The sequence below is a fragment of the Rattus norvegicus genome, chromosome 2 (assembly GCF_036323735.1).
Source record: "Rattus norvegicus strain BN/NHsdMcwi chromosome 2, GRCr8, whole genome shotgun sequence".
Taxonomy (NCBI): Eukaryota; Metazoa; Chordata; class Mammalia; order Rodentia; family Muridae; genus Rattus; species Rattus norvegicus.
Window position 1 is genome coordinate 23,127,387 of NC_086020.1, and position 72,089 is coordinate 23,199,475.

The 72,089-nt window shown below is 38.9% G+C and overlaps 1 long non-coding RNA gene across 1 annotated transcript; it reads right to left on the reverse strand.

Moving 5' to 3' along the window:
• Nucleotides 1–40,974: 40,974 nt before the first annotated feature.
• Nucleotides 40,975–46,382, reverse strand: LOC134485712 (uncharacterized). The gene is made up of 3 exons (XR_010063975.1): nt 46,283–46,382; nt 43,927–44,040; nt 40,975–43,169 (listed from the first exon to the last, which is right to left on the reverse strand). It is a non-coding gene; the product is annotated as an uncharacterized LOC134485712 (long non-coding RNA).
• Nucleotides 46,383–72,089: the final 25,707 nt, after the last annotated feature.

A 72,089-nucleotide genomic window follows, 5' to 3' on the forward strand; every position in this document is an offset into this window, starting at 1 on the left:
GGGCACAGTATCCAGTCCTATATCCATTATTGAGGACATCAGGGTCCAGTGGATAGCCACAGGACACAGATGGACCTAGTAAAACTCTGCAATGCTAAAAAAAGAGGTAATGATATAGGAGGAAGATTTATAAATAAAAAGTGGGGGCTGGAAAGAATGGGAGGGAAGTCAGAGTGTGGAGAAAGTAAGCAAAATATATTTTATACATGGATGAAACTGTCAACAAAATTTATTCAAAACAGCTTTTAACAGCATTTTGTTCCTTGGTCTGCAGAATTCCAATCAACTTGATTCCCAGGAATGTGGATCATTTCTTTAAAATATCCTCTTTTCTACCTCTACATCTCTGTTTTCTACGAGTTCATTTTTGTAGAAAGACGATTAGGATAAATATTTGAGTAACACTTTTTAAAATACTTAATATTTTAATTTTGGCCATACATTGAACACCTTTGATGATTATTTCAGGGGATGGCCATTCAACAGTTACTGTAGGACTAATGTTAGGCTGTTTATGCTACAGGAGGAGGCAGAATTCTAAGATTCTTGCTTTTCAGATTCTTGTTCTGTGATATTACATATAAGATATGTCTTATATGTAATCTGCTCTTGAGTGCTATGTCGACCACATGCATTGGCGATTAGCTCAATGTTACCAATAATGCATTGACATTGCAAGGAAAGGCAAGAAGTGCTTCCCTCTGGAGTTACGTAATGAAGAGTCAGTCCAGATTTAAAATCTCTACTTCATGATACCCATGTCTCTTGTCCTATGTCTGTCGGTCCCAGGAGTTTGAAACTGTGCCTGTCCGAGGGCTATTTGTGACTCTGTCCCTGTGTCTGTCTGTGTCTTTGTGTATCTATCCCTAATAAAGGGTTTTGCTCTGTTTTGATTGTACAGCACAGAAAGCATTCCATAGGGGAGAGAATGAGACACTTTACAGACATCTTTGAGAGTTTTAAAATGGATTAAATTAAAGGCTCCATCTTATTCCAACTGACCCAGATTACAATTATTGTTGTTTATCAACCAGTAGCCATAAATGTTCCATTCAAGCACTATGGCAGATTTTAGAAAGTTGCTTTCAACATCTACACTTACTGCTTTCAATAAATGGCGCACTTGCATTCTGCTTGGTCAGCAGGATAGAATGTATCAGCTTAGACTGTAAAAGTTGATTACATGGAAATGTAAGGCAAGGAAAACTGGTTGTCACATTGTTCTTTTAAATGTAGGTTAAACAAGCAGGCTGGGTACACGGTAGAGCAGTCTTAAGTGACTTTAAGATGTATTATTAACTCCGAGTGAGAGATTCATCAATAGTCTCTTTTTTTAGAATGTAAGAGATACATTTATCACTTTGTATTCTATAGTGTGAACTGAACGGATCTGCTGAGCCTTATTCAGGAAGTTCTGAAGAGGCAAATCAGTAAGTCTTCTAATAGGGGCTCCAATCTACAGACACAATTGATGTGTTTGAAATGGAACACTGAGCTTTAGTTAACCATCCAGCCACAAGATGTGTGTGTGTGTGTGTGTGTGTGTATTGTGTGCATATATGATCAGGACATCAATTTTATCAACAAGCTTTTTATGGTTCTATAGTAATGGCTGAGAAAATATTTTTGTTGTTGTTGTTGTTGGTGGTGGTTATTTTTTTAATGGCCACCCCATAGGAAGACTAACAGTGTGAACTAGCCTAGACCCCTGGAAGCTTCCAAAGGGCCACCAACAGAAGAGCAAGCACATACTGGTCTGAGCCACCACCACCAAACACCCCCCCCAAAAAAGTCAGCACACACACACACACACACACACACACACACACACACACACACACACATTTTGCAAAGGGCTGCCATGTTTTGTTTCAGTGGGAAAGCATGTGCCTAATCTTGCAGAGATGCATTAGGGTTGGGGGTTGGGGAAGGGGGTGCCCTCCCAGAGGTGACAGGGAATGGGTTTGGGGCAGGTATTCTTCAAGGAGGGACCAGGAGAGAGGACAGCATTTGGGATGTAAGTATATAAATAATTTTTAAAATCTTAATTAAATCTTAATTCATTGACAAAATTAAAAGTTACTCAGAAAAACAATTGACTAACTTTGCCTCTCTCTTTCCGTAAAGTTGTTTCTATTGCTAAACTTTGTCTTTAATTCAGAGACCAAGAATTTCAACCACTTTAGATTTCAGATGAGTCCATGCTTGAAAGCAAAATCAATACTGTTATAAGTTTTCTAGATCTCGGTACTGTTTATGCTTTCTGGAAATGATCGGTGGGAGGGTGCACCTTAGCCTGGGAAAGTTGAATGGGGAAGTTGAGCAAAACCTTCTTTTTCAGTCCTACCAGATTCACCATGCCCTTGAGCTCACACACATATTTCTACTGGACAATATAATGCAGTGGAAGAATATCCAATTCAGAATAATCCTTTGTTTGGATCCTTTTTTGCTATTATAATTTCTGTAACTCTACATGGCAGTAGTAAGTTGGGCAGCTACCCCTGCGATTTATGGGCACCACAGGAAACCTCCTGTGTCCTCCAGCTTCATTCTATCACTATTGATAAACCATTTATTTGATATGATTTGGTCTGCACTGAGGGGCTTAATCACCCTCTCCATTCCTCTCTGTATAAGTTCTGTTGAGAGACTGCTGCTTTTAGCAATTTACCATGAAACTGTGCCTTCCTATTCCTAGGCAACTGGCCAAGGAAAATAATTTTTTTCAAAATATAAAAGTATTACAGAATGACAATGGGCAAGCTAATTCTTTACTGTAATATTTTTGCTTGTCCACATTTGTATCACTTACATTGATATTATTCATCTCCGATATTGGCCATTAGTACCTGCAAAAGATAGGAATAGTTTTCATCTTGCCGATAGATAAAACTCTCCACTTAAAATCACTAATGTGGGTGTGAGAGAGATAGCTCCCTGTTTAAGAGTACTGGCTGTTCTTCCAGAGGATCAGGGTTCGATTCTCAGCACACACATGCCAGCTCAGTACTCTCTGTTCCGTGAGTCCTGGGGCCCCAACACCTGCACGCAGACATACATGCAGGCAAAACACCAAAACACATAAAATAAAAATAAATAAATAAATAAATAAATAAATAAATAAATAAATAAATAATAAAATCACAAATGTGATTAAAGGGCTAGATTGTTTGCCTACTGTATCCCCCAAATTGACCATAAAGTCTTACATGACAGACTCATTCCCAGATGGTATCACAGTTTGGAGACTGAATCAAACAATGAACCATTATAAAAGATTTTGAAAGCACAGGAAATATTTTTTTTCGAGCAGTAAAGGGCAGGGCATGAAAAGCTTTCTTTGTAAGATAAAATGAGTAAATGCAAGTGACAGTGACAGGTATAAATTAGGATCGCATTCTTCAAATTGTAAGCTTTGGTGAGATGAATGTAGTATTCAGTGGGAATCTTTATTTCTCTCAGTGCCTAGGACAGTCAGAGTGGGCATCTAAGTCAATACTGTTTTCAGGGACATAAATAGATGACTTAGTGACACACAGATGGACAAAGGCTCATCGTGCTGTTATTACACCATAACATATATGAATCCCTTTTGATTTGGTGTCATTTTTGTTCACAATGGTACTAAACACGTTTTACCAAAAGCAAATCACAAGACAAACAATATTTCTAAGCTCAGAGTATAAGACCTGCTAGTTCAGAGGAACTGAGCTGCATTAAGTCCCTCTGGGACAACTTTCTCCTTTGCCCTCCTCTCCCTCCCCTGTCTCCTGTATGAATAGCAAAACGTGAGCTAATCCCCATTTCTTCATGGAGTTTAAAGGTTTTAGGGTAAAAACCTATTCAATGCTGCCAGCTTGGCAGATCGAAGTTTGGGACTATTAGACCACGTTATGGGTGCTAAACACAGACTGTGAATCTTACAAGCTGGTAGGAGATGTAGGCTAGAAAAGCAGTGCAGAGGAAAGGGGGACAAGAACTTTTGCTTCAACTAGTAGAAGCATGGGGGGGGTGGGACAGAGCTGAAGCAGCCCTTGTCTGCGATTGCAGAAACAGACAAGGCATTCATATTTAGGGGAAATTTCATTTGGCGTCTGGCCATGGGTATTTGGGGCTCAATTACATCAGAACTTTCAATCAGAGTGAGTGACTTCCCTGCAGAAATTAATATCTATAAAGCAATCATAAGAGCCTGTCTGGGGAGTAGACATTGGGAAGAGGAGCCAATCCAACATCAGAAATCTGACAACGATTTCTGTCACTGTTACTGGCCTCACATTCTGAGTCTGCGGGTTTTTACCTGCCCACATTTATAACAGTGAAAACCCAGGGCTTTCTTAAGTGCGTCAAATAGCCTGAACATAATCTTGCCTTGATTTGAATACTTGTGTTCAACCACACAAGTCCCTTTGGTGATCCTGTCTACGAAATGCTTGACTGACAGCAAAAAATGCCTTCTCGTTCCAACATGTTTCTTGCCTATGCTGTCTATGAGTTTGTAACTTGCCTTGACATAATAAGCTAACACAGAGGGGTTCAGAGTAGACGTTATTCTGGCAAAAAGGCATGCATGGAAACTGCTATTTACTTGTAAAGGTCATGCCGAGGCGATATATCTTTTGCATTTGAAAGGAGATCATTAACCCATTATGGACAAGGTATAATATGATGTAAATTAGCATTTCATCCAACAAACAAAAATATGGGGGTTGGGGATTTAGCTCAGTGGTAGAGCGCTTGCCTAGCAAACTCAAGGCCCTAGGTTCGGTCCCCAGCTCCGAAAAAAAAAAAATCATCATTTCAAAACTTGGCCTTTGTCTTAGTTAGTGTTCTATAGCTGTGAGAAAATACCCTGACTGTGGCAACTCATAAAAGCAAGCATTTACTTGGAGATTTGGTTAGAGATTCAGAGGTTTAGTCCATTATCATCATGGCGAGGACGAGGCAGCAGACAGGCATGGTGCTGAAAAGGATGCTGTGATGCAGCTACATCCTGATTTGTAGGCAAAGTGTGTGTGTGTGTGTGTGTGTGTGTGTGTGTGTGTGTGTGTGTGTGTACGAGGGGAGAGAGAGAGAGAGAGAGAGAGAGAGAGAGAGAGAGAGAGAGAGATGGAAACAGAGACACAATGGCAGAAAGTCCTGAGCTTTTGTAATCTCAAAGCCCACCCTGAATAACAGTGACACACTTCCTCCAAGGCCTAACTTTCTAATCCTTCTAATCCTTGCAAAAAGTTCCAATCCCTGGAGCTCTCTATCATATATGAGAACCTATGGGGCCACTTTTTTTTTTCAAACCACCACAGCCATTTTAGGAGTTAAATGGTCTTTATCTAAGTGAATGTGTTACTTTTTAAAAAAAAAAAAACATGAAATGAACTTGATAATATTCTTTGATTCATGTACATGTTATAATGTGAAGAATTACCATGTGTTTAACCCTAATTAACTATAGGTACCTTAAATATTTGTACATTGATTTTCTCTGCTCTATTTCCTCTTATAACATTTATTAGAAGGTTCAGATATATTAATTAATATGCCTCTTTTTCCTCAATGCCAAGTTGGTGTATGATTCTCAAAGAAGGTCTGAATACACTTTGCACTATAATGATTGGACAGTCTAATGAAGATTTCTGGGCCCAGGTCTCTGCTCTGAACCAGAGGCCCTAATTTTGCATTTTAGTAAGCTTGCCAGGTAATGCAGCCTAGACTTTTAGAATTGTTTCACAGCAGTAAATTTTGACTAAGTGAGAGAGATCCGGTAGTGACCCAGAGATTTCTAGCCAGGAGAACCAAGCTGTACTTCAAGTTGAATATTTGTAAACTTACATACATAAAAGCGCAAATTTCCAGTATCATATTAGTAATATATTGGCACAGTTGGCTAGGTGTTATCAGATGACATGATTAGCATAAGGAACATATATGCTCCTTTGTGTAAAGGTCTGACAATGGTAGAACATTACTTCACTGCATAAGTCTCCTGAGAAAGCTCCATTCCTGTAGATTTATGTCAAAGGAAGGTTTTCTGTCTCATGAACCATGGAGACAAAGAGCTCAACATGATCCTGATCCTAGGCCTGTTAAATGTGGTTACTGATACCAATACCTCATAGAAATACCCCAGTAGTTTGATAATATTAATATCCTGTCATAAACAAATAGATTAAAAAATATGGCTGTGATTCTTAATGTGACCATCAGGCTAATGAAACAATAGCCTGACTAGTCTAGTCCCAGAGACTAGACATTCCCCCAGGAATCTCACGCTAGGAGAACAAAAAGACTGAAGCTTGGCATTAGGCAGAGGAGAAACTTGACTTCTAGGAAGAGATTTTACAGAGAACTGACAGCTTGTCAGACTTGCAAGAGAGATTAGAATCCAGTAAAGATAGGGGCACCACACCTACCCCAGGATTGCTTAGATGTGCATAGCTCGTGTTCTCTGTTTAACCTTAGGACCTGAATATGAACTTGAAGTGGGAGCCACTGGATCTCTTTATTCCTCTTCTTAAAGTCATCACATTGAACTAATCCTCCTTTCTGCTTTTTTCCTATTAATTTTGCTTTATCATTTAATTTCTCCAGGGCAGGTCACTGAACCTAATAGCTTCTTAAAATGTAGATTGTGATCCAAATTTAGTATCAATAGAGAATTCCAGAAATCTTAGTTTATTATTAATATATAATCAAGCAAATCTTTTTGGAAAATGGTCAAAAAGTCAGGACTTTTATATAAATAACACAAGAAATCAGACATCAGCTCTCAGCTAGAACCCACTTCCCGTGCTGTAGCAAGTGTGGTGGTTCTAGGCCTCCCACCATTTCCATTACAATTGTTACTGATAATATGTTAAATATGGTCCTTTGTGTATTTTGATGGCAATACTTGATACTAGTACTCCAGGAGCTTAATAGTATTATTGTCCTATGATGATTACAAGAGCCTTTGGTTAGAAACAATTCTAATTTTATTAAATTGACGTGAATGTACAATGTGAAGAACCAGAAAGAAATTTGTTCAGTTCCAGAAGGCTGAAGGCACAATTTGAGGAAAGAAAAAAAAAGTTTGACAAAGAATTGTCTAATACCGAAAGCACAACAGCATAGTCTGTGCATGAAGGACTATGAGCGTGGGATTACTAACAGTAATGACACAAGCTTGTGACAAGAAGAGAGAGGTAAGGGAGTCACCCCTGTATAGAGAGGTCATTGCTTTTCAAGGTGCTTTTCAGGCTAGAGGGTAAGGATTGCCGGCAGGAAGTATACCCATTAATCTTGTAAACACTCATTCCATTTCTATTAAAGGATACGTGGCTTTGAAGACCACAAGTCAGCTGATGGAAAGAGAAAAATGGGAGACACAGAATGTCTTGGTTGAAGAAGAGACAAGGACAGGATACCTGGCATGAGCATTCCATTCTAGAACGTAAAAGCCTGGACTTTCAGACATTCAAACCATCAGGAAACCAACAGAGAGAGATGGAGGGAATGAGGCTCGTTACTCACATTGGATGGACCATCAAGAGAATCAAGACAACCAGGAATGGCTCCAGCAAACACCCTTTGTTAGCCTTGTTTCAGAATCCACTTCTCTGAGAACTTGCCAATAGGCAAACTAGCTCTGCTCTTACAGAGTTCTCAGAAAAGTCTCTTCGCTTGCGCTTTTATGAGCAAAAAGGATGGTCAGCAAGAGAAAGATCAAACAACAGAAATTAAGTGATTTTTGAAGGTAGCTGTCAATAAGCAGCACACTGCAGCGATGGTACTCTGGGTTCTGCAGTCAATTCTGTTATATCGTCATTTATATTAAAAAAAATTAACAACCTTCAACTTCAATACACAGCCTAACAAGATAGTTTGCAACTGTTTGTCACAAATGGTTAAAACTCTTCCTGGTGTGTGAATGTAGACATTTTCTTAATTACTATTACTGAATTTCCCATTGTAACATCACAGGTCCTCAAAAGGTGTCAAATAAAATAAGAACAAATTACATGTAAAGTATAAGATTTTTTAAGGAGACCTACTTAAGGCCATTGGAAGAAGGAAGAGTCTTTTAGGCCTGTCTGCCTGCCTCATGGGACTGAGTCTCTGCTAGATCCTTAGACTTCCATTCAGAGCTGCTGCTATCATTGTTGGGGAGTTGGACTACAGTCATCAACTCTTACTATATAGAGACTCCCCATAAGTTCTGTGACTCGAGGGAACCCTAAGACAGCTACTAAGAGAAAGATGAAATTTACAATATACATGTGTAAAGGGTTTGAGTTATAACATAAGCTAATAATGTGATTCTAATTACTGAAGTAAAAAGCTAATATCAAGTTGTGCAGAGATCTGAAAGAAAGATGACAAAAATAAGAATGGTTTCCTTTGAGGGTTAGGGATGCTCTGGATGTGGAGTGGGTGGGTAAGAAAGACTGGCTTCTTTGTTTGTTTTAAGTCCTTTGGTATCACTCTTATTTTAAACACATACAAATATTACTTTATGGAAAATGATTATGAGAAAAGAGTAAACTCAACATTTAAATAATTAATATTATTGAAAAGATTTCAGGAAATTTGAATTTAGGAGATTATAAAAATAGAAACATTTTTCTGAATAAGGCTGAAATTAACTCTAAGAGACCCAGGTAAAGTTTAATTTGGTAGATGAAATTAGGCAAAGACAAAACACTGAATGTTATTTTTTTTAAAAAAGTTTTATTTTCTAACAGATTTATTATTATTTAATGTGTATATACCATATATGCACCGGTACCCATGGAAACCAGAAAAAAACAAAAAGATAGGGTTCTCTGGAACTGGTGCTCTAGGTAATTGCAAGCCACCATCCTATAAATGATCTGCGAACCAAACCAGGGTCCTCAGCAGAAACAACCACCTGTTCTTGACCACCCAGCCACCTCTCCAGCTGCACAGTAACATTGATAATGCTCCTTTGTGTCTACAGATTTTCAACACCATCCTGTGTCTTTAGGAGGGGTATTCAACACTGGCTTTGTGCTCTTACCAAAGAACTGTTGTCGACAGCTTACATCTCAGAGGGTTCACTGGGAATATCTGAGTATCATTCAACTTCTTTCCCCGTGTTTGCAAAGGATGAGTATGCACAAGTTAGTTCCAGAAACCCTTAGAACTCTGCTAAAAAAAAAACAACTCATGACTGACCCTGTGGAATTTTTTGTTCTTTTTAATTAAAGAACTATGGAGCATTTGCTTAAGGTCGATAACAGTGCTTGAGTTTGTAGGTTTTGTCCATGGTTCTCAATGTGTGCCTCACAGAGCATGTATTCTTTGGAAAGCTGTTTTACTTCTATTTTTTGCTTAGAATCGTCCAGAAATTTATCATCATTTTCAGTTGTTTGAATAAGCCAGAGGTATTGATGATAAGACCATATTTATCTGCCAAAGGCATCCAGAAGTTTAAGGAAAACCCACCTTGGGAGCTTTATTTAGATTCCCAGGAATCATGTTCTTCCTAGGTATGCTTTTTAAAATGTTAGCTAAGAAACACTCCTGCTGTAACTCTGACTTCTGCCTCTCTTTTAAATAGCACAGGAAGGGTCACATGAAGTTTGTAGCTTTAATGGAATGTGAAGTTGTTAAATATAAATATGAAGTGCTTGGGAAATGATTTTATTAGTGGCATATGGTTATTTTCATCTACATTGTGTATCCTGATCTTGCCTTCCTTTTCTCTCCATCAGCAATTTAAGCACATGCTTTGAACAGACAGCTTCAGAGAAATAGGGGTTGATCTCTGCTAGTTTCAGGGCTGCTAGTTCTGGGCCTCATTTCTATGGTTTCAGATAGATATTATTCAAACATCAGGATGGACAAAAAGAAAAGAAGGCAAAGACTATGAAGGCCAAAAGGTACCGGGAAATCAGGGACATAAATAGGAAGCTGAGGAAAGAGTCAGGATTTCCTAGAGTTTTAGGGGGACTTTGAAGGGCTATTACTACGGAAGAAGAGGGGAGTTATCACAAAATTTTAGGCAGAATATATGAATTTTAAAAGATTCCCTTCTATTGAAATTAAACTGTACACAGGAGAAGGAGAAAAGCCAAACAAGTCTGTTCTGTCAAGCTACTATGTAAATCACTGTTGCTTGAATCAGGAAGGCAATGGTGAAAGGAATAAGAACTAATTTGATTCTGGGTCATTTGAAGATATAGTCAGTGGGACATGCTGATCATTTGAATATTGGGACATAAGTATAGGAGAAAATCTCAAAATAGTGGTCCATGTCTGTAATTCTAGCACTTTGGATGGAAAGTCATGAGTATCCATGTAAATTCCAGACCAGCCAGGGCTACATCGTGATCCACTGTCTCAAAAGATGAGAAAGAGGGAATGAAAGTGAGACAAAGACAGGGGCACAGAGACACAAAGGCATACAGAGAGACACAGATGGAGATAGAGTAACAGAGACACACAGATACACACACACACACACACACACACACACATAAACACATGGTTGGGGCAGGGACAGACAGAAACACAGAAAGGGACAAGAGACAGAGACAGAGAAAGAAAGAGGGAGAGGAAGAGGGTGAAAGCAGAGGGACAGAGAAAGAGGGGGAAGGAAAAGAAGATAAAGAGAGAACAAGGAGGAAGGAGAAAGAGGAGAGGATTATTTAAAAGTCATGACCTCAGTACGTAAAATAATGAAGTTGTAGTTTGCTGTGGCAAAAAGGTGGAAGACTGGTAGGGAGAGCAGGAATCAAGTATAATACGTGTCAAATTTGAGAAATCTCATACATATACAGAAGAAAAGTTATGTGTATTCAATAAATAAAATTACATCTTTAGATAGTCATTTCTTGTAATGAGTTAACAAAGATAGAATACCACAAGATAAATTTATAAGTTAGATAATAATCTTGGATCTCACATAGAAAGATGCTGTAACATATCTGCTTTGTTTTTGTCGAATAGCAATCCGTACGATTTCTTAAAAGAGCTTCCAAACAAAGCAAAGTAATAGAGCCCAGAGATAAAAATCTTCTACCCTTGTTCTCCAAATTAACACCAGTGAAACTCAAAGGCCTGAGGGCCCTCATATCGGATCATGCATTGTTACCGTACAGTTGTGTCATGTCAAAATAGGGTTTTTTCACAAAGCCCATTTTATACTTGATTTGCCCTTAAGCATTCAGATATGAGTTCCTCCCGGAAGCCACCTGTAAAGTCAGATTAGATAATTCTTAACAATTTGACTGCACTCAGGTGTGCTGGTAAGCACTAACAAAAGAGAAAATCTTGGGCTACTTCCAAGTGTTAGTTGTTCTTTGTCTATGCAAGTCGAATGAACTACTAAGAAATAAAAAAGAATTAATCTATTCAATTTTCTCTTTCCTGAAGATTTTTATTTTGCAGTTTGGCAAAGGCCTTGTTTTCTCTGTTCTGGGTATGTCTGGAGTGAAGAGAGTGCCCAGGAGATGTGCTGTGGTGCTGAGTCCTGGTAATTTTCCACAGTGATCCTTTCACGTCCTTGACTCCTGGACTCTTCCTCACCAACTCCTCTGGCAAAGGACTTTATCCCAGTATTCATCTTCCTCACCACTCTTCAAAAACCCTTGACTTCCCAAAGACCCAGACTGTACAAACAGCTCTCTATGTATTTTCTAAGCCAGCATCCTTTGACTGACCCTTCCTGATAAAGTTCCATAAGATTTTCTGTCCTCTTGCCCCAGATTAGACATCCTTTCCTAGCTTCCTCACATGTGTGGAAATTTCCAAGCATAAGTATGTGCTAACAAACTAACAAAGTGACGGTCATCTGGTGTCCTGTGGAATTCCATGACCCCTACCCCGTGGCTTCTGCTGCTGCTGCTTTCAGGAAGGAGGATGTGGATGAGACGATACAGGAAGTGTGCTCTTCCAAGGGGAAGGTTTCATCTACATGAGACGAGTCTTTGCTTTGGCTGGAAGGAAGGAATCCGTGAGCAACTTAGGGAGTTTGATGCACAGAAAATTCAACATCCGATACTGGTGAAATGTAGACAGCAGGCAGATTGCATCTGGCCTTGGACATTGTAAGCAAGTGACAATACCTCACCCATCAGATAGGAAGATAGAGGCAGATTGCTGCATCTGGCCTTGGTTATTGTAAGCCGGTAACAATACCTTACCCATAAGACAGGAACGTAATAACTTAAAGCAAAGACAACCAAGCCAGGAGTCATAGATGACATAGTTTACATAGATCACAAAGGTTGTCGTTTTCTTAAGATTTGTTTTATTTTTACTTATGGCAGTGTGGATATATCTGTGTGTGGGTATGAGCAGGTGAGTACAGGTGCCCATGAAGGTCAGAGGGGTGGGATTTCTAAAGGGATGGAGTCACAGGAGGTTGTCTATATATCCAAAATAGATACTGAAAACAATAGATACTTGGTCTGTGAAAAAGCAGCAAGTGCTCCTAACTCCATGCCATCTCTAGCCTAGATTATGAAATTCTTTGTCAGAAATATTCCTTTAGCAAGAGTACTTAATATGGCAACAGAGTTGTCATAGCGGGGCCTTAACTATCAGCCTTAGGGAACATGACAGCAGTGGAGAGTGGAGTGAGTGGTAGGTACTCTTCTCCACAGGATGCAGTGAATGGTACCTGCTATCAGTGAATTGAGCATGTGCTCCACGATGATGGAGCTTCTGGGAATGTTTATCTGGGATGTATAGAAGCTTCTCTACTTCTTTAAAAGGGGAACAAGAATACCCTTGGCAGGCAATAGGGAGGCCAAGTTTAGAACAGAGGCAGAAGAAACACCCATTCAGAGTCTGCCCCACATGAGGCCCATGCATATACAGCCACCAAACTAGATAAGATGGATGAAGCAAAGAAGTGCAGGCTGATAGGAACCGGATGTAGATCTCTCCTGAGAGACACAGCCAGAATACAGCAAATATATAGGCAAATGCCAGCAGTAAACCACTGAACTGAGAATGGGACCCCCGTTGAAGGAATCAGAGAAAGGACTGGAAGAGCTTGAAGGGGCTTGAGACCCCTTATGAACAACAATGCCAACCAACCAGAGCTTCCAGGGACTAAGCCACTACCCAAAGACTATACCTGGACTGACCCTGGACTCCAACCTCATAGGTAGCAATGAATAGCCTAGTAAGAGCACCAGTGGAAGGGGAAGCCCTTGGTCCTACCAAGACTGAACACCCAGTGAACGTGATTGTTGGGGGGCAGGCGGTAATGGGGGGAGGATGGGAAGGGAGGGGAGGAGTTAGGGGGATGTTGGCCTGGAAACCGGGAAAGGGAATAATAATCGAAATGTAAATAAGAAATACCCAAGTTAATAAAGATGAAAAAAAAAGAAGTGAAACGTATACACATGGAAGCTAAGTGTGGTCTTCAAATGAGACCAAGGGGAAAAAAAGTTCAAGGACAGAACTTGACAAAAACATGGGGAGTGGGGGACATCATTGTGACTCTAGCATCTAATATCGTCCCTGGCGCTTGGTAGGTTCTCAGAACGAGGTATAACCCACATGGTTGAATAGAACCACATTGTTCTCCGGTTCCAATGTTCCTTCCCCTGGCTACTGAGATAGACTTGTTAGCAACTGACTGTGCCAAGACGAATGCAGGAGAAGGCAAAGCGAGAGAAGTGTGCTGCAGTGGTGGCTAGCTAAGGTTCTCGGCAGTAGATCATGCTTTGCAGTCATCCAAGGAGGGCAAAGGGAAGCCAAGTGGGTAAATCATCATTAGCAGGGCCTTCCTCAAGCCCGGGGTGGATTTGTTTTCTTTTGGTTTATGTTTTTAATGAGTAATCATTTGTCAAATTTATCACGCACTGCAAAACATCCCAGTCTATTAATTTATATCAGAGAAAACTCTCAGGAGCCTTCTGCAGCTTCTGGATGAGCTGAAGGTTATACACTGCTTACATAATCTTCAGTGTGAAGTCTGCACAGATGAAAAATGACGCCCAAAGGCAGTGCAATGGGATTTTAGCAGGTTGGGTAATAGGATGAGGCTTGGATTCAGGATTGAAATCAAGGGTCATCTGCAGCACTGATCATGTTCTCTTTAAACCACTTTAGACTATTTAAACTCAGACAACAACAGACAAGTCAACAAAAGTGGATTCTGTAGGATTATACTGCATAGTACATAGAGCTAAAAAGGGTTGAAGAGGTGGATGGTTCTGTTAAAATCGCTTGATGCTCTTGTAGAGGACCTGGATTCAGTTCCTAGTGCCAGCACAATAGCATACCCACCACGTATAACTTCAGTTCCAGGGGATAGAATGCCCTCGTTTGGCCTCTGCAATCACCAGACAAACACATGGTGCATGAAGTTAAACCCTCATACACATAAAAATAAAAACCAGATTACCTTTAAGTATACACAGAAACAAATGGGCTCCTCCCTCTTAAGTTTAATCAGTTTAGGGATGGGGTTGAGTCAGTGACAAACTTGCTTATGGCAGCTTGCTTATCTCAAATAAAGACCCCCAATATTTTTGCACTCATATTGTTTCACATCTGCGAATTCTAAGTGCCTTTTATTGTAAGACTATAAGAGCTTACAAGGAGTTACAAGATAACAAATAAAGAAACAAGCAAACACTTTCCTTCCAGATACAGTGAGACTGCAGCACAGATGAACTCTGAAATTGTGGCAGCGCATACAGGGCCTGCACAGGTTCGAGCCTGATGGGGTACCAGAGCTGAGAGGTGGGAAGTAAACATGAGATCCTACCCCTAAACTAGAAGCTGGCTCCAATTGATAACCATTTACAAGGGAAAATTAACTTTTTCTTTTCTTTTCTTTTTTTTTTCCGGAGTTGGGGACCGAACCCAGGGCCTTGTGCTTGCTAAGGAAGTGCTCTACCACTGAGCTAAATCCCCAACCCTGAAAATTAACTTTTTTTCAGTGGAGTCCCACTGGGAAAATTGACCACACTTAAAGGTAGGCCCCACCTTTAAGGAGTCTTTGTAGACTTTTTACCTCATGTTGATTCATTTGGGCTTTTTTGTTTTGTTTGATCTTTTGCTTGTATATTATGCTTCCTTACTTTGTGTTTTTATGGGTTTGGGTTTGTTTGTGTGTGTGTGTGTGTGTGTGTGTGTGTGTGTGTGCTTGTGTCTTTCTTTTTTTAATTCTGGTTTGTATTTTGGGGTTTTTGTTTGTTTGCTTGTTTTTTGATTGTCTTCTAAGCAGAGAGCAACAAAGGACTTGGAGTTGGGAAGGTGGGCAGGTGATGAGAATCTAGGAGCATTTGGGAATATTTTATATCATCAGAATATTTTATATGAAAGAAGTTTATGTTCAATAAAATATTTGTTAAAATATTTATGCCAACCTCCTTTGCTGATGCTGATGCATCACCATCCTGTTTATTCAATTCATAGTTTCCATGAATGAATAAATTTAGCTATTTTAATTGTCTATATTAAATTTCCCTTTACTTGCAACCACAAAAGAAAAAAATAGGACAAAGAGGAAAGATTTTTCTCAATTCAGAAAATCAAAAGACAAGGAAAAGAAAACCAAGAACATATTTGATGGTGTAGAGCTTTGAATAACTGGATAGATTAATCTGATTTAATCCCAAAAGGTTTGAGAGAGACAGGTTGCCTTCAGGTCCCGAGAGTCTCTAAGAGCACAGAAGCTACTGAAGACTCGCAGAATGAAGATATGTCAAGAGCAAGAGGACATGGCAACACTCTGAAGAGCAAAGACAAATCATGTAGGTCTTCCTCCCAAGCGTTTTGATATTTATTGCACTCAGAGAATAATGAGCCATCAACTCTGAGTTAACCAGGCTAAGTTGAGTTCTCAGTAAAAGAGGGAACAGAATGCCTTCTGGGACAGGAGACTGGCAGACAGATGAATTACTCTACGAGCAGCAGCTGTGTATATCACAGATCCTTACACTCCAGATTCTCCTCTTCACCGCTCAATTTCCTGGGATTACCACAATGTGCCTCCTCGCCTGGGTGATGCTGTGTGGGGCTGGAACCATGCGCTGTGTGAATGCTAACCAAGTACTCTACCAATAGAGCCACATCGCAGCCTGATTCTCTAGCGTGGGCCCTGCTTTGCTAGGCTCATGAGCAGGAAAGAGTGCAGTGGAGAGAAATTTTCTGCCATTATCAATTCATGGAACATTCCTTCGGGACTTTACATACTCTTTATGTGTATTTCAGAGGAACACACACATAACAAAAGCATACCAAAATAAAACTTTAAATTTAAGTTAGAGGATAGACATGGAGAAGCAAATTCTGGTCACAAACCAGCAGACCCATAATTTTACACTCTACAAGCATCTAAATAAGCAAAATCACGAAGTATAAACACTGCTGATAAAGGGCTACCACAATGTTTAGGAGCCCGAGGGGGGAAAGACCGTAAATACTCCTTTATTCCTTTCACCAAAGAACCATTCTGTAAAGTTTAAGAAAAAAGTATTATTTTTAAAGAAATTAAGCAACAGTTCTCTAATTTCTTAATGAACATAATTATTATAGAGGCAGAAATTTAAGAAAATAAAGATGTTTGAGGATCAAAGCATCCATCATTTCCAGCAGGGAGTTTAGCTGGAGTACCTAAGACTCAGACTTTAAGGAACTGATCAGCAAGGACAGCTCGCATTGACTCAACATCAAAGAGCAAGCAAGTGCAGTGTTTACTCCAAGGCATCCCCACTGGTTCACGGTGGTTCTCGTCTGTATATTTGAGCCTATCGCACTACTTTTTATTGTCAGATTTTATAGAAATAAATCTTCATTTAGAAAAATGAAAACGAGTTAAAGATGTTTTCCTGTTGAAAGATACAACAGCAGGTGCATTAAACACCAGTTACAACGTCCGCCAGAGAGAGGCAAGGAATATTTCCAGGAGCATCCCCCTTAGAGACTTCTGGCCAGCATCTTTCTACCCATTCCATTCATTTCCCACTTGTCAAGCTCATCTTTCTTCCTTTAGGCATCTGCCTCCTCCTAGGTGATTTTGTCCCCTCTGTGTATCTCTTAGTTTCTCTTTCCATTCCAGTTGCCCCTCTTTCCATATATTCCATTTTCAGTTTTCTAAATAGATATCTTTAGCTTGATGCTAATCTTGTTGGAGTGAGCATGGCAGGGTCACAATAATTCTTCCTAAGGGATTTGTGCTGGAAGGGTCATACTGTCATTCTTCTTTGTCATTTTCTTTAGTGTGGCTATTGAGATAGTTGTAAAACAAAGTTTTTTCAGCAGTATTTAAAATTGACAAAAATAGAAAGAGATTATAATCTGTTCGCTGAGCTTGAAGAATAAGCTTAAAGCAGCCTTGATTGTGGAGTCACTTTTATTTTTTTTATTTTTATTTTTTTCCTCCCTATTCCCTCCCAAGGGTATTCTTGCTTCCCTTTTAAAGAAGGAGTGAAGCATTCACATTTTGATCATCCGTCTTGAGTTTCATTTGTTCTAGGCATCTAGGGTAATTCAAGCATTTGGGCTAATAGCCACTTATCAATGAGTACATACCATGTATGTTTTTCTGTGATTGGGTTACCTCACTCAGGATGATATTTTCCAGGTCCATCCATTTGCCTATGAGTTTCATAAAGTCATTGTTTTTGATAGCTGAGTAATATTCCATTGTGTAGATGTACCACATTTTCTGTATCCATTCCTCTGTTGAAGGGCATCTGGGTTCTTTCCAGCTTCTGGCTATTATAAATAAGGCTGCTATGAACATAGTGGAGCACGTGTCTTTGTTATATGTTGGAGCATCTTTTGGGTATATGCCCAAGAGAGGTATAGCTGGATCCTCGGAGAGTTCAATGTTCAATTTCCTGAGGAACCTCCAGACTGATTTCCAGAATGGTTGTACCAGTCTGCAATCCCACCAACAATGGAGGAGTGTTCCTTTTTCGTGGAGTCACTTTTAAAAAGAGAAAAACGGAATTCTTTCCCTTCCATGCTCTCCGTTGCCCTTAGTGCTTGTGGGAGTCATGTGCAGTGTCTGTTATTCTGTCCTCTGTTTTGTTGACAACTTATATGTCTTGCTTTTGTTGCCAGTTCCAGGCAGCTACAACTACTATTGTGAAGGTGACCACTGGGGTTACTAAATATGACAATTTCCCATCTCCAGTCATATGCGCACCATTAAGAAAATTAATTCCAGACTTAGAAATTGACAAGAGAAATAACTGACTGATTTTTCTCCTAATTATTTTGTCTGTTCACTTGGTTATTAGATAAGTCTGCAAGGATATACATATATATTTCTCTTTTTTTTATTGATCAGGATATTTTGCAACCTAATGGGATAGAAATAGAAGTAATATGAGTTATTTTGACTTTTGAATAAGAGAAATGTAAATGATGCTTTCCACTAACAATGTGTGCGTCATTGATTTTTTTTTATTAAGTACAACAGAGAACCCCATGCTTTACAGGTGATTGCCTCATATGCAAGTGGCTAATTTTCTAATTATTAGCAAGTTAATTTCAGTATACCTTTGACTTAATCTCTGATCCATGAATTCTCCAAGAAACAGACTAGATAGCACACTGTTTTTCACCTTGATAAGTTAATAATTCCTTGAGTGTCTTTTTATGAAAGTCTGCTGTCTAGTTTCCTGAATGTCTTACTTCTGGATCACTCAGCAGTGCATGCCACTCTCATCACGTCATAGGGCCTCTCAAATTGCTTCCTAGTACACCCTAGTACATTCTTCTCATCCTCCTCTTGGACCCTCCTCTTAATTGTTTGCTACATCCTTCCCTTCTGTTCATTATTTAGATATAAGAATTCCAGGCACTTGGTTCTTCACCATACTCTCTCACTAAAATTCTCCCTCCACATGAATTCTCGCATCCTCTGGAATGCATGAATATATTGGTACCCATCAATTCACTTCTAGCTTAGTTCTTTGAATATCCACTAATCTGCACAAAAGAGTCATTTGGTTGATTTATACAACTCTAAATTTATTAACACTCAGAATGAACAAACACAGTATGGGACAAGAATGTCTTGATGAACAGAAGAATCATTTCCAAAGTGCTTAAACCAGCTTGGAGAAACACGAAATTAGATCATGGTAAAACATAGTGACTTTAGTATTTGTACTAATATAGACAGCATATTTACAGTGATTGGGATCTTTTTGTCTATTAGATTTAGTGTCTGCTTCCTCTTGATTACTATGAATAAATGTAAACATTGCAACTTCTTTATTCTCCTATCTCTGTAATCCCAGCTAACCACTTAATGTCTCTATCTTTCTTTATATAAGGAGTAGTATAGATCATAATATTTCAACTCTTCTTCATATCAATCATACATGTTTGTTTATTATACACACACACATACACATATGTATGTATAGGTTTATCAGAAGATCACCAAATTTCTCAACTATGTTTTACATACTTTTAAAAAATTATATGTCACATATATCAGCTATAATATAAATTAATTATATTAGAGTGTCCCTTAAATTAGTCAATCAAATTTCAATTTATAGGTATAATGGCCAACTAGCTGGTAACTACTGGGATGATTGAGTCCTGTCTTTCCCCCCAAATGATAAAACACTAATAATTCCATGAAAGAAAATTATCCCAAGGGAAGTCAAGAATTTTAGAGATGCCAATGTACCAATGCTGAAACAGAGGCAATTCTCAGTACAAATTGTCACCTAATTTCTCTTCTGACACAGCCCCTACAGATTTTGACTGCATTTCTGGGAGATGAAACTTTAATAAAAGAACAAATAAAATTATCACAGCATTTTTTTCTCTCAGCTCTCTCTAAGACATTCGGAACAAAAGACATCAGTCTCCTTGGTACTGGATTAACCTGCGCGTGGCCACTAGCTCTGGCATTGAAAGCAGCAGCAGCAGTGGCAGACTCAGTTTGCTGGAGTTGCAACTAGGTTTGCATTCTGTCTACACTGAACGTGAGCATCTTGGGACCTCGTTTTTTTTCAGAGGCAGGTGTGGCCTCAGGCAGGAAAGCACTGGCACTTGCTGAAGCAGCTGCAATGACTTTTTTGGGGGGTGGGGGTTGGGGAGAGGAGCCATAGCTGCTATTCTTGGCATCAGTGACAGTCAGGGTGTTCATTGCAAAAAAACGCAAAACAAAGGAGGGATAGAATTCAGGCTAGATCTCAACAACCATAGAAAAATTTCTCTGGGAACTCTGGGCTCCATCAGTGATAATTTTGGGAGAAGAGGTTCCTTTAACTCATGAGAGGGTGGACCAGTGTATACAGTTATTAGCTGATGCGCATGTGTCTTCTCCAGGCTGATGTGACTTAAGAAACACAGGGCACACATAGGCCAACCATCCCAGCTGCTACACTTTTTGATTGAAGTCACCAACTGGTGCATGAGGGACGAAGGCCAAGTGATCTCTTTCACCAACACAGGCTGCTTTGAGCCCCATTCTGCAGTGCTCTTGTCTTTTCAGTGAGCAATTCCAAGTGCAGTGTCTGTGGTAGAATAAGAGTTAGGGAACATGAATAGGAATCTAACACTTTCCCATCCCACACAGGCCATTCTGGGCTGCAGGCTGGCATATGCATGGTGTCTTTATGAGAAAGGCAGCTGCAGGGGGTTTCTCTGGGCATCGAATCTCATGCTTTTTGCCATGTGACCCTGACCTGGCCACAGCTAATGAGACCAGGGACTGATTTCTGATACAAAGGCAGCCTGTTCAGACATGGCTACAGCAGCTCTTCAGTAAGTATGGTGACAAGCTGAACTAATCAGATTCTCTCTTTTGATGAATCCTAATGCCAGACAGCCAGAGGTTTGGCAGAATGGAGTCACAGAGGATAAGGGAGGCGAAGAAAAATAAGGGTACCAGGGAGAAGTCTTATGCTGTATTACATGCAGCTCTGGGGCAAAAAGGATAATACTGGAGGCAGCTAGCCAGAGACACGAGGAGTCTCGTCGTGTACATATACCTAACAATAAACAGCTAAGCATGGTGGTGCATGCCTTAGCTATGGTGCTTGGGAGGCAGAGGCAGGTGGAGATTTGTGGCTTTAAGACCATCCCTGTCTATGTAATGAGTTGCAGCTCAGCCAGGGCTATATAGTAAGAAACTGACCCAAAATATAGTAATTAATATATAATATATAATGCATACTGTCTTAGTTAGGGTCTTATTGCTGTGAACAGACACCATGACCAATGTAAGTTTTATAAAGGACAACATTTAACTGGGGCTGGCTTACAGGTTCAGAGGTTCAGTCCATTATCATCAAGGTGGGAGCATGGCAGCGTCCAGGCAGGCATGGTGCCCGAGGAGCTGAGTTCTACATCTTCAACCAAAGGAAGCCGGAACCAACTAAGCATTCCCCAGGTAGCTAGGAGCAGAGTCTCCAAGCCCATGTCCACAGTGACACACTTCCTCCAACAAGGCCACACCTTCTAATAGTGCCACTCCCTGGGCCAAGCATATGCAAACCATCACATATACTAATGTAAAACTCATGTTATGTTCTGCCATTTTAATTCTAGTAGGTATCCTTATATTTAAGCAGTGCGCTATTTCTGTTCATGAGCTTTGTGACACATGACTTCCCCAGGTATCTTTAACCTGATTGTATCTGTACTGTAGCTTGAGACAAGGTAATGCACACTGAAGGCTGAAACAGAGGGGGCGAAGCTCTGTGCAGGCACATATGAATATCTTTTTATTTTTGCAATAATAACAAATGCTTGCAGGAAAATAAAAGTGAGCCTTCAATAACTTTTCTTCCGATGTATAATTTAAGTTCCTTCCCCTTTACCGTGTCTACTTGGCTCTCCTTTTCCTTAGCCACAGCTTATAGCATATGATTCTTATTAGGGGAGCAGCACTTAGGATCCAGTAACACCTCACCTTCATGAGGTGCTGATGGATCAGACAACAGCCTCACACTTTGCAGACATTCTCCTGGGAAAAGTGAACCACTGAAATACAATGAACCTCCCACTGTGCTCACAAATCCTGCCTTATAATGAGGACAAATGGTAGGTAGCAAAGGTCATCATAGCTTCTGATGATCCCCTAGAAGAAAACAGCCTGATGTTTACTTGATTTACATGTAAGAACTTGCCTTTACAGTCTTGCTGTTTCTCAGCTTCCCAAAATTATATTTCTTTGAAGTCAAATTTAATCAAATTCTTGACCAAATATCCATAAGTGCTCCTAGATTAATGAGCAAGTAAGATTCACCAATAGAATCAAGCAGAAAAACAATAAAAATATCTCTTGGTGCTTTCCCAGTGAAATAAAAAAAATTGTAAAAGGTTATAGTAATGAAAACATTAATTTTATTGTAAATTTTCAATTCAAGATAATTTTAGATTATTATACCAGAATAGCATTAAAAGTATGCATCAAAAGCATTCTTGAAATATATTCTAAAAGTTTTAGATGCATAATCTCTGGTTTAAAAGAGACTCACCCACAGACCGTTAATATATCAAGTGAGGGCAACCACTTCATCATGTAGCTACATTCAAGATCTATATGAATGTTGTACACATAAAACTGCCTTTTGCCATATGGAAATATCTTCACATCTGAATGATAACCCTGATGTCCTCGTAGCTAAATGGCTACCACCAAAGCATGATGTAAAAATTTCATGTACCTAGTGGAACACTGATGCAGAATACATGATATAAATTTTATTTGGACAACATTAAGAATAGAGATGTGTGAAGAAAGTGGGCCTGTTACAAACAGAACCTTGGGCCCCAGAGCTCTGCATTCTTAGAACAATCAATCGATCCTCTCTCATACCTGAGGCCACATCTGCAGGTACCCAAAGAGCACTTAAAACTCCATCGGTCAACGTAAAAATATTGCTGTTGGGACTAGACACATACTCATAAATAGCTGCTGGCAAGTTACTATATGAGGTTTTCCTCACAGGAAATGAAATGGATGAGTATTGAATAAATAAGAGAAAGTCAGAGAGAATGCAGAGATTAGACCCAAATGTGACTTTGAAATCTTTTTGATAAAATAATCAGATGATTAGTAGTGATCTTTCAAAACGCCCTTGCCTTTTGTGTTCCATATGCTGTTTTATATTAGTTTTGTTGCACATAAAATGGAAAATGTAAAGGAAGAAGCCCCAGCATGAAAATGACTCAGATTGATGCTCTGCTGGGAACGGCCAACGCCAAGAATGAACCCAGCAGTGAGCATTTATCTCACACTTGCTCTGCTCACTCCACCTTCAGCGTCCCCTGCAGACAAAGGACGATAACTGTTTGCTTTTCCTTCTTTTGATGACTGATATTTTTCAATATTTAACAAGTTGGGTTTTTTTTCTTTTTAATCCCTTCTGAACATCCAAAGGAATGAAAAACTAAAACATTAAATACAACATAGCCTTCCTCTGCTGAAAACAACATATTCTGAAATTGCCAGGAACTGTGTAGACTTAGATTTTTAAAAACATACTTTTAATACTTTTTAAATGCCTCGATGCCCACTGTCGAAAAGTAGGGGAGAAAAGATAGTAAATAGGACAAGGGGATATTGACCTGTTTTGGGAGTGATCTTAATCTCTGTCAGAATACCAGTAGTCCAGTTCAAACACAAATCAGCAGTGGAGGTACAATCCAGCTAGAACCAGCCAAGGCATCGGGAAAAGTTTTCTGCCATGCCTCTCTCAGTGAAATGAAGATCAGCAGACTCCAGACCAACAAAGTGTTGCAAGGCTAGCTATGTAAGCACACTCTCACTGACTGTTGAGTCCTATTTAAACTCTCTCCAAATATCGCATGTCCTCCCAAGTGTCTTGCCTCAACAAAACAGGACATGAACCTCTATCACAAGACACAACCAGAAACATCCACTAGAAAATAGTTTCCTCTAGACACAATAGTTCATAATGAATAGATAAATAAGAAACAGTTAAGGCACTAATATTTAAAAACTTACCAAATATAACCATACCTCAATACTTTATGTTTTCTATTAAATGACCCTGAACTACTTTTTTCAGAGACAATGGCAGAGGTTCTGTAACTTTCCAAGAATTCTATGTACCCCTTGTCATAAATGGAATCTGATATAATCAGATTATGACATTGGCTTTATTTTGACTCTCAATTTTGGAGTCCTCAGTCTCTTCTCAGTTGGCCATGGTGTCATGTCCTTGTCATGAGGCAGAATGTTATGTCAAGAGCACAGCTGTGCAAGAGTTCACTTCATGGTGGGCAGAGAGAACAAGAGACTGCCATTCGACAGTCCTCCTTGAGGACACACTCCTAATGGCTGAAAGAATTCTCACTAGGCTCTGCCTCTTTAAGTTTTCAACATCTCTCAATAGCCCCTAATTGAGAATCAAACCTTTAACACAGTACGGTTAGAAAAGCCGTTGAGCTGCAGCTCTTAAGGGAAAAAAATCTTGGAGCTAAACTACTTACCTTCAAAGAAGTTGTCCAGTTTCCTAGCAGGAAGCTACTCAGGTCTGGTCCCCAAGAATTGGAGGAGAACTAGTAGTTTCCTAGTTGAGACAATTAAGCAAGCAGCCCTTAACATTTCTTATTTTTCTTGTTGTTGTTTGAAATCTCTTGGTCAACTTGGTGCTTGCAGACTATTGGGGTATAGTTGTGGTCACAGACTTAACTTATTAAGTGTTGGCTAAACTTGTCTGGGATCTAAAGCAACAGGTAAGTTTCAGGGTACTACCAGTTTTGAGATACATAAGGTCTCCCAGAACACGAAGAAAGAAAAATCCCACTAGGTCCAGGGCTTCCTTTCCTCATTCTGGTTACAGGTGATCAGTGTCTGTTCTTGGGTAGGACTTAGGGCTTGATTGCCAATCTGCATGTGCATCTTCTAAGCATAGTTAATAGAGGGCACATCGCTCTAATTTCCATGGTTGATTGAGAAATTCTTGGCAGAGGTGTTTTATAGCAACTATGGACCTGTTTAGTTATTACAAAATTACACAGCAATAATTGTTATTTCTAAGTACAAATTTTATGAAGATATCTTAAAATTGACAGGGGTGACAATGAGTATTTTAGTGAAATATTGTTTTTTTAAGATAGAAATTGACATAAAAATTCACACTTCATAAATAACAAAGCATCTTATGTAAAACCAGGCAGCTTGGTATGCTGCAATTCAGTATCTTTGGGCAACTGCAACAGTCGTGCCCACTCAGAGGCATCCCTTCTAGTTAGTTTATTCAAATAGACATTGGTGAGCAAGCCCATTGGCATTACAGGGCTTTGCAGGGTTATGCTTCATTCCTGTACTTGCTGAAATCTCGAGAATATCTTGATAACTAGAAAACATGCACACAAATTCTTCCTTTGGGCTCAATTTCCATCATGTTAATGGAAATGCATATTATTAGTGGCATTTTTTTTTCTTGAGCTTAGACACATAAGGTAACTTGGCCAAGGTTGCAGAGGTTAGTGACTGCTGAGCCAGCGGTTTCGTCCTAGCTGAGACTATCACATCATACACCCTGTAGTTAGGTTCGATGGGCAAGCCTCCCTTCATGTTATATTTGAGGTTCTGGCTATTCAGTAGCATACTCATATAACCGGCATCCCCCAGTATACAGTTTCACAGTGATTATGTGAGAGGTTGCTTTGCATCCAACCTGGCATCCTTGAAAGCAACTGGACCATGCCTAAGTCAAGGGATCCTCATTTCCCTCTGAAACAAATCCGTTAGATCTGATGCATCATAGAAATTAAGTTGTAACATATATGCACATATGTGACTGTACACAGGTATATATGTATGTTTATGTGCGTGCCCCACAATATGAAAAAGATTGGGAAGTTGGTGGTACTGTTGAGTGCACACTAAGTTACATGGAGAAGGTCTAATTCTTTGGCCTTCCCACTGGAGTGCTCTCCTGCCTAACCCCTGTGAGAATTGAGTTGTTCTGGTGTGCCAGTGAGAAGCTGTTGATTACCGTAACTGCTGCATAATTAAGAGCTTCCCCATTCTTCCAAAGGCTCTTAAATGATCCACATATAATGCCTCTGGTGTTTCTTCATCTTTCTTTTCCCTTTGCAACTCTAGGGAGTCATGCAGTGTTCGCCACAAAGCCAGCAGCACTCAATACATAACCACGCCAAAAGCTGCAACGTGAAAATGGCCCACTGTACAAAGACAATGTACACGACTGCTACAAGACAATGCAGCAAAAAAAACCATTCATTTTTAGATCTACTTGGGATTTATGTGAAATGCTAAGAGTCTGCTCAGTTCTTCTTTGCCATCACCTTGGTGTTTGCTACTTCAAAAATAGTAGCTTGAGATGTAAGACTGCATAACACAGATAACATGAAAAAGCGATAAATCAGTCTTTAAAGCCGAACTAAAAGTTGACGTAGTCGCTGCAACACTAATTCCCTTGTATTTCGTTCCCAGTTGAGGGATGGTCTGGTATGATTAACTGTGGGAGGTCCCACTTCATTGTACAATTTATTAACGACAGTTTAAAGCATTGCTTGGAGACATTTCATGAAATTATAACATACTTTCTAATTTGATGTCCGTGAAGTTGTGACATCTGGTACAGGTAAACTCACTTGGGGGTGAACTTACTTAATGGAGACAACAAATGAACTCCTTTTAGAGGAGCTTTATTCTTCCTTTTTTCTAAAATAAACACCACTCCATTGCATACCTCCCTGGGAGTTTAGTTGCTTAGTAACCCTGCATAGGCTGGGGGTTGGGGCTCTCACTATGCACTGAAGAAACCTGCCTGTGAGAAAGCTGTCAGCAACAGTTCCACTCAGAGTGTTACCTGGTGCAGAGAGAACTCTACAGCTCTTATTATTCCTGTTTATATGAATTTGTTCATTCATTCTCCCCCCATACACACACACATACATACATACAGACAGACAGACAGACACACACCCACATATGCACACACACAGACACACAGACAGACACACAGACACACACACACATACACATACACACACACACACACACACACACACACACACAGGCACATGCACACCTGTCTGTATAAATAGATAAATCTATGACACAGGTAAATATTTGCAGAGCGGAAGTAGAAAACCATTCAGAAGTAGAGAGTAAACTTCTCATTCACATTCATTAACGCACAGTCTTTGAGGTAAGCCATTGAGTGATTGATCCCAATCTCCTGTTTAGTTCTTAAAATGTGTTCCTCTTCCTTTGGGTACGTATTCATCTATTGTCCTGCTTGGTGAATAATCGACTTTGAAACGTAGAATAGTAATGCATAAATGCACCCTTGTTTGCAATGGCTCTCCTTTCTCTATCTCTCCAGTAATTTTGTTCAGATACTAAATTAAAATGCCCAACAGAGGCAAAGATTATAGTAGATTTAATGTGAGAGATTCACTATTCCATACACCGCATCATTTGGTGGCCCAGCAACCCACCGAAGTGTGTGTGTGTGTGTGTGTGTGTGTGTGTGTGTGTGTGTGTGTGTGTGCTGGGAGGAGGATCCTATTATTATCTCAATTTTACAGATTAGTACTTGCCTCTTAGAGATGTAAAGTAAGGTCACACAGCTAGCAATTTGCATGGTTAGGACCGAAGCCAGGAAGTCTTAATCACCGTGCTGCACTGTATGCTGAAATTACCTTAAATTACTTAGTTCAGTGAAAAGCATGCTGTCTATTACATACTCAGTTAATGCATGTCATATAATGCTGTAGTATTACAATCAAAATGACTTAGTCGCTTGATTGAAAAGATGTTTAGAATATCCTCATGTACGTCTCCAAGAAAATGTAATTCAGTAGGTTAAAGCCACCACTGCTTGCAATTGCACAATATCACTTGACGGCAGAAAATCTAAGCCAATGGATTTTCCCCTGGATAATTAGTAATAAAGCACACACTGCTTGTCCAGACAACCAGTGTTTATTGGTCCCTCTGAGACAGACAAGAAAAAGAAGGGGGTAGTGTATGTAGAGAAGGTATGAGAAGGACCTCGGGAAAGAGGATGCCAAGAGTCTTCCTCCTCAGGAAAATGAGCTTGCCCTCTTTTGTTCCCATTTTAAGTGATGTAGCATCCTCTGCCTTTTTCTTGCTTCCATTAACCTCCCTGGGGTGGAGTGACAGCCACAATAGCCAATTAGGGAGCCTCAGAAGCCAAGAAAGGTGCCTCGAGCCCTTCTTTGTCCTTTAGGAAACAATCCTCTGCTTCAAGGTGCTTTTAATTGCCTCTACCCCTTTCTTTCTCTCTCCTTCCTCCACCTCGGTCCTTTCAATCACGCTCCTGGTCCTAGTGCTTGTGAATTACCCAGAAAGCGAAAAGCGCTAATAAGCGTCCACCCAGGTGGTTTGAATTAATGTGCAGACAAAACTCAAGTATTCTTTTGGGATTAGCGAGTTCTCCTTTCCAAGCTCCGCATTTACAAACATGTTTCACCAGATGTGTACCTTGAACCACCTGCATCCAGCTCACTTGGGGTTGCTTTAAAGAGTACGGTCCTGGACAAAACCCCAGCTATGCTCTGTCAGTATTTGGGAGAGCGAGCCTGGGAAATAAGCTTTCCTGGGAATGCTCGCATATGTTGTAATTTCAAAACCACTGCTTCATAACACACACCAAGCTCTTTAACATGTTCATTTGTAGGCTAAAATGACAAATCCGTTGCAAGTTTCTTTTCTATGCTGTCGCTGTGTTCCTCGTGAATCTTCTGCTTAAAAATCAGTAGATTCTCCCATGGGACTGCCGGGTAAGCCACAGACTAAATAACCGAATGAAGAAGAAACCAATGAGTGAAGCCATCTTGAAAAACAAAAGTCTGCAGACAAGAAGTCAGAGGCTTTCTTGTGAGGACCTAGTGTGGAGGGACTTACTTGTGTCTCTTTGTACAGCGCCGTATGGCTGGTTTTGTGTCAGCTTGACACAAGCCAGGGTCTTGAAAGGAAAAATGGTGCTGGCTGAGGAAATGCCTCCATGCTATCTAGCCATGGGACATTTTCTCGCAGCCCATTGTGGGTGATGCAATCTCACGTAGGCTCCATGATTGCCGCTTCAGTCTCTATGAGCTCCCAGGAGTCCTGTGATTCTTTGGGCTGTGTTCTCCTGGTGGCTTCAACCTGTCTGGCTCCTGTAATCCATCTGCTCCCTCTTTCTTAGGGTTGCCCTGGCTCTGTCTAGTGTTTGGCTGTGGATCTCTACATCTTCTATCAGTTGCTGGGCGACGCCTCCCTGATGACAATTGGGCTTGACGCCAATCTATGAGTATACGTGCTGGATGTCTTACACATTTATATTTATTTACTGTTGTCCTTGACATAGAACAGCGGTTCTCAACCTGTGGGTAGCAGGCCCTTTGGCAAATCTCTTATCTCCAAAAATATTTTCAATAAATTCATAAAAGTAGCAAATTTACAGTTATGAAGTAGCAATAAAAATAAATTTAGGGAAGGCGGGGGGGGGGAATGGGGGGGGGAGGGAGTCACCAAAACCTGAGGAACTTACTGTATTAAAAGTTCACAGAATTAAAACAGTTGAGAGCCATTGCTATGAGGGATATAGAAGAAAAACGGGCACAGAGAGGGTAAGCTGTTTGCATATGGCCGCATTGCTGAAAATGAGACACAGCCGTATCAGGTCACAGTTTATACATTCTGCATAGACGTCACATTCAGGCAAACTAGAGGCGAGAGATACCTCCAAGCTAGGCAAACTGCCAGAGTATGGCTATCACAGTATACTCCATGAGGAGGGAGGTAACTGACAGGCAGGGAGGGATGGCAACATAAATTAGTCTGATAGCCTCTGGGATGCTGACCTTCATTCCATCGTCTGTGTAGGCCTGGTGCAAGTGCAGGTCATATGTTTTTTGAAACTGGACAAAGCAAGAGGAAATGCTAACAATTAAAAAATTAAAATGTTTTTAGCGATATTTTAATTTTTCACAAAATTCAAAACACATCTATTGCCAGTGTTCCCACCACCACCACCACCCCTTTTTTTATTCTTCCTCCCTTACCCCAGTGATCCTAAAAAAAACACCATATATTAGAGAATTGGGAAGATACATCTACTCTGGTCTGAATGAAAAAAAATCTGTTAATACTACCTCTTGAATAGCATAGATGTGTGTTTATTCAAGTCTTAGATCAAAAGTTAATTTAAAATTTAAATAAAATTTGATCACAATCAAGAAGAAATTCTGATTTAAGCAGTAGAGTAACAAGAGATCAGAGATATGTACACCTTGCTGTTCTCACTGAAGAAAGATTCCCCACTTCCCTTCTTTCCCCTTCTGGTGAAGAAGTGGTCCTAAAACAGCCCCAAGCAGCAGATGTGCATTTGGGGAGTCTGCATGGGATCTCTCTCACTCATGCTGTCCCCCTTAAAAAGTTAGCCAAATGTTACAGTTTGGATTTCTCTCTCTTGTTATCTATACCAAGCCTGCTAAAGAAGGCTCCAGCTATTTGTCTATAAGATACATTTGGAATATTTGTCTTTAATTTGTTAGCTGGGATCTGTAAGTACAATAGCAACCTTTGGTCCTCTCTTTCTAGGTTCAGTTGCTAGCTTGCATTTTGAATAAGCTAGTAGGTTAAAAGGGACCCAGGTATTTATAGCAACATGAGATGAGTATTAAAGATTCATTTGGTTAACTGTGTATCTTTCATTATGAAAGAAAAATTATAGTTCATTATACAAACTATACAAAAAGCATGAAAATAAATTACTAATAAAAAACCTAACAGTATTCATGTATTAGCATATATACATTATATATGGTACTGGGGTTTATAGGAACATTTTCACACAAGTGGATAATCTCCTTTCTTACTCCGCCCTTTCTTGGCCTCTCTTCACCACAATACAAAGTTTTGTTTGTATTCTCATGTCATGCGTGTTTCCACAATTTTATTTATCTATATAAAGTTTAAGATCTACAAATGAGAAAAAATATGCAACATCTGTCTTTCTGGGAATGACAGTTTATTTAATACAATTGTCTCTGGTGACCTTCATTTTCTAACAAATGATACCCTTTCTTTACTACTGAATAACATTCTCTTGTAGATATAGTTCATATATTCTTATTCCACTGCTGACTGGTACCTAGTTTGCTTCTCTAACTTTACCATCATATTTAATGTTTTAGCAAACGAACATGTATAAATATTTCTACAACAATTTGATTTTTTTGTAGTGGTATAGCTGAGTCACATAGCAGGTCTACTTGTAGGAGGTTTTTATTTTTGTTTTGTTTTTTGAGCAAAACTGATTTTTATAGGACATGCCTGAATTTATATTCCTACCAAGAGTGTAGATGGGTTCTCTTTTCTTCACATTCTCACTAGTATTTATTATTAGTTTTCTTTCTTCTATAATAAACTATTTTATTAATTCTTTGCGAACATATAGACATATAATATTTGATCATATTCATCTCTCACTTCTCCACTCCTATTTTCCTGCTAGGTTTAGCCCTTACCTGTCTTCCCAACTTCATCTACACCTCTTTTTCATAATGCAGTGAGTACAATTTGTCCTACTCTCTATATAGACATGGGTATAGAGCCATCTACTAGAGCATGGTCAACGTACCAGGGACCATATTCCTAAAGATAGGGGTGGGGACTCTTGGGCCTTCCCTTATCAGTTCTGGAATATTGATTGGGTTATCTCGTGAAGGTCATGTGTAGGCATCCACAGCTGCTTGAGTTGCTGCCAACAATTTGAATACATCGAAGCAGAGGCACAATAAGTTAGCAGGTAAATTGGGGGCTCCCTTGTTAGGTTCTGTTAGTCTGACTAACAAAAGAATTTAAAAATGACTGAAAAGGAAACTTGGGAACAATTTTATTAGCATTACAAAAAACAAACAAACAAACAAAAACCAAAAGAAAACAAAACAAAAAAATCCTGGGTTGGACAAACCACACATCTTGGCAGATGCCTGCAGGAGAAGAATGGAGAAATGAAAGCAGGAAAAGCCATACCTTGAATAAGCATGTAGGTCAGTCATGTGGTAGACATCCAGCCATTCAGTAAGGAGGGAAGCTTTAGGGAAAGAGTAAGAAAGCACTACAGGATCAAATAAAGAATCAACATCTGGACAACACCCAAACTAAAAAGACAGAAGAGAAGGAAAAGAAAAGATTACTGATTTCTTTTAATGCTCTCTGTCTGTGTCTTGGAGAGGTAGTGGTAGTGTCCTGTTTATGGCTGAAAACTGCACAGACATTCTCTGTGCTTTGAACAGTTGTGAGAAGTTTTGCACTAACTGCCACTCATTGTACAAAAAAGTTTCTCTGATGAAGACTGAAAGCGGAACTAACCTCTGGGCACAGGTACATGTATTTTGAGGGCATTTTGATAATATTATCATTTAGCAAAATAGCAGTAGTAGACTGACCCCTATGACCTAAGAGCTCCAAGCAATGGGTTCTCTACAAGACGCACAGTACCAAGCATGAGTTTCCTGAAATCTACTCAGAAAGTATTTGATTATCAACATAATATTCATGCTACTATTATGTCCATGGATATGTCTTGCCAGGTCAGTCATTACGGTAGTTTGACAGTTCTCAGTGGGATCGGACCTTGATGATTTTCCTACCCAAGTAGTCCACACAGCACGTTCTGATACTATGAAAACTAGCCAACAGGAAAGGTATGCTTGTAGTTTATCCCAATCTTCATTGTTCTCTATCCAACAGTATTTGTTTACAACTATCGTGTCTAAGTGCTGTTAAGAGAAAACCTTCATGTGATTGGAGTTTGTTTTTCTCTCATGGCTAGTGATGATTTTGAATGGTTTTTTATATATCTATTGGCCACTTGTACTTTGTCTTTTGAAACTATTTGCTTCATTATCTAATTTATTGACTGTAATGTTGATCCCTTGGGATTCAGGGGTCTTTCGTTGTTCTTTGTATATTCTGGAATATTAATAGTCTGTCAGATAAAAGATACTAAAGATTCTCCTCATTTCATAAACTGTCTCTTCACTCATATAACTGTTTCTTTTGCTATGCAGAAGCTTTCTAACTTCATGAGGTTCCATTTGTCAATTGGTACTATTTTCTTTGCAAGTTGGAGCTCATGTAGTCTTTGCCTGTGCCTGTTTTGAAGTGTTTCTCTTACTTCTTCTCTAGCAGTTCCAGTGTTTTAGGTCTTACATCAATATCATTGAGATATTTGAAGCAAATGTTTATTTACTTTAAGAAATAGGGATCTCATTTCATTTTTTGCATTTGTATATGCATTTTTCCTGATTGCATTTACTGAAGAGGCACTGTTCATAGAAGAGGTTGTCCTTTCTCCCATGTATGTTTTTGTAAAAACGTTCAGATAACTGTAGACCTATATCTGGGTCCCACTCTGACCTATGTGTTAGTTTTTCTGCCGGTACAGCCATTTGTTCTGTAGCAATAGTGAGGGTAAAGAAGAACCTCGGATTATGGGACGACAGAAAATGGAATTATTCTCTGAAAACTAAGCTATGAAACATTTCATTGTTGAAGTGAGAGCTAGAGTAAGTCAGCATAAGAAACATGCTGTATGGGATAAGTAAGAGGCAGCCCTTACTTGCTTATTCAGATATCAAAGCAATGAGATGTCAATTCACCAGTCAGTAGTAGAGCATACATAGAGTCAAGGGAACAAATACTATGTGTGCCTATTAGGAGTTACCCATCAGAGATTGCACTTCAGGCTTCTGCCAATATGTATTTGTAGAGAAATATAACCCCAGTGATCATAATGTGATTTTCTGTAAACATTGGAATTATGTAACTTATTTCTCTGTTCCCTGGTTCCATCTCTACTGAACAACTTTTCGATTTTTATTTGACTTTCCCTATAACAAAACAATGGTTCACTGCCTGGGTCCTTAGCGTTTTTTTCTTGACAACTAACAATTGTGTAAGAGACCCAAGTCTCCTGAAACTTGATCATAACAACTTTGCCTTCATTGATTCTCGGCGTCTGAGAAGATTCAGCGCTGGGTTGTGCCAGGAAGTAGGCAGGAAGGAGAGTCGGTGAGACCGTGGTGCTTTCGGCTCTCAGCACTTTTCCCTGGCAATGGTTTGGCTGCTACACAAGCTTTTTTTTAGACAAATTCCCTCCCTTCTTGGCTTCTAATTTTTCCCATGATCTGCCGATCCAACGAGTTAACAAAGTTAGAAAACCTCTTCTGTTGCTACTCCTCATGCTGTTTAGAGGATGTGTGGGTTCACCCTGACTTCCCGACCAACGGTTCCCATGCACTCGTGTGGGAACTGGCTGCATGTGAATCACTGTATCTCCTTCATCAGAACTCAGGGAGTTGTGACCAGGAGTCTGTTCAATGAGTCTCCTGGCCAACTCTGATATTCAGGCACAACACTGTGAATATCATCTCGGCAGTAGCTCCTACTTCTTAGCTACGAACTTAAGCAGCCTAACACATCATTGCTTGGGCTTTCCCCCAGCCTACTCTTTTCTCTTTGTAGGTAAGAGTGAGCAAGGATGTTCAAGTGTGAATTAATGCATGGGAAGGGCTTGGAACTGTGAGTCTCTAGGTGTGGTACCACCCTAGCAACAAGAGAAGGACCTGGAGACTCACGAGAAATATAGATCCTAAGATCCCAGTCATGATCTGTTGGATCATGTTGTTTTTCTGGTGTCCTATTCTATCCTGTTTTATCTTGTCACCTCTGCCTCAGGCTTAAGTCCCATCTGTGACAAAGAAGAAACCAGGTTATTTCTGATCCCAAGACATGAAGTTTCCCATTTTGCTTCTGCTTCTCTTTTGGTTGGTAAAATTCTCTGAGCCATGAGCTCATATGTGTCTTTTACCCGGATTTGTTCACACGGTTGGAAGTCGCCATGTATTTGCAGAGTTAGTGATTGTATTATCATTAATTCTTTCCTGTTAAATCTATTGTACACTTGCTAGGTGCCAAGCACGCTCTGTCTCAGGAATTTCTCTCAGAAATGCTTCAGGCTCACTTTTACGGCCTTTGTCTCCGGGAAACCTAAGCCAGTTGTCTGTTCTTATCATTTATACCTGCAATTTATGGTTTATGGCTAGAGGGAGGGTGGTGATGGTGACGAACTGGTCTTGGGCCCTGTGTGGCCTTCTAGCTTGCTTGTCTTTATAAGCCACTGCCCTGAAATAAAGTTTGACAGCTTGATCAGACAATCAACTTGCTTTTCTTCTTTGCACCTCCTGTCCCTAATTTTTGTCCCCTCCCCACCATCTCCTCTGAACCCCCCGCAGGTCGGGGCGTATATTCTTTACTTGATTTGGACAATAGTATACCTATAATTGTGTTTGCTTGTTTTAAAAGACTAGATATAGCTCACCAGGGTTTGCATACTGTCATTTTACTCAAGTATTCAGTTAGTTCAATGTCAAGGCACATGAGCGTGATTAAGTGGAAGATATCATGAAGGAGTTCTAAGGCAGTGGATGTTATATTTCCTGTGGTGGATGCTGGTTATATGCATTGTGTTTATGAGAACTAGAATACCAATTATTTTCATATTTTTCTACCTGTATGTTTTATAGAATAAAAAAGTTACATAAAATCTTCTCCAGCTTTTAACATAACCATTTTATTTATTTATTTATTTATTTATTTATTTATTTATTTATTTAACTTTGCTCTGGTAATATCCCAGGAATAGGACCTCCTTTGATATATATGTGTGTGTGTGTGTGTGTGTGTGTGTGTGTGTGTGTGTGTGTAATTTTTAACCTCTTAAAACCCATGAAAACATGAAAAGGTTCATAGAGACTAAGGTACTTTGTAATTAGTTTACACACACGAGTTAGTTTAAGGAATAAAATTCAATGTTTATATGACTGAATGCAAGGGTATTTTTAATGTCTCAAAATGACTCTTTAAGAGAAATCTTTAACAGGCAAATATTAATAAAATTAATAAGGATGTTGATATTGATCATGAGCCATCAAAAGGAAATCATTAAATTGCATTTCCATTTTATATCTATCATTTTATTTTTTGTAGTCTCTCTGCTAAAAAGGAAAGCTGATCAATGTTGTAAGACAGAGTCAAAATATTTAATGGTTTGCTTAGAAGTGTGACAGAGAGGTTATCAAATGGCTCAGAGAATAAAGTCACTTTTGGCCAAGTCCACCATGTGATGGAAGAAGATATCCACCTCCCCAATATTGTCCTCTGATGTCCACATGTGTGTGGTGATATGCACATCCATCCCCAACCCCCCCTCACCTCCCACAAACAGAGCATCCTGCTATGCAGGCATACTTCCAATTTTGGTGGAGGAGGCAACGATTTGCCAGGGAAGAAGCCCAATGAAAGTCCTTTGCTTTGTAATCAGTCCTCTTAACCATAGCATGCAACTTGTTGAGAAGTCACAGATTTTATTTACTTATTTCTGCAGTCCTCTTGATTGTTCTGTAAACTCCATTGTCTCTGTTCTCCTAGGACAGTTGCACAATCAACTGTTAATCAGAGAGCCTGGAGGCTTTCTTCTGGTAACTGTGGAAATAATCTTGTTCACTAGGAGTATAAGAAAACAAAAGAGGTGGAAAAAAGAAAAATTGCCCAGAAGAAGTAACAACCTCATGACATGTCCCCTTTCCGCAAGGCAAACTAGCATTATGCATTTGGTACTATGCTGGCATATAGTTTTAATAGCAAAAGAGTAGATATGATCAAAATGCTTTGTTCAAACGCAAGGCATTTTCCAAAAAAAAATTAGATCAAATTAAATTTTATTACATTCAGCATATCTTAAGTAGTTCATTAATGTATTTTTCATTAGCTACATTTTCCTTGTTATCTATCTATCTATCCATCCATCTATCATCTATCTATATAGAATGATGCTCTATTGCTCAGGCTGGCCTTCACCTCACAATGCTCCTGCCTCAGCATTCTTGATGCAATTAAAAGAACCAGACTTGGGGTTGGGGATTTAGCTCAGTGGTAGAGCGCTTGCCTAGCAAGTGCAAGGTCCTGGGTTTGGTCCCCAACTCTGAAAAAAAGAAAAAAAAAAGAACCAGACTTTGGATGACGTTGACACTGAAACCAACAGTGAAGAAAGACAGACAGTGGGTTCGGAACTATTGATGAATTTAAGTTGTACCTGACTCTTCACTTTCTCGTTAGTAAAACAATGATCATCTAAAATCTTAGGTTGGTTAAAGCTAACTTTTATCCCAAAGAATCCCAGTTATAGTGAATACACAAACTAATGCATGGTGTGCTCATTCTGTAATGGCAGAAGACCTAACCTGTGTGAAATTTGAAGAGGGAATCATAGGAAAAGCACTTGAATTCATTGCGTGAAGTAAAAATGTTTTAATTCTCAGAATTCTTGTGTGTGTGTGTGTGTGTGTGTGTGTGTGTGTGTGTGTGTGTGTGTGTTAGAAAAATTATAGGCTTGGACATATGTTCACTTTGTGTCCCCATCAGACATTTGAGTAGTGAAAGTAAGGGAAATCTAAGGAAAAACAAACTTCATGCCCAATTTCCAAGAACTCCTCTAAGAAGCCTGTGGGTTAAATGTCATGAAGTGAAGGGAAAATGAAAATAAAATGAAAGCCAGAAGTCTCAGGCACCTGTAGAAATGTGTTTCTATTTTAAATTTCCCTGTTAGATCCAATTTGAAAGGATATTCCTCTTACAATTAGTATACACTTAGGAAGTGAGTTATTAAATCATTTAGGCTATCCTGATAGATCTCCGAGATCTTAGAGGACAATGCACCTTTTAATGACACTGTCTCTTTTGTCCTCCTTTACTGACAGACACTTAAGGGCCCCAGGGTGGTTTTGTCAGAGGAGGACCCCAATTAGCAAGTTTGTCTTCTCAAAGAACAAAGATAGCCTAGAGGATGGAGGGGAAGGGGAAACAAAGTGCCCTCAAAAGGAACATCTTTGAACTTTGATAATCTTTACTGCTAATCTTTGGAAGCCAGCAAAGAATCTGGTCATACCCTCAGCTTTTCTTTATCCCTATTGTTCAGTCAAAAAGTACACATTTTTCTCTTATTACAAAAGTGGCAGTAAAGGTAGTAAACAGCTGGCACTTTCTTCACTCCCAAATTTTGCCTTAGGTCACATGTGATCCCAAAGAGACAAACATCTGAAGATGTTTCTGGTCTTAATGGGTGTTTCCAGCATGGCTTAACCACTGGCTTGGGAAGGTTCAGCTGTATGTTAGCACACCACAGAAAAACAGAAAGACAACTGAAGTTCACTCACCATCTAAGTGACACTTCTTATTTTGGTTGTTTTAAAATTCAAAGTACCCTATTCAACTAATTTTGAGCCTTTAGAAACTACTAAGCTAAACATTTACACTTCTCTTATGAATAAGACAGTGGAACTTCCCACTGTGGGTGGCAGTCTGGAGAGGCAGGGAGTTAAATTAAGACCAAGGGGGGCACTGAGCAAGTGAAGTGTTAGCTCCCAGAAAATGCTAGGGAGCTTCTGAGTCTTTGGTCTCCCACATTCCATTGTTTTTACCAGGAATCTGTGTATTCTATACTTAGAGAATATCCACCATTAAGCTACCTTTCTCACTACATAATACATTTGATGTCTTTTAGTGACTGGTAGAAGATTAGAGGAACTTTTATTTTGCTAAGATATTTGTGGAAGTCATGATTACTTATAAAACTATTCATAAAGTAGCACACACCCCAGTCTTATAGCCTGAACTCTGCAATCAGCCTTTATTTAAAACCCAAACTCTATGTTGTTAAATTTTATATCTCATTTAGAAATTTTAGAAAGGACTCATCTATATATATATAGATATATAGATATAGATATAGATATATAGATATATAGATATTCATGCACCTATGAATGTATATTTAGGTAAGTTATATAGATTAAAGAAATCAATGTGTTCAGTAGTGTGTGGCATATAGCACTGGTAATTATGCCTCAATACTGTTGAATTTCATGTAACTTAGTATGTAGGTTTGAAAACCAGCAAGTGAAGTTTAGACACACTCACACTGTTTTTGAAAGCCCTTAGGAAGTTATTTAAGACCCATAGCTCATCTCTGTGACTACCACATGCAGAAAACTTGCCCTAGAGCAGTGGAAGACACTATTTCCCTGATTGAATCCCTGGCAGCAAAATGTGTGAAAACACTGGCCTTGTGGTGAGGGGCCCTCCCTCAGAAAGGAGACTGGGAGATTCAGCTAGGGAAAAGGGGGGAGGATCCTTCTTTAGCTCAAGATGATTTAGTGAGATTGCAAGCAAGAAACTGGGGTCTAATTTGAATGATGATTTCATTCCTCTTTTTTCAACAACTCTTCTGTCTTTTCTTGTTGAGACAGGATCATTGACTTCATAAGATTAAATGTCAAGTGAACATCTTGAAGAACAACTCTTAATTATCATTTGGTGGAAGAGACATGAAATTAAATCAAATTTATCAAGTAAAGTGGTGGTTTGTTTCTGGGGTAAGTATAATTATTTATTACTTCCTGTATCATTTTGAATGATAGCAATATTAAAATGTCCCTATATTTTTCCAAATATTACCAGATTAGATTACTCTCATTACCTCTCAGAACTGACACTGCGATCCCAAAGTGCTATCATCTGTCATTCAGATAATGACAGTGTCATGATCGGTCCTTTAGCCTCTGTCATATTTCCAATTTGCCTACTCATTATTGCATTATGCTTTGTTAGTTCTTAGTTTTGATTCACATATGTTGGATGTTAGCTGTTTTGTCTCGTGATGCTTACCTTGCTAGTTAGCTGATTCTTTTATCATTGCACAGTGTCGCCTTTTGCCTCTATGAATTTCTACTACACTAAAATTCACTGTCATAATCTATTTGGGCTCCTGTGCTAAAATAAAGCAAATCAAGGATTTAAACATACATACATACATACATACATACATACATACATACATACATACATACAGAAATTTCTTACAATTCTGAAGGGCAAGTCTAAGATCACAGTGCTAATAGGTTTACTGTCTGGTGAGGGCCCACTTTCTCAGGAATACTGCATTCTAACTGTGCCCTCTCATCTTGGATGCTCTAGGCAGTCCTCTGTTCTTTGTTTTGTTTTGCTTTATGAGACTGTCAGTGTCACCCTTGAGGCTCTTCCATGGGCTAGTCCTCATGCAAAACTTCCTACCTTTAAATGCTGCCACATTGAAAATAGGTTTCAAAACATGAATTTGGAGGATATAAGCATTAAGAACAAAACATATACTTATCTGGTATTGCTGTTTCTTTACTTATAATGAGGCTATATCTCAATAAACATTAAGCTAAAAATAGCAAAGTGAAAAATATGCATATCATACCAAATCTACTGAGGATCTTTGCTTGGTCTACCATTCCTTAAGAATATTAGAAAATATTCACATTAGCTTACATTTGGGTAAAACCATCAGTTCTAAAGACTGTTTCACTATTATCTCACTTAATGTAATTGAATTTGCTGAATACATATGAGTAAAGAGTGGAACATCATAGTGTATACTGGACCACTGGTTATCTCATGATTACATAACTGACTGAAAGATAAACCATTGATGCTCAAGAGTGTATTTTACCACAGGCATCTACCCATACATACATACACACACACACACACACACACACACACACGCACACACACACGCACACACACACACAGAGAGAGAGAGAGAGAGAGAGATCAAAATTTACAGCATAATTTATAAGAATGTGTACTATTTTTATACCATCATGTCAAAAAAAAAAAGCTGCAGAATTAAAAATTGTGAACTTTCTCTGTTAATCGTTACTTGTCTTTTAGCATGACTTTAACTTTTTTGTGGTTTTGTGTCTGGAATAAGCTTCATATTCAGAGCCTATATTTACGTTATTTTAAAAATTAACCACAGGGTTGGGGATTTAGCTCAGTGGTAGAGCGCTTGCCTAGGAAGCGCAAGGCCCTGGGTTCGGTCCCCAGCTCCGAAAAAAAGAAAAAAGAAAAAAAAAAGAAAAAAAGAAAAAAAATTAACCACAATATTCTCAAAGTATTTTTTATTAACTTTAAATCACTTAAACTTAATGTAATTACTGATATTTTATGACACCATCTTATTATTTACTTTACATCACACTTTTTAAGTTACATAATCCCTAGGAAGTTTGTTTTTAAAATCACTCTTTCTTTGCTAAGATTTTTCTATTCTTTTGTGATTCAAAACAAATTGGCTTTTTGTTACTGTTTATTGATTCATTTTTATATTGGTTGCTTTAAAACTCTTGTCAGATAGTTCCAGCACTTGATTCATCTTGGAACTATTAATGCTCCTTTTTCATGTAAATTCTCCTGTCTTATGAAAATTAGTTCTTGCTAATTGGTTTTTTTTTTAATATGTTCCGAGTATTTGCTATTATGTTAGGGTAAGTTTCGGCTCCATTTAATGTTTCCAGCATGTAGTCAATCTGTTTAGGGTCAGCATCCAGATCCTGGTCCACTTTCTACCCCATTTCAGTTCAGGTCTGTTTTGCAAACCCTTTGTTCTAGCTTGGTTTGTCTTGTACCACAGGGGCTTCCACTAGAGTTCAACTATGACTTGAATCCAAAGTCACACTGGCTCTTCTGCCTAGTATCTCTAAGCAAGAAACATGCAAGCTGGAGATGAAGATGCTTTCTAGTTCTACGCTTATGTTGATGGCCTTTCCACTAGGACATGAGAAGGAACATAGTCCTTGGGATGAGGCCATCTTTAGCAGTAAAATCCTTGTGATGCCTCTAGAGGGCTGAGGCAGGTAAAGAGTTTCAATTGGGCAACCAATTATTTGTGACACATCTTTCTTGCTGCTTTCCCTAGGTCCCAGGAGTCTCTAGATGAAGTAGGGGGTGCTTAGACTTGATGAGGAAGGAAGAACACCTTACTTGTTACTAATGGTGTTCCTATTTTAAGTTTCTGGACCTATTTTCTCCTTTGAAAAAAATTCCAAGTCTGTAACTTGATAAATTCTGTGGCCTTCTTTATTTCTTTGGTCAAAAGTGGAGCACCTTCTACTTGCTAGCCACCACATAGGAATGAGATAAAAAGATAAAGCCTAATTGCTTGGTCTACCACAGTCAAGAAGAGTTATGCTGCCCAGTGACAACAAAAAGCAGATCATCATATGATGATTACACATTGCTTGGGAGGCATGAGCTTTCAGAATTACAGAATATGAGAAGCATGGCTTTCATCTGTAGACATAAGATCATTCCAGTGAGACTGTCCGTTGATTGGCTTTCAGAAGGCATTCCTTCATGACTGATTAATTTGGGATGACAGAAGCTGATGCCAATTGGTTGGTTTGCAAAAACCAAAAAAATTGCTCATTGAAGTGAGTTAGTTTGATTCATTGAAAGGTTTTTGTTCCCAGACCTACACCAAGAATAACCAATATTTTCTCAGCAATATAAAACACTTTTTCTCAGTCTTAACTTTCCATTCTCCTTTAAAGTATTATACCCCTCTATTGTAACTGTTACTCTTGAATGCAACACATGTTTACTTATTGCACTTAAAATTTACTGTATGTCTCCAGATAATAGAATACAAATGTCATGAGGTAGGCATTATTTATCAATTACTTGTATCCTTATTTTCAAGAACAGTGCCTGTGATAGTGAGTACATAACAAATATGTGAGAATTGACAGTTTAAACAGTGTCCATTTCAAGTAGAAACAGAGTAAACCAGTTATATTCACTTCCATACTCTTTTCTTCCTTGATCGTGTATCCCATCAGTGAATATGCCTTTTCTCTGCTGTCTTAGTATCACATGAAGATATTTGGTTCAATATTTCTAAGTTTCATGGCTGTATGCTTTTAAAAATCTGAATATGTCCTTTAAGAGTAAGTCTACAGCTTCACTGTGGCAAATGTGGACATCACTTCCTTTTGTTCTTATTGTTGAAAGAATTCCAGATAAGGGCAAATAGGAGTAATCATTGTCAGTTTCTTAGCATAAGCTATGCTATCAGTGACAAACAAGAAGCATTCGATACTGTTGATAAAATACAAATGCAGGTTCTTTGCAGGAATCATTTGGGTTAGAATGTGTCTGCCGTGAATTCAGTTGTTATAAAGTGTAGCCTTATAAAGTGTAGACTTTGACTCAGTGTTAAGCCAAGGAATTTCTTGAGCTTTTGTTGTGAAACCAACTTTTTAAAATGTTTGTTGCTGTCTTTGTTAAAATCAAAGGAATTCTGGAAGAAAGGAAAACAAAGAAAGAGAATGAAGAAATGTGAGGCAAATAGCATTCTAGGGAAAGGGGAGGTTGAAACCCCTAGAGCCACAACCAAAGTTCAATTTCTCTCTCTCCAGCCACACAGTCATGTGGCATTTTGTTTAATCGCTGCTTTAAGGCTTCCCCCTCCAGCTTGGAGGCTTCACAAGTCCAAGGATCCTGTCCAATTCCTTTCTGCTGGCAATGTGCTTACCACAGGAAAGGGCTTGATACATCATTGTGTGCACTGGTTTTGTGAATGAACAAATGAACCCAAGAAAATCTGGCCGTCTTAGCAGGAGGGTTCTCTATTTTTTTCTTTTTTCTTATGGAATTATTTCTATACTTCCTTCTACTCCTTTTCAACCCAAAGCTGAAAGTCTTAAAGCCTCTTATGACAAATTTTCTAAAAATAGTGCCTTGATCAGAACCAATTAGACCATGGACACATCTACTCTGTCTTCTGTCCTACTAATATTAATTAAAAGTAAGAGAAATGAAAAGAATTATGTGAAAGTACAGTTGACAAAGCAAGTGTAATACATTTGTTATTTTCTCTGAGAAAACAGTGGCTTTAGGTCTCTGATGTCGGTGCCTTTTTTTGGTTTGTTTCCACCTGTTATTTTTGAGATCTGGGGGAAATAAGCATTTTTCTTTTTTGGTCTCTAAAGTAATTATCAGCTAGAGGTTGAGAACTGTGCCACTTAACCCTTTATTGGTAAGCAGTGGAGACTTACCGAGGGGCCTTCTAGTTTCAGAATATTCGTTCACACTAACAGAGCTGCCAGGAGTCGTTCCAGCTCAGAGACTGCTGCTGTTTCTTCCAAATTGTCTTACCTGATGCTTAAGCCCTTGAATAGAAAGTTTTAAAATTTGGGTTAGAGGCTGGGAAGATGTCTTAGCGTGTAAAACTCTTATTTCATAAGCATAAGGACCCGGATTAAGAACTTCTTGCACCGACATGAAAGGCACCCATGACAGTACGTGTCTGTAAATCTGGCAATGGGCAATAGTCGCAGACAGATACTGACTGGGGCCTATCTGGCCAACCAGTCTATCTAAAAGAGTGAGTTCCAGGGTCAGTGAGGGACATTGTCTCAAGCCATAAGGTGAGAGTGACAGAAGAACACACTTGTTGTGGTAAATATTAAATCCCTACCAGGGGTTTCTATTCCACCTTAGACTATTTAAGCTCCTGGAAAAAAGACACACAAAACCTCTATATTTACAATAAGCTGGGCAGATATTACACTCTATGATGTTAGAATCCACTTTCCTATCGATAACCCGGAGTTCTTACTTACTGTGTTCTATCTGTGCTACACTGAATTCCAGTTGGCCTGCTCACAGGGCCACTTTCTAGACTCCTAACCCAATGGTGGCTTTTCCTTCCTCCTCCTGTGCTCTCCTGCTCCTTGTCCTTCTCCAATGATCCAAATCCCAGGGAACCTAAACCCTGCTTATGTCCCTTCTCTTTGGCCCAGCTGTTGGCTGCTGGAATCTTTATTAGAGATAACTTGGTGACAGAACCTCCCTACAGACTCCAGGCCTTGGGGGCTACACTTAGCATCACAGGAGACAGCAAAGACAGAACCTCAACAATCCCTCCTTTTAGCTCAATAAAAGAAGCCTTTTCTCTCAGATATAAATTAAATACAACTATAACAATTGCATTAACTATAAGTTGCGATATACATTTATAACATCCAGTCCACTACATTTGGCAATTTAGATAAAGTATTTTATCATTTATTGTAACTTGAAGAGTTTATAATTCTATACCTCAATCACATTTGATTTTAACTATTGATTAAAGTTTGATTACCATAGGAAAACCATTATTTTAAATCTTCAATACTAAACAACTTAAATTTCATTGTGAGACTATGAGTATCTAGCTTTCATCAGAGCTTTGAGAAGGGATTAGATATTACCTGAGCCTTCAGGAAGCACATAGACACAACTTCCAAAACTGTAGAAATGACAGAGAAAGCTGACCACCTGAATAGTTCCCTACATTCTTTATAACATTAGGGAAACAGTTTGTGATAGCAGCTGTTAAAAGGACTGGCTCCAAGCCTGGTATTGCTAAATGTATTGCGTAGGTATAACGCCTATCAAAGAGTAACAAAATTAATTTTAAAATTTCTATCAATATGCAAAGATTTATACCAATGAAACCCTGAGATGTGTATAAATATATAAATTCTGTATCCATCTACGAAAATTTAACCTTAATTCTGCATCAAAATATAAAGCTTTCTACCAATATAAGATTATGGTTAACGATGCTTTGTTTAAAAGTAAATTTAATAATTCATCCCTATTTGTCTAATTTCTTATAATATTACTATCTCCTCCTTTTTAAAACCTCCTTCCATTTACCTAAGAAGGGAGGAGGAAGAGGAGGAGGAGAAGGAGGAGGAAGAGGAGGAGGAGAAGGAGGAGGAAGAGGAGGAGGAAGAGAAGGAAGAAGAGGAAGAAGAGGAGGAGGAGGAGGAGGAGGAGGAGGAGGAGGAGGAGAAGAAGAAGAAGAAGAAGAAGAAGAAGAAGAAGAAGAAGAAGAAGAAGAAGAAGAAGAAGAAGAAGAAGAAGAAGAAGGAAAAATCCCTGAGTCTAAGCTTTCTATTTAGTTTCCTCCCTGTCTAAAAATATAATTATTTGTAAATTATCCCTTAAAATGACAACATATCTAAAATTTATAAAGTAGCTTAAGCTGTGGCCTGGCAAATTCTCCCACTTCTGAGACCTTTGTTTGTGCTTCCAAAGGGTTAGTATTCTAGGTAGGGAGCGTTTCCTTAATGTGTTGAGGTAAGGGCAAACAAACTTCACCAAAATCTGTACAGGCAGCTAGTCTCCTTTTCAGAGAACTAAATATTCAGCTGGGAGGACCAGACTACAGATACCAAATTCCAATCGCAGCTTCAGAATTCTCAGCCTTGCTAGGCAGCGAACCTCATGACCAATAGATAGCACCAGAGGCTGGCCCCCACTTCTATAGGTTCACTATATCACTTCCATCAATCTGCAGCCATCTTCCTTATCCTCTGGCAAGTGAGTCTGTTTCTAGTCACTATCGTTGAGTTAAGCCACCTGACATCTGATTTCTCCACTGTCCGTCCATCCCGTCTTCATGATTACTTTGTACAGCTTCTTCAACCTTGGAGCTGAGGCAGGCTGACTCTAGGCTCAGAATCTTGCAATTATTTCTTATTTAGAGACATGCTCTCCCCCATCAGCAGTGTTCTGTCTTAATGTGTTCCCATTTATGATGCTACCCAGCCACAGCCCTCAGGGGTGGGGTGAGGAATAAATCTACTCTTAGTCATTGCCCATCATGTTGGAGGTGGTTGGAGATAGTCATTGTCGCACACAAACTCCTCACTAGATTTGATGCTGATGAGAACTGCCTCTTTCTTCCAGGCCTACCTGGCTTTCTCTTTCAATAAAACTTTTCATGCTCCTTGCCCTTCTGAGAAGCAGTGACCACAGCCATGTGCTTCTTTCTTTGACCCTGTGTTACATGGTTTCTTCAAACTCTCTAGTTGTTATTCCATGATTTTAGATGGTATCTCAATCTTCTTCCCTTGGAATAGACCCTATCCTGACTCCTGGAATCAGATTGGTCTTTCTTTCTTTCTTTCTCTCTTTCTTTCTCTCTTTCTTTCTTTCTTTCTTTCTTTCTTTCTTCCTTCCTTCCTTTCCTTACTTATTTATTATTATCATTATTATGATTTTATTGAAAATAGATTCTTTTCTTACAATATAATTTGATTACAGTTTCCTCTCCTCTTTCTTCTTCCGGATCCTCCTTAACTCCTCTATCACTCAAATCCTTACCCTTTCTTGTTCTCTCTCATTACAAATATAATAGGCATATATTAATTTAAAAAATAAAAATAAAAACAAGCAAACTTGAATTGGAAAAAACAAATGTACATGACAACAACCAAAGAGCCAAAGTAAAAGCACAAGAAACACATGTAGAGACACATGTTTCTAAACATAGAAATCCCATAAAGTCACACAATCAAAAGCCATAATATCAAAGCAAAACACCTACGTATGGGGAAAGCCCAAAGTATCATGAGCCAACAAACAAATAAAACAACCAAACAGAAACAAAAGCAAAAAACCCTTCAAAAATGGTACTGAGTTTCTTTTATGTGGCCCATCCACTGTTCAGGATGGAGCCTGTCCTTAAGGGTGATTTGTATACCCAGTGAGACACCACTAGAGAAAATTAATTTCTCTTTTATGAATGGTTATTAATTGGTAATACGTTCTATGTTAGGGCCTGGAGCTTGTGGGATCCTATGTGGTACAGACCTGTGCAGCCTGTCTGTGCATGCTATCACAGTCTCTATGAATTCATGTGTGCACAGTCCTGTTGTGTGTAGATAGCACTGTATTTTTTGGTGTCTTCATCTTCACTGCTTCTTAAATCTTTCTGCCTCCTTTTCTGCAGAGTTCCTTGAGCCCCAAAGAAAGAGATTTGTTGGAGACATCCCACTTAGAACTGAATAGTCCAAAGTCTCTCACTTTCTATACATTGCTTATTTATGAATCTCTGTCTTTGTTCCCATCTACTGTGCTATATAAGTATTAAATGATATATAATTTTACCATATAGTCAAACACCACCATCTATGAATAAGTAAAATGATTTGACCTCAGTGGCATTTGGGGAACCTTGCTTCATAGCAAGTTCAATTAACCAGCACAGTATCTAATTATGGCTGAGAATAATTTTGAGATATTGTATGAACACGAATTTTCTGGACCCCAGAGGATTTTATATGTTAAATATGAGCCTAAGTAGTACAACTACTGAGGAGGTACATTTGGGAGAAAGTGTATGGGGGAGTACAGTTAGAATGTTTGTTAACTGATTAATTAACAGATACGTTAACATGTAGGTATTCAAGTGTTTAATTATTAATATCTGGCTCACTATCTGTGTTGGGTCTTCAGGGAAATTCAAGCAGAAGACATCTGTACTGGCTCACGCCATCAGTTAAGTGTGAAAGAAGTAAAATGTGCTGAATTTATTACGCAATTGGAATATTATAACTCTTTTCTAATGAAAAGTAAGGGCTATGGGAAATGAAAGCATTTCCATTCAGAATATATTTGGGGAACTTATTTTCTGTAATATTACTAATGAACATGTCCCAAACTATCCTGAAACAGTGCCAATGAAGGAGACTTGGAGCCTCTTAGACTGATGAAAGAGTCCAAATTAAATAAAGTGAAGGAAAACACCCAATGACTGCCTAGTTTTTTTAAAACACATTTTATTAATTATTTGAAAATTTTATGCAATGTACTGTTAAAGTAATTCTCGGAGGTTTTCTCTCCCTCTCCATTTTGGACCTGAATGATATTTCTACGCCTGCTCTAGTCCATTTTAGCTCCCAAGTGAATGACATAGAGACCTGGTATTTTATTAACAAGCTTCAAGCACTAATAGCTGGGTGGATTCTGAACTATCCTAACCTGGCTAGGCTGCTACTACCCAGTCAAATGGTCCTTTACCTGCACCTGAGTCTTGATTTGTCTCAGTCTGGACCATGTGTCTCCTCATGGCTGCTCTCTCATTGTCTCATGCTGAATCCTTCTTGGTTCTCCCCGTGGTTTCTCCCCCATTTCTTCTCCTCATGGTTCTTCTATATGCTCATCTCTAGGAACCTCTGACTGGAATCAGAAGTCCTTTTTTATTCTCTTTTACTCAGCTAATTGACTGATGAGCTCTTTATTAATCAATCAGACGTGATGGAAAATAATTTTTGCATAACTGGAGATGTTGACCATGACAACATCCAGACTTCAACCAGATATCTGGGCAGCATAGAAATCTAAATACACACTATACAAAAGCATCCTCTAACAATGTATTTTTAAATCATATTCACCTCTCAATTTCTTTTCTAAACCCTACCACTTCTCTAGCCCTCAACTTCATGGTCTTATTATTTTTTCTTTATAATTACTTGAGTATAATTTGTGCTGGCTGTATACTCCTAGGGGTTGGGCCATCTACGGGAGCATGGTCAAACCACCAGAGGACATACACTTAAATAAAACTCACTAAGAAACCATTAATACAGTACACCTCGCTGTCAGAATGATGAATGGCTTGCTCTTGTGGAGGTCTTATTTATACAGGTAACCACAAGCTCCTGTGAGCTCATGAGTCCAGTGGTTTTCATTCTCAGATGACACTGTTTCATTCCAGTGCTTCCCACCCTCTGGTTCTTACAGTCTTTCTGCTCCCTCGTCTAGAAGGTCCCTGAGCCTTGGGAGTGGGGTGGGGTGGTATACTTGTCTCATTTGTGACTGACCACTTAAGTGATACTTGTTATCTGCATTTTGACCAATTGTAAGTTTCTAGTTAGTTACCATTTGCTGCCCCCCAAATATTTCTCCGATGAGGTCCAAGAGTTGCACTGATTTATGAGTAGATAGATATGTTTATATAACAGGTTGATACTATGTCCATTTACTAGAATGATCATGTTAGGTTCACCCCTAGGCCAGCGAACTTCTCAACCATGGAGTTTTGGCCATAATTATAGTACCAATTATGTGTTTCCTCCTATGGAGTGGACCTCAAATCTAATAATGAATCACTTGATTATTCCCATCACAATTACACCATCATTTTACCTCTGGGCTTATCTTCCCATGCCTGTCATTTTGTTCAGAGGAAAGTACAACTGTTGATATTTACCCCAACTCCTCAGAAACCTACACAGTACCTTCTAGGGCCATAAGATGGCCAGCAAGAAAGAAGCTTTCTGGTCAGTGTCAACCCGATTTCTCCATATCTCATGGCAAGTGTGTATGTCATGTCAATAGCAATATGGTCTTAATATCAAGTTTGGCAATGGAGAGCAATTGCAATAGGGCATATTGCTTTGGGGGTCTCTGGGACATTAGTGATCAGTAGCTCAGGGGAAGGTATCCCACACCTGCTCTGCACTGCCCAATTTTCAATAAGCTCTCACAATCAGAGCTCATTCCTCTGTGAAGGAACTGAGTGATTCGAATGAAAGATTTGAGACTTTTCTTTTTAAACTGTCTCCCTGGGCCATGTGGTTAGCACAAAGGTCTTGCCAATTTTGATGGATTGGCTGCAAATGAATCAGAAACATGTGGGCTATACGTATTCATATGTCAAAATAAGGGAACAGTAATTGGAAGATATAGTTAATGCCAATGTTTAAATGTTTAAAAAATAGTCTGTGTGTGGTGTTTTCATGAAACAAAACATTTCTAGTCTGTCAGCATTCTAATTTCAATGTGTTTATATAATGCTTATTTAGTTTTAAACTCAAATTAACAGGAAGGATCATCTTGCAAATAACCACCAGTTTTATTAACTTGTGAGCATGGATTTGGCTAGTCTAGCATGCTTAGTCACACACCTGTCAATAATCATTTTTTTAACAAAATTATTTTTCCAAATTATAAGAATTCCACAAGAGCAAGTGATGCAAAATTCAATATATATGCATTTCCACAAATTCACATTGTTTCATATGTTAGTCATGAATAGAATTATGCGTATAGTCTACAAAGCATGTTCCTCACAAAGTTAATATGATGCTCCCGAAGTTAGGTAAGCTTATATTTTACCATCTCTAGTGAAAATAAAATTCAAATCAAACAAAAGTTTTACAGGTAGTATCATATTTTTTATTGAGTAAAGTAAAAATAATTGATCTTGAAACAAAAGTCACCTCAGGAAAATAAATGAAGGATAAGTCAGTTAGTAAACCAGAAAGAAGAGCCAAGTCATACTTTAAAGAACACAAAAATCATCTGGAGAATCTTTTCAAATATACATTCTGACTTGAGATCTGACTAAGGCTACTTAGTCATGTCTCACAAGCTTCTAGGTGACACTGATATTGTTGGTCCCCAGGCTACCCTAGTAAGTGCCCCTTATTGCTGACAAAAGCGTGACAGCAATGGCAACTCCTGAACCCCAGAGCTTAACAGTAGCCATCTTCTGGCCAAGACTTTAATTCTTTGATCTGTTATTGAATGAACAAAAGCTGTCTGTTATAAATTTTCAGACAAATATTAATTTCCTGTTCACACAAACAAGCCACATTGAGAGTTTTCTTTAAAAAATAGAGGACCATTTACTGTAGATGTAATGGAATAGTTCATAAGTGTCAATAATTATAATTGACACAGAGGGCAAGGAAAGTAACCAGAAAGCATGGAAGACTTAGAAGGTGCTCACATAAAGGAGATGTATATTTCTGTTTAATAAGTAGTAATTTTTATGATTATGAACTACAATGAAGCAACAATAAAATTAAGCAAACCAGTATAATGGTCAACTTGCTAAGGTAGTCACATACTGTAGGAGAGGAAAAGACCAAGCCAGCACATGTGCCTCGAGCACGCAAGTGGAATCTGCAGGTTACAGGTTGGTTCTGACCGAAGAGTTCATCTATCCCCAAAGCTCCCAAGTCACTCCTTTTGGACCTGTTGCAAATTCTGAGTCAGCTAGTATCCCCAACTGCTATAAATTGTTGCTGACTCAGATATGTTGGAATGTAATTCTAAAGCCATTTTAATAAAAATGTCTAAAGTGGAAACATTCCAATAGACTAGAAAAGAATAACAACAACAAAAGACTCAAAGAACAACAAAAGTAAGGCAAAAATAAAATAGTAGGAGGCTTGATGTAGAAGAAATATTAAATGCATGGTGTCATGTGAACTGTAGCAAAGAAAATTCACTTTGGCAGTTTACATTATTAGATTGATTAGAAAAGTTCTGGATCATAGCCATGGTCCTTGAAACACGTAGAAAATAATTTCAAAGGAAGGGTAGAATGGGGGATTCATTTCCCCTCTGTACTTAAAAATATTATAGTATGACAACAGACCAGGGTTTCTGGAGAGTTGCCATGTATCCCATGGAAGACAAAATAGCATGCAATACATACAATTCAAACAAACACCCAAACAGCTAATGTTCCATTGGTGACGTCAAACAACTGGAGATACCAGAGAAATACCAATACAAAGTAATTTCTCAAGTTCGTCCTTGCCTGTTGTGTGCAAATAAATAGTGAATTATTTTTTGAAACATCTAGTCAGTAAGCCTGCCCTGTCCTTCTTTCTCCCTAGCCTGCCATAGAAGGTAAGAAGCAAAACAAAACAGGATAACTTCTTTGACTCATGTGGATTCTATAGCCCTAAAAACGAGAAGAAAAACCATGGTAGAGAAATATGTTTAGTCCTGCTTTAGTGACTAAAGAGCACTTTTATCATAGTTGTCTCAAATTTTAGGAGATTGCCATGCAAAGTTTCTTCAAATACATTTGTGAAAGCCCTTCCAAATTTCTGAGTCTGGGAGGCTGAGATGAAGTCCCTAGGCCTGCATATAATTCTGTGCCTCTGGTATCCCTCATGTAGCTGGTTCCCAAGTAACACATAGAGAAACACTGTTCCACCTTTCCTATATGCACACCCTAGCTGCTAGGGAAGGTCAAGTCTCTGATGTAAACAGATCATAACAGTCTGAGCACAGCAAACTGTTTCTCACATTTGCTTCTCCTCTTCTGGCTTTAGTGCAGAAGGGTTAACCATGACCTTCTGTCCATGGCCTATACCAATTAGGGGTCGAAAATAAAAGATATGTCTTCTTTTATATGTATCTGCATATTTTACAAATCCTAGTTTGTGGTATTTTATTTCAGTATTTCTTGCTGGCTCTTCTGAGTTTATTATCTACTTGGTGCCAAGTCAGTCGTTAAAGGCATCAGACACTTCACAAAACAGCTAGATAATGAACAGTGGGGTGCTTTAAATTGCTCTTTAGTGTTTGGGTATCTTTTGACATAAAATAATTGTTTTTCTACTCACTGATGCCCACCTAATCCTGCATGGTAATCTCAGGGCTTCTGGAAGAGTGAAAGTCACTGAACCATGGTCAAGCTTTACCTTGCATGAAGAAAGAATGTCCAGCATAACGTCCGTTTTCAGGTCACAGTGGTCGTACCAGGGGGCGTATGGGAGACCTGAGAGATTTGTGTTTTCTAATGACTCCAATATCGGCCATGAACGGAAGAGTAAAATTTCCTTAAAGAAGCTTGCTCATCAACGACTGGAACCCAACATCCCAGGTAGTAAGAAAGGTTGGCATCGTCCAGATGCATAAACCTATTCAGGTGATATTACTGCAAACAGAAAACATAAGTGCTGATCATGGTGTGGCGTGTCAGGAACACTGGAGAGGTGGCTAGCCATGGTCTTGCTAGAGACTGATGGATACCCCAGCATCCATGGTGATTACTAGAGAACACTATGCCACTGAAGCTCCCTGCAGAACAGGCAACGCGAGGTCAGTCTGTGCCTTGTCCATGAGCCTGGGTGCTAACTTGAACTGTGCAATGTTAGTTCTAATTTCTTCTGGGGCCACATTCCTAGACTCTCAATAGCTATGGTAAGCCATGTGTAGTATAAATTCTATACAAATGATTTGTCCTATACTTATATACTCATGATAAAATTCATAAATTCATTAATTCATAAATTAGCCATAGTAAGCAATTAATAATACTTAAAATAGAGAAATTTAACCCAAATACTATGATAAAAATCATATAGATATTGACTCATTCCAACAAAAATGCCTTATATTTCACCTCACTATCATTGTTATGATGTGAAATGATACAGAAAATAAATTCATTTTATTATATCCAAATAGTCAGTCTTACACCTGTCAAACTTTGGAGATATTATTAAGTAAAATAAGGGTTATTGGAACACATCACTACAAATAGAAACAGATGACCTGATGAACAAGATGCTTTCAAGCTGAGTAATGGGCAGACAGTGAACGCATACATTTGGCAAAGGTATAATTGGTGTCTTAGGCAGGATAGGGCTGTAGAGATGACCTATGGCATCTGGAATGGTATGGGTTTTTACACATTTAAATTGCTTATTTCTGAGACTCTCCATTTAAAACTTTCAGAACACTGGTGAGTATTGTGATGGGAAACTACAGAAAGTGAAACTGGGGTGTGGGTATGCAATATAGTAACTGCCATTATAGGCTATACATCATCAGAGCTTGGAGAGCATATTCGTTTTTAAGTCCTTATATTCACGTTATCTACCTACCTACTTCAGCCTCTGTACTGAAAAAACACTGCATGTCTCTGCCTGCACTTCCGGCTGTATATTTCACAGGTTTTATGGTTAGGATGCTGTTGGTTCCTTAGATGTTTCTTCACATAGCAATGCTGTGAGAGGGGGGACCTATGAGAAATGAGATGGGCTGTGTTAGGTCATTGAGTATGCTAGGATGCTACCCTTGCAAGTAGCTAGATATTTCATAGACGGGCAATAGAGCAGTGTAGGGTACATTTGCCCAATCTAAATGTGCAGCTTGTATTTATATCTATTGAGTTTTGAGTTCTTTTTGTGGGCATTTTGGGGTTGGAGATTTACTGTTATAAATCTGACTGGTTATTACAAGTCTGTAGCGTTATCATTTTATGGGGCTAAGGGAATCTGAGTGAGCTGGTTTTCTGCAGGCTAGCCACAAGGGATGTGGGGATAGCCTGGGAAGTGCAAGGGGCTTGGCTGTAAACTGGCCACAGGAACCAGGGCAGACAGCACTTGGGGCTCCCCACAGAGGTTGGTAAGACCCCTGGTGACAGTACATAGCTAGCTTGAATGGATCCTTTGTTTTGTTAAATTACATGCTACACTGTATTGTTATTCTCTTTCTGTACCCTCTCTGCTTCAATAGCTTCCCTTTCCTCTCTTTCCTCTAGAGAACTGGGCATATCCTATATTCTGTCAAATCTTTCTCTGATTCATCACTTTGTCTGCCTCTCAATCAGACATCACTGAAAGAGATGCTTCCCCCATGTTCATGGTGAAACATAACTGCTTCTTTCTACAAACTTACTTTGCCTTCATTGCGTGGTATTTAAGGTGTGTAGTAAGTACATGTCTGTACTCCAGCCAGAGTAGCCACATTGCAGGATTAAAATTGCTCTACATGAGCACTCTGCTGAGTAGAAAAATTATTGAATTCCTTGTTCAGTGCTAGAAATTCTGATACACTCTTTATACTTACAGTGAACATTGAGGGTGGCCTCTCAGCCTCCATCACAATCCTTTATTCAGTAATGAGGAATGCCTTCCAAATACTCACATCATGAGTAAGGATGGATAATGGCAAGAAGACCTACACCAATATGAGCAGGGCATTCATGTAAGTAGGCTTTAGATTACGGTTGAACAAGTCTTAATCTGGTCATTCAAACCAGAAGGGAGTTGTTGTCCCCTTGCAGCGAAGGGGCAAGACAGTAGAACCTGGGGGCAAATCTTTAGGTAGGAAAGGAATAGATGGGTTTTAGATCTTTAACGTTACTCACTCACTAGCTCAATGAACCATTCTGTGGAAGACCCTTTTCTGTTTCTCCATACCTATCCTGGTCCCTCTTCACCTGCTTAGTGCCCAAAATGAATGACTTGGGTAGACTGTATCAAGATCTCTCATGCCCTCTGCTTCTTATTAAACAGCTGGGTACACTGGGTGGTGATGGGAAGAAGGAAGAAGAGCAAAGGAGGCACATTGTGTCCTGACAAAAGTCCCGTTTTGGAACATTCTCATCAATCTAACGATAAATCCTTCTCGTGGTGAAAGTGCTCTACTGACGTCCACGCTATCTTTTATAAGACTCTTAGAAGTAGAGTATCTTGGATGAGGACTCAACCTTAATGGAAAGCTTTTTTGTCCCTTCAAGTTTAGAAACTGATAAAAGGATACTAAATACATAATCTGACATAAATATCACTTTAGAAAATTTTTGAAATATCTTTCAAGTATTTTCCTAGGTAAATATCACAAACTGAAAATAGGTTCGTATCACCTTACATATAAACTAATTAGTAGGTGCTTTCATACCATTATAATTTCTCCTGTCATTTAATCACCCTTAATCAGAGAATATCATAAAATGAACGATAACATATTAACACAGAAGCAAAAGGACATCTTTAAAATGTATTATGAGAGATTAAGAAAAACTTTTTCAGAAGTGATTTCAAATTCACAGGGCAGATACATATGACAAGTACCATGTTTTTAGTCTCTGGATGTTTGCTTCTTGTCCTTGTTTATTGTTGTATTATATAATTGTCTTTATCTCAAAAAATGAAAAAAGATATGTGTTCAAAATATTTGAGAGTATGTTGTCACAGACTATATCATTGACTCCTTCACATCTAAATACTTCAGTGTGTATCTCTAAGGACTGAGATTTCATCTTATATAATCACAGTTCACTGTCAACATTAAGAAACTACTAATGAAGTTAGTAACAGTAACTACTCATCTATTCCATAATTAGCATTTCATATTTCCTATGATTCACTAATGTTCTTTATAGCACCACCCCTCTTTAAAGCATCGAGTTAAGTATAGCACGTTATGCTTCATTTCTACGTCCCTCTTATCAATTTTCTAATTTAATTTAGAGATGACCCTCAACTATTCATTTATTTTTATCTCATTGTTACCTTTGAAGTAGAATGCTCTTACTTAAAAAAAAAGAAGTACTTGTAACTTTTCCTTTATGTTTTTCTAATATGTTCATTTTATATATGCATTGTTAAAAGACTACTCAGTGTCATTGTGTCCTGTTCCTTATCGAACGAAGAGATACCTAGCATCTCTCTGTTCTTCTGGTATGGTTAATTTTTATTGTCAAGCTTAATAGAATCTAGAAACCAAAAAGATGCATGCTTCTTATTGTATCAGTGAGAACATTCCAGGAATGATTAGCTGAGAAGAGAAATACCTTCGCTAGGCGTGAGTATACAAGACATAAAAAGGCTCTAGTTAAAGCCATATCCTCATAGCTGTCCTACAACTGCCTCTGCTACTGCTGCTGCCGCCATCATTCATTAGCACAATACTCAAAATTCTTGGAGTTTTAACATAGACTGGAGATTAGTGGCTCTCCAAGAATCTTGGACCTTTGGAATCAGATTGGAGCTGCTGAGGTATCCAGCTCTGAGGACTGAATAGCCCCAGTTTCTGAGTGTTTTGGATAGGCAGATGTCCAGTTTTGGACTAGAAAGACTCTCCCAGAATAAGAACTTTTAATAAATTCCATTACCCATACATACATGCATACATACATACACACACACACATGCACACACAAACACACACACACACACACACACACACACAGAGAGAGAGAGAGAGAGAGAGAGAGAGAGAGAGAGAGAGAGAGAGAGAGAGATTGTATGCGAAAAGTTGACACAGCTCTGTACAAGTCTATGGGGGCATGTCCAAAAAGGGTTAACCGAGGAGAAGCTCTGCCTCCTGAAGTATCTTCCAGAAGCTGAAGTCCATAAATAAAGGGGTCAGATGAACAAGCCATGCTGTTCTCTTTTATTCACTTCACGCTGATGAGTGTGTCTGTCTCTGTTGCTGCCCTGATGCTCTAGATTCTTGGGTTCCAATTTGAACTGAAGATGAGTTCTGAAGAATCTAAAGGAATCTTTTGGGCTGTTAACATCAGAGAGCCTTTCTAATAGGCTACTGGGCTACCCATGACATAACCACTGTAAGCCATTCATGTGAGTATGTATCTGCCTACTTAACTGCGTGCCTGTCTGTCTCTGTCTCTGTCTCTGTCTCTGTCTCTGTCTCTGTCTCTGTCTCTGTCTCTGTCTCCCTCTGTACACATTTTTATCTGTTCCTCTAGAAAACCAGTCCTCATACACGGTCGATGACCATGATAATTGCAATCCTGTGGCCAATAAGCTTTCTGACTCCTCCAACATGTAGAGAGAAGTTTGCCATTTTGAGAGCAGGATTTGTCAGATTGCAAAGCTGTGTTACCTGTTGTCAACCAATTCACCAATCCTTATTTTGAGCTTTAGCACAGCAGTTGCCCCTGGTATAAGTTGAAGAGACTTTCCTTTCTTATGAGAAGAAGTTCTGGGGCAGAGAAGTCATTTGTAGCAGAAGGAATTCTACAACTTCTGAATTGTTTTCAGATAGTGAAACTTGGCATCTCCATAGTTAACTACGTGACACTTAAGGGAGAAAGGTCCAACTAACTTATCCAAATTCTTCATCATAGTCACATTTCTTTTTTCTTCTGAAAAGGAAATGCATGCTCCCATCTGGGGAAGCTTTTTTCTTCCCTCCCTGAAGTAGCCCGCCATTGGTTTTGCTCTCAGTAAAAGCTTTGGACGTAGAAAGGCTGAAGTGGATGGCAGCTACAAGGTGTAGTTACACAATGCTTGTTTCCACTGCGGGGAGGGGCATGTTAGGGGTGGATCCCACAGGTTCTAGTGGAGCATAACAGTCAGTCATTATCTTTCCAATATATTTTGCTTCATATTTCTCTGTTGGCTTTCTCCATGCTGCAAGTAGTTAGAAAGGCAAGGAACATTGCTCAAGCTTTTGCAGGGCTGTTTCTTGGCTCCTGGGAATTTTGTATGTAGTAGATGAAAGGGGGAAACAACTAATTCCATGGGACAGTTGAACCTGTGGCATCAAAACGTTCCTTTCTCACAGGTATGTGGAAGGAGTAAATCCAACTCTGTCCCCGAAATTACCAAGTGTTCATTAGTCTGAAGTTACTCACTGTTGTCTTTCCAGTCTACAAGCAGATCCCTGGACATAAGAGTGGGCATTGTTGATGTGCACAGCACTGGTGGAACATTTGTGGGGATTAAGATATTTGTGGTCTGTGCATTTCATTGCACGATACATATCCTACAGCTTAATATGGAAACTAATCTGACTGAAATAAGATCAGATAGTCATAAAAGAAAGTAATCAAATTGTTCGCTTAAGCTAATAATAATTATGACTGCTATATAGGCATCATTTAGGCCATCTGCTGCTACATGAGTATCAACTAGAGAAAGCAGAGAAATGAAAGGGCCGGAAGGTAGGGCAGAGCATATCTGCAGTCCTTTGTTTTCTTTTGTGTGTGAGCAATTGTTTTAAAGTCTAAATGCAACATTCAATGGATCACTTGTCACCACAAATTACCCCCTTAGATAGTTTGCTTCAAGTGCCAACTTTCCTGGGTACCTTCTGGGTTTTACAAGTTGTTCCATCAAACAATGATTATTATTCTTTGAGAAATTAACCAGAGTAGCTTGTTACATGACAGACATGTGGTTTGAGTTTTGTTGTAAATGTAGAACAAAGAGCCCGAGAGTGTTCATTTTTATTATCTGAGCCATGCAACTTTGAGGAGACATCAGATAGTTCATTATTCAAATGAGAATGTTTTCTTGCCTTTCATTTTCTGTTTTATTTCTGTAGATCCATGACATTTCAGCAAGCAAGCTGCCTCCTCTAGAAGCACCAGATGCTTTGCTTTGCAACTGTGAAACATATGAGAAAATGGGTCCTTTTCCTCTTATAGAAATATGTATGGGGTGAGGGGAATGGTGCTGTCAATTACATATATTTTCATGTGAATATATACATATACTAGTATATATTTATGTGTGTGTAGAAGAGTGTGTGCTTTTTCTTACTTTTTAAAAATACTCCAGCAGAAGCATACAATCAAGAAATATGTTCTCAACAGAACAACTAAGCAAAAATCTCCAAATAAACATGCTTTATATATTAAAGCCTTTCTCAGTGCAACATTCTTTGATCATGGAAATTTGGGCTAATTTGTCCATTGGTATATTCCCAGCATCTATAATAGTATCTGATGCACAGTGTCAAGTTTAATGGTTGTTGAGTGGAATGGTAAGACTATCAAAGCTCCTCCTGAGTAAACTTTGTGTAGTGAGTGTGTAGCAGTCTTAAATCACTTTTAGTTCTGGACATCCCTAATACTACTTCTACCCAGAAAGAGTGATCATTCTTGCCCTGTATTAACAAATGTATGTTAAGAAAGTGTTGTGTTCACTCAGTGACAATACAAAGATTATTGATACTTTCTCCTGTGAGTTGTCAGTCAGCAACTCTCGAGGGATACTTATTTAAATGATCACCACAGTATGTACAGTAGGGATGGTATCACTAGGCTAGTAGCTAGCACAAAAGCTAGTCCTCATTTACTAGATAATGTAATCTAGGATTATAAGCAAGTCCTGAAACTATGTAAGCTAAACAGAGCTTCTAAAAATGCAGTTCTTTACCTAAGAGAATAGTCACCCTTTTCTCAACACTCACTCCTTGGCATCCCACTGTGAGCTATGAGTGAAATTATGTTTTTTTTTATCTCTGATAGCCAAGGTTCTAGTAATGGATATATGTGTTGTTATAGGTATGTATTAAATTTGAGATGCTAATGTTACAACTGAGTGAATTTTTGTAGTAAAGAGACTGAGAGAAGCTTGACCCTCAAACGTCAAGGAGATACCTACATGGAAATTGAGAATTCTGAATGACTGATAATAGAAGATGAACGTCTAGAGTAACGAAGGTGCTGGAATGGGGTAGGCAGAGGAATTAGTACTGGTGAAGAAAGAGACAACGGACAAAATAGGAAGAAGGGAGAAACGTGTGCTGTGCTGGTATTTGCTAGATGTTGTCTGTGGAGAAAGGTTTGTTTAAGCCTCAAATATCATTTTGTTTTTGAGATGAGGAGCCACAGACAAAGAGAGGTGAGGTCGTTTGCTAGCGAGGAGATGATGGGCTTGGGATTAATCTGCTGGGATCCGAGAGTCTGTGCCTTGCTTCTTCATGGTTCACGGGAGTAGAGGAAGAGATGCTTTTCTGTGAGACGGTGCACATTTGGACAGTGCTGTGCGGCTCAGCAGTCCATTTCCATATGAATGGGAAGTGTTCATGAAGTATTAGAAACTGGGAAGATATTTATAGCAAAGGTCATTTCAGTATGAACCAGAAGTTTGAAATAAAGCAACTTGTAAGTATGAAAGGATGGATTATATTCTGTTTCTTTCTTTCTTTACCACGGAGTCTGGTTGCAGGAATCTTAAGTAGATTTTCAAAGGATAATTATGCAACAAATGTTGCAGGAAGAAAGCTAACCCAATCCTCCATTTCACCTTATTTGTGTAGAAATAACTATGAGAACAATTCAAAACTGTATAATTAGAGTTTAAAAATGCAATGTGTCTAGCATTCTTCTTTTATGTGAAGTGTAAGGAGAAAAGCTGCTCAGCTCTTAAAGAAGAGGAAATTGAAACACGAAGAAGTTAAAGTTGTGTTGTTAGCAGGATGACTGCCTCAAGGAGGTCTGAAAGGCCTTTTACTACTTCTGAAACTATAAACACAATTCTACTTTTAATTCCAGACTGCTAGCCCCTTTTATAATTTATGATAGGAAAGAGATAGCAGCATAAGGATAGATAACTATGCTCCCACCTTAGGATGCTGCCTTCCTCTCATTCTCTTATATTATTTCACCTTATTTTACAAGTATGTACCCAGCACCACATGCACAGGATGTCTCTAGAAGCCACCAAAACTGACTGGACACATTTTTAACCATAATTTTTGTTGAAAATTTATGACAATTTGAATGGTAAGAGATTTCTTCTTTTGATATTTCCTGACTAATAATTCATGGGCAATAATAGCATAATGTTATTCTCATTATAGTACAAATATTCTCATATAAAATCGCCAACTAATCGAAGCAACTAAACATGCAAGCCAAGTGTATATCAATAATTCATTTCTGCTTAGTAATTCAATTCAAGTGTCTTTACAAATTTTAAATATCTGAACTTTAGAAAAGCATTTTTTAAAGAGCAAATAATAAGAAAACTTAAAAATCCTTCACTAGAAAAACATACCAACTTTCAAAAACAAACCTCAAGTTCAGTTTTCCCTTCATAATAAAACAAGTGACTACATGATATGACAGGGATTTACAGTGTATGGGGCAGAAAAATAAAAAGGAAATAAGTTACATGTATAACTCAAGACAAAAAGGACAACCAAATCCTGTGGGGGAAAGAGCTGAACACCCAGAAGTGCAGACCATCCTGAGACCACAGGACAGACTGCCACTTCTGCACACCTTTGCCCACATCCCTGGCCCAAGAGGAAACTGAATAGTGCCTCTGGACACAGGAATATAGGAGCAGTCAGCAGCAGGAACCCACAGTCCAGGTCTGTGCCCAGAACTGAACTGAATCAGTCAAACAATTTTCTGCACCGAAATCCCATCAGGGGAGAGCTGAACACTCAGGGTGCAGACACTCCTGAGAAAATAAAGGAGACTACTCTCTGCCTACGTCCCTGACCCAAGAGGAAACTAGCTAGTGCAATCTGTGTCCCCTTGAGAGCAGGGACCTAGGAGCAATCAGGGGCAGGGCACTTCTGGTTCTTGCCTGCACTGAGAGCTAAAAGCCAGTCGCCAGGAGTGCCTACACACCTGAGAGCAGAGCACTCTGTTCTGAGAAACTGATGAAAGAAAACAGGAAAACAGGTCTAAAGGAGTGCTGACACACAGGACTACAGGAGGGTCAAGCCACTGTCAGAAGCAGCAAGACACCCTAATACCAGACACAACCTGGTGGCAAGAGTCAAGCACAGGAAACTAAGTAACAGAAACCAAGTCTACTTGGCATCATCAGGGCCCAGTTCTCCCACCAAAGAAAATACGGGACATACAAACAGAACAGAAAAGAAAGATTTGGATTTAAAATCACATTTTATGATGATGATGGAGGACTTTAAGAAGGATATAAACAGGGAGCTGCAGGTCCCCCGCAGTCCAGAATAAGAATTCAAGGCCCATACCTAAACATAGTACAAGCCATATACAGCAAACCAGTCACTAACATTAAATTAAATGGAGAGAAACTTGAAGCAATCCCACTAAAATCAGGGACTAGACAAGGCTGCCTACTCTCTCCCTACTTATTCAATATTGTACTCAAAATCCTAGTCAGAGCAACCAGACAATGTAAAGAGGTCAAAGCAATATAAATTGGAAAGGAAGAAGTCAAAATATCGCTATTTGCAGGTGATATAATAGCATACTTAAGTGATCCCAAAAAGTTCCACCAGGAAACTCCTAAGCCTGATAAACAACTTCAGCAAAGTGGCTGGGTATAAAATTAACTCAATCAAATCAGTAGCCTTCCTCTACTCAAAGGATAAACAGGCTGAAAAAAAAATTAGGCAAATGACACCCTTCACAATTGTCCCAAAAAATATAAAATACCTCGGTGTGATTTTAACCAAGCAAATAAAAGATCTGTATGATAAGAACTTCAAGCCTCTGAAGAAAAAAATGAAGATCTCAGAAGATGGGAAGACCTCCCATGCTCATGGATTGGCAGATTAATATTGCCAAAAGCAATCTACAGATTCAATGCAATCCCCTTCAAAGTCCAATCAATACTTTATAGAGATAGAAAGAGCAATTTGCACCTTCATTTGGAATAACAAAAAACCCAGGATAGCAAAAACAATATTCAACAATAAAAAACTTCTGGGGGAATTACCATCCCTGACCTCAAGTAGTAGTACAAAGCAATAGTGATAAACACTGTATGGTATTGGTACAGAGACAGTCAGATAGATAACTGTAATAGAATTGAAGACACAGAAATGAACCCACATAACTATGGTCACTGATTTTTGAGAAAGGAGTTAAAACTATCTAGTGGGAAAAAAGATAGCATTTTCGACAAATGGTGCTTGTTCAACTAGAGGTCAGCATGTAGAAGAATGCAAATTGATCCATCATTATTGCCCAGTACAAAGCTTAATTCCAAGTGGATCAAGGACCTCTACATCAAACCAGATATACTTGAACTAATAGAAGAAAAAGTGGAGAATAGTCTCAATCACATGAACATTGTGGAAATTTTCCTAAACAAGACACCAATGGCTTATGCTCTAAGATCAAGAATCGACAAATGAGACCTCATAAAACTGAAAAGCTTCTGTAAGGCAAAGGACACTGTCATTAGGACAAAATTCCAATCAACAGATCTTCACCAACCCTACATTTGATAGATGACTAATATCCAAAATATACAAAGAGCTGAAGAAGTTAGACTCTAGAGAACCAAATAATTGTATTAAAATATGGGATACAGAGCTAAACAAAACATTCTCAGCTGAGGCATATCAAATTGATGAGAAGCACCTAAAGAAATGTTCAACATCCTTAGTCATCAGGGAAATGCAAATCAAAACAACCCTGAGATTCCACCTCACACCAGTCAGAATGGTTAAGATCAAAAACTCAGGTGACAGCAGATGCTGGCTAGGATGTGGAGAAAGAGAAACATTCCTCCTTTACTGGTTGTATTGCAAACTGGTACAACCACTCTGGAAATCAGTCTGGAGGTTCCTCAGAAAATTGGACATAGTACTGCCTGAGGACCCAACTATACCTCTTCTGGGCATATACCCCAAAATATTCTTAAACATACAACAAAGACACATGCTCCACTATGTTCCTAGCAGCCTTATTTATAATAGAAACTGGAAAGAAGCCAGATGCCCTTCCACAGAGGAATGGATACAGAAACTCTGGTACATCTACACGATGGAATACTACTCAGCTATCAAAAGCAATGACTTCTTGAAATTCATAGGCAAATGCATTGAAGTAGGAAACATCATCCTAAGTGAAGTAACCCAATCACAGAAAACCACACGTGTTATGCACTCACAGATAAGTGGATATTAACCCAAAAGTTCAATTTACCCAAGTTGCAATCCACATCTTGATATATCCACATCTTTGATATATATATCAAAAGTAGATAAAGATGATAAAGCTAAGAAGTGCATGCTGAAAGGTACCGGATATAGATCTTTCCTGAGAGGCTCAGCCAGAGCATGTCAAATACAGAGGGGAATGTTAGCAGCAAGCCACTGAACTGATAATGGCATTCCTGTTCAAGGAATTAAAGAAAGGATTGAATGATTTGAAGGGGCTTATAACCCCATAAGAACAAGAATGCCCACCAACCAGAGCTTCCAGGGACTAAACAACTATCCAAAGTCTATACCTGGACTCACCTATTGCTCCAATTGCATATGTGGCAGAGGATGGCCTTGTTGGGCACCAATGGAAGGAGAAGCCCTTGGTCCTGCCAAGGTTGGACACCCAGTGCAAGGGAATGTCAGGGAGGGCCATAAGGGGGGATGGATGGGGAGGGGAACACCCTTATAAAAGAAGCAGAAGGGGAGAAGATAGGGGGCTTATGGACAGGAAACTGGGAAAGGGAATAACATTTGAAGTGATAAGAAATGTCCAATAAAATGAGACAAAAAGGCCAGCCTGTTTTCATATGTAAAATGTATGCTTATTCATTAAAGACACAACTTAATCGTGTCATTGAATATGGAGAAATCAAATGAGTGCCCAACTAGAAGCTTCACCTCTACTAACAGTAATGGTGCTGGAAGGTACTTTGCTATCAGAAGATAATGGTAATCATTCATGTCACCCAGCTATAAATACTGAAACCTACAAAAATGCCCTGCAAGAGGGATCTGACAGTGACACATGTCAGTGGAAGGAACCAACCATATTTGGTTTTTTGTTTTGTTTTATTTTTTTTTCTGGCTTTAAGATGGTTTACATGAGACAGAACTTGCATCCAACACTGCCAAAATGACCAAGAACCTGAGGCTTCTAGTGGGAAAACTACTATGATTACTCAGATAAGAGACCAAAGCATTACAGTGGCTTCAAAGGATGCATTGCTGTACCTATAGACCACAGCATTGCTCTTCAGGGAAGTTTCTTCTTTCCATAGATGAGAAGTAGTTCAGAGACTTGCAATTGAACAATATTCAGAGAGTGAGAAACTTAGACCATTCATCCTTAAAGTCAGAGGCTTTTATCAAATTTACAGCAAGGCTCAGGAATGTATGTGGAAGAGAATGTAGAAAGAATATAATAGTCAAAAGTGGTGGATGACTCCAAGGAAACAGCATCTTCAAGATACAGCAGGTCTGATACAGATATGCACTCACGGATACTGTGACCACATACACAGGACCTGAAGAGGTTCAAAATTCCAGAGCTAAGGAGGAGTTGGCACAAAGTTCACCCATAATCAAAAGCTCTTTGAAAGTGGTGCCCACTGAGACATGATAAATAAGATTTTTTGTTTGTTTGTTTGGTTGGTTTCTCTCTCTCTTTTTTTTAAAGAAGTGTTACTGGATACATCAACCAGCGGTAATTAACTGACACAAAATGAAATTGATGTTTTTATGGATTTTTCTTGTGTTACTGATAATGTTGTGCAGACTCTGTAATGCCTACCAGATCAAAACAGACATGATCCAGTAAGGGAGAGAAGGGACTAGAAAGGAGGAATGATCACCGGGATTGGCTATGAATGTTGAAGTGGAAAGAGCAGGGAGCACTAGACAAAAGTCATTACAGAGCTCTGATTGTGAGATGCCATGTTAACTGTGGCAACGTTTAGGAAGACCACATTCAGGACGATCACATAGGGACAGAAGACTCATGAGGTTGGCAACATTGTATACTCTGAAATCTTAATAATTGACTCCGAGACAACTAACAAACTATTTCTGGGACATATGGGAATTTTCTACATTCTGTAAGGTAAAAATAAAAAACTAATATTTAATAAAATATATACCACATGATTTATTTGTATTGATTCCTTTGATCCACATAAAATTCTACAAGTTACTTCTATTTCATATATCTAGAGACTGAGGTACTGAAGTCAAACAATGAGGTCAAATAATATGACTAATAAAGTGGAGAATTGAGATCATCCTCCAGCATATCTGAGTACATCTAGATCACAAGTGGTTCCCATTATTCCCTAGTAAGAAGGAACTAAATATTCAAGGTAGAATACAGGATACAGAAAATGTGGTACATCTACACAATGGATTATTACTCAGCTATCAAAAACAATGACTTTATGAAATTCATAGGCAAATGGAGGGAACTGGAAAGTATCATCCTGAGAGAGGTAACCCAATCACAGAAAGACATACATGGTATGCACTCATTGATAAGTGACTATTAGCCCAAATGCTCCAATAACCCTAGATGCACAGAACACATGAAACTCAAGAAGGATGATCAAAATGCGAATGCTTCACTCCTTCTTTAAAAGGGGAACAAGAATACCCTTGACAGGGAAGAGAGAGGCAAAGATTAAAACAGAGACTGAAGGAACACCCATTCAGAGCCTGCCCCACATGTGGCCCATACATATACAGCCACCCAATTAGACAAGATGGATGAAGCAAAGAAGTGCAGGCCGACAGGAACCGGATGTAGATCGCTCCTGAGAGACACAGCCAGAATACAGCAAATACAGAGGCGAATACCAGCAGCAAACCACTGAACTGAGAATAGGACCCCCGTTGAAGGAATCAGAGAAAGGACTGGAAGAGCTTGAAGGGGCTTGAGACCCCATATGAACAACAATGCCAAGCAACCAGAGCTTCCAGGGACTAAGCCACTAACCAAAGACTATACATGGACTGACCCTGGGCTCCAACCTCATAGGTAGCAATGAATATCCTAGTAAGAGCACCAGTGGAAGGGGAAGCCATTGGTCCTGCTAAGACTGAACCCCCAGTGAACGTGATTATTGGAGGGAGGACAGTAATGGGGGGAGGATGGGGAGGGGAATACTCATATAGAAGAGGAGGGGGAGGGGTTAGGGGGATGTTTGCCCGGAAACCGGGAAAGGGAATAACAATCGAAATGTAAACAAGAAATACTCAGGTTAATAAAGAAAAAATAATTTTTACAGTAAAAAGAGAACTTATATCAAGTTAATTAAGTTAAGAAATAAAAGTATTGGGCTGGAAAGATGGCTCAGCTGTTAAGAGCACTAACTGCTCTTCCAGAGGTCCTGAGTTCAATTCCCAGCAACCACATGGTGGCTCACAACCACCTGAAATGGGATCAGATGCCTTCTTCTGGTATGTCTGAAGACTGTGATAGTGTACTTATATACATAAAATAAATAAATCTTAATAAAATAAAAATATTAAGTTAAAAAAATAAAGTTGCAAGTTGTTAAGACACATCATACACTTTCTTTAAAAAGATAGCTATTTTATTTTTCATACAATGATTATGATCATATTCATCTCAATGAGATTCCCTCTTTAATGTGACATTCTTTCCTTCTCTTAAAGAAAAGGAAACAAAACAAATCTCAAGCCAAACCAGGAAAAAAAAATAAAACATTCACAGAAGCAAAAGAGAACATGGAGGGCTTTTTGTGTTGGCCAATCACTTCTGAACAAGGGACCTGGTCTGATGTATGGTTGATATATCACCTGTAACCCCAGTGAAGAAAAATGATTTTTCATTCCCCAGGAGCTAGCAGTTGCAAATAGTTTCTTGATGTCTACATCCTCTTCTTTGTGCTTGATTTTGTCCATCTTGAACCTGTGCAGGTCTTGTGTGTGTTGTTAGACTTCTTCTAACCTCTGCTGCAGAGAAAGCTGTGGGAGGTACAGCTTGATTCAGGCTGTAGGATTTGGTGCAAAGGTGCAGAACATTGTTCTGACAAAAAGAATTGTTCTGACATAAAGAATATGGATTGCAGGAAGAACCTTTATTCAAAGAACCAAAAGAGGGGATCAAATTGCGAGGGATATTACTCATCCTCAATGGAAATCTTGTTTAGATGGGAGCTACTAGTTGACCAATTTAGAAGATACTTTTCAAGAACCAGTTATCCATCAAAGTAGTGTTAGTTTAAGATACATCATATGAACCCACATCATTCTGCTCTCATGCAATCTAGTTGGTTATTCGGGAAAGAAATGTGAAGGGCTTACAGTGAGGCACATGATGCTGACCTAGTGAGAGTTTGAGAGAATACCCATAACATTCGCACACTTCCTTTTAATCGGCGTTTTCTGTTAAAGGAGAAGGAGGAGAAGGAGGAGGAGGAAGAAAGAAAATAATAATAATAATAATAATAATAATAATAATAAGAAGAAGAAGAAGAAGAAGAAGAACAACAACAACAACAACAACAACAACAACTCTCAATAGATTTGGGACTTTTCTTGGAGAGCTGAAATGACAACTCCCAGTTCAGATAGACTTTTTTGATCATTGTTCTGTTTAGCTTTTTCAGTCACTATCTCCTATACAGATCCATCAAATGCAAAGGACTCTATGGAGTGCTTGATTAAATGCATCATCAGGCAGAGATGCCCCTGGGAATGGTATGTGCCATTTTTATGCCTTTCAAGGCAGTTGTGTTTTATTGTATAGATGTTGCTGAGTGGATAAATAATCTAGGGTCTCAATGCCAAAGGCTAATTGCCTTGGCCTGGGAAATGCCCGTATTTCCCCCCTTTTAGCAGCATGAATTATACTGATAGGCTTGCATGTTTCTCTGGCTGACAACCAAGAGCCTCCATTCCAGGAGGATGGGAAAGTTGCAGGAGGAAGTTTTCTCACAGAACTTACCGCTGACTAAAAAGTGAAATCGCTACAATGAATAATCATCTTTCCTTCTGAAATCTTAATTGGGTTGGCAACATGTGTAATTACCAGAATGGCAAAGGAACCCAAGATGTTGAATGAAGGACAAATTCCTTTGGCTATTTGTAGACAGCCTCAAAAAAAGTCGTTTTCTAAAAGCTTCAACCACCTTTGGACTCATTTGAGAGAGGTACTGTTTGCTTTGCTTGGACGTACACAGCTTTCAAAACTCAGGGCTTTCATGCGTCACAAATAGGAACTTTTAGAAAGTGAATGCTTGCTGGCTAAGGCGATTTTAATCTCTCAAATTCTGTTACTGAAGTTCAAAGCATAAAGGCCTATCAATGGGTTGCAAACGACTGTAATGCAACACTTATCCAATTTGCAAGCATGTTCATTTTTTTCTTCAAAACTCTCTCAAGGGGAAAAAGAGCTTCACAGAGAAAGCATATGGAAGGGTAAATTACAATGGTCTCCCACGAACATCAGAATTACATCAACTTAAGTGTAATTACCACCTTAGTAGGGAAATAAGAGTCTTTATTTTGTACCTTTTTACCAAAAGACTACACACGGTTAGAAATTCATGAAAGGTCACCAGCAGAATCAAATGTCTACTTTATGGAAACTCCAAATCTAAATTATACATACTCTTAAAATGCTGTTGGACTCTGCTCAAAGGTTCATTATAGATGCCAGTTTTCAGCCCAACTATCAGTGATGTAGCAAGTCAGTGTGCAGCTTTTGTCAATAGGGATGGAGTCCTCTGTTGCCTGGTACCAGAGGCAGCCTCTTCTTTTTTCTGCCCTGATTCTCATAGTTGAAGGAATTTGAGAATCCTGATACTACAAAAAATAAGTCTTGCCATGAACTTTGGTCCTTCAAAATTTGATGGGCTGGTTATTTTTATGTATAATTTCTCATAATACTAAACTACACAGTACTTTACACAAGTATCTATTCTTTTTTTTTTTTTTTCGGAGCTGAGGATCGAACCCAGGGCCTTGCGCTTCCTAGGCAAGCGCTCTACCACTGAGCTAATCCCCAACCTCCAGAAGTGTCTATTCTATCATTTAATAAGTCATAGCTATCAGGGACTCTTGGCATACATTTGTAAAAATACTCATGAATAGGGAATACTCATGAGAGGGCTGGATGTTCTTGAAGGGGAGAGGTCAAAATTATGGAGCGGAAATTTACTTACAAGGTCCCTTCTGTGGCATTTGCATTAAGTTCTTTTAGCAGCATTTATTTTAATATATATATATATATCTTTGTATGCATGCATATGTATATATGTATACTATATACCTGTAAAAACACACACACACACACACACACACACACACACACACACATTTTTGTATGGCCATTTGGTTAGATGAGCTTTGCTTGATAATTGAAAGTATTCAAGGGCACTGAATTCTTATTCATTTATCCAATGCTCAGATTTATACCTTTAGGCAGATTCCTAGGGGGAGGAAGCCTTTCTGTTGCGCTTCACCTTATAGTGGTTAATCTATAATTGTTTCCTAATGAGTCCAATGTGAATTGAGGTGTTGTTGTATTCTCTGACATAATAAGGAGATAGAGAAGATAGTTTCTGTGAAGGAGAAATCAGGCTTATCATTCATAGTTGGGAACACATTCTTGAAAAAGAAAACTGCTGAGAAATGTCCATCCATCACATTGAAGATCAAAGGTAGGTTTGGGGAGAGGGGGTTAGAGAACCTGAGCTGCAGAAATTTCCTATTTTAATGACAGGAAATAGTTTCTTACCTGAAAATATGTTGCCCAGTACTTCAGGAGGGTCAAATAAAAAGGTAGTGATATTTGATGAGTTTTAGCAGAAGAAGAATGAATAAAAACAAAATATAGTGGCATATATGTGTCAAAAGTGCTGCAATAAGACCTATTACTTTGTAAGCTGACATAAAGTTATTTTTAATGCTAAAAGAACAGAATATAAGAAACAGAAAATAAGTCTCTGTCTTTGCTAAGACAATGATGATAATACACATAATAACAAGCACTGCATATCTTATCTGTTTAGGATTCTATAGTACACTAAACACTTGCATACACCCAACTCATGGCATAATATAACTCAAACATTGCATAGCACAACATTAATTGTGGCTTATTTCAAGGTATCCTATGGGTCTAGAAGCTGCGGACCAGATGCAGTAAATGTTACAAAATGTGTTTGTTGGAAATATATAGATCCAAACTTGTGTAAACTAAACTGGTAAAGCATTGAGAAAAAAAAATGTACCATGGGTTCTTTTGCTCCGAGTAAGGTTTTAGGTGTAGTTATGGGCAATAGTAGCATGAACCTGCATTAACTCCACGGGAGCTATGCCCAGGGAGGCAGGGATGTATTAGAAGCATCTGCCTTGGACAGATCTGTACTAAACTAGTATTGATGGTTTCTACAAACAAGAC